This window comes from Harpia harpyja, chromosome 1, assembly GCF_026419915.1.
Source record: "Harpia harpyja isolate bHarHar1 chromosome 1, bHarHar1 primary haplotype, whole genome shotgun sequence".
NCBI lineage: Eukaryota > Metazoa > Chordata > Aves > Accipitriformes > Accipitridae > Harpia > Harpia harpyja.
Window position 1 is genome coordinate 44,990,023 of NC_068940.1, and position 63,401 is coordinate 45,053,423.

Sequence of the window (63,401 nt, forward strand, 5' to 3'; positions counted from 1 at the left end):
CCTACATTTATGATGCTGCTGAAAAAAAGATAACTTGGGCCAAGAAAGGGTACTAAATAATACCTTTCCTTTATAGAAAGTACTGCATCCAGTGACTGCAAAGGTAAAATCTCTGCACAGGATCAAAACTTATGTAGGAAAAGGTTAAGTGTCTCTATCTGTAGATCTACACTAGCTTAAAGACTTGATTTTCAGAGGCAATGACTATCAATAATTCTATCTTGTGTCCATGAACATGGAGGTGCTCAACAGCACCTAAAATCTAGAGACTTGTCTCAAACATTTTTTTTTACTATTTATGCGCTTAATGATCATGCATGAATATGCTAGCAAGCTTCAAAAAAATCTTTTGACTTATTAGCATTCTTGTATCAAAAAAACCCAAGCTAAACAAGAAACCAATAATCTCCAGACCATGTTTCTAATTACATATTGTGTGAACATACACATTATTTAATTGATAGTAGAGCAGGTGAAAAATTTGTAACCACTTATAAAAAATATATAGAAAACTGTGATTATGTGTTTAATGCTTACTGGCTAGAGATTTGGGAAAAAAAAAATCACTCCAGTATACAACTAAAAAGCGCCACTTTGAACATGAAAACCAGCCAGGAATACCTTGAACTCACCAAGATTTAAGCTATTGGCTTTTGAAAATTCTGCTCCTTAAATTATCAATTTTGTACTCATGGATGCCGTAGTAATGAGTCCAATGGCCATCTGGAAAAGAAAATATTTTAAATAAGCTACTCGTGTTGCTTTTTGAATTTCAAATTTACTAGCAGAGGGGCTGGAAGTTGTGCTGTACATAGTTTCACTGCCCCCTTCCCTCCACTGCTGTCTCAGACCCTTTTCCTGAAAGGGGCCAGCACAGAGCTGGCTGAACACAGGAAAGAAGGTGAGAGAGATGCAAAGGGATCTAAACAAAAATTACTGGTTCCCAAAGCAAAATGCATGTAGAGAAGAGAAAAAGAATAAAACACTTTAGTAAGGGCGGAGCTGCAAAGCAAAGAAAGAGTAAGTGTACTCCTCTTAAGTTATCTCAAACCAAGGGTGAAGTCAATTGTTGAAGTTACATCCTTCTGGAAAGTGTTGTTCAAGTAATATTTAGACCTCAGATCTAACCTCAACACATTAAGACAGCCACTAATACCTCAAGCCCTTCAACTTTGAAAATCTTTAAAATCAGACCAGGATCATGACGTTAATAGAAGCTCCCCAATTCCTGCAAAGAACTTCACTGCAGAGAGTCAACAAAATGTTGATTCCTCTGTGTTTCTTGTAAAATATTCCCTTAGGAAAGAGCTCTTCAGCTTGTAAGCTTCAAATGTCGTTGAATGCAGCTAACTCATTCAATTGGAGCTACAACGAGAAAACACAAATAGTTGACCGAGCTCCTAACTTTCTTCATGGAAGATAAGGGGAATCTGTGATGAAGATTCATTCAGATGCTGAATCACTGTAAGTCAAAGAAAGAAAAGAGGTCAGTGCATTAAACTGCTGTAATTGTTTCTATAGATACATAGAAATCAAATATCACAACACAATATTTGTAGTAAGAGATAATATACTAGCTCATCTGAGAGATGCATCCAGCTTCTGAAGGGTTTTTTAGTGATGCATGCCATGACATGCCTTGCTTTGGCTTGTACTCAGCAGTCTTGAATAGAAATTAATTTGGTATTATTAAGGAGAGAATTACAATAAGATAGAACAATGCAGTGTTGTTCTCACCTGAGTACAGGCCAAAGATTTAGTGTCATATGAAGCTGTACAAATTAAGTTGAATGATTGCCCACATATTCCACTGCTGTACTCCTAGCAAGCTTGCCCTTTCAGCCCACTACTGTATGCCAAATTTTCTATGCCTACATGGTAAACAAAATGTTGTGGCTTTAACAGAAGGCATAAAAGACATCGTGATTCCAGATATATATTTGCCTATAAGTATGTCTCTAAATTAGTCCTATCCAAATTTCTTCACTGGCCATCCTCAGTACCTTCTCTTAGCACCAATTAATTTTGTCTTTAGCACTTAGTGGTAAAGAAATTCCCTCTTGCCTCAAAGCACGCTGTTTTCAGATACCGTTAGAGTTTTGACTACACGTGGAAAAGACCCATTTTTCTATATGTAGATCAGGCAACCTCTGAAGGCAGAAAATGCCAGAAATACCAATCACAGCACATTAGAAGTATCCCAGACAATCAGCTGCTATAGCTGTTCCTTGGAAGGAAGAAAGGCAATTTTCTTCTCTTGTTCTAAATGTACTGATGGAGGTATCATCAGCTTGGCTACTTGGAATCATGGTCTTCAGGGCCAGGAGTCAAAGGAGCCAACAGTGGCATTTAATATTTTAGGTATAGTGTCAGAAAAACAACCCAGAGTCTTTCCTAGTGTTCCTCATCTGTGGCTATGCTCCTAGCCATGAACATGCCAGACCAGGTCTAGGTTTCTTTTATCCAGTTCACATGCATCTAAATCTAACAGCAGTTATGTAAAATGTCTGCAGTCCTGAAGAATCTGAAGGGGAAGATTGATGAACCTTATGCCTCATCTTTGTTCTGAATTCCACTTTGTGCAGAGCTAGTCTACCACAAAAACCTTCAGCTCACGCTAGACCTATTCAGGGCACTGACAGCTCCAGGAAACCAGATAAAGTTCAACTCAGGCAGCTGGAATATAACCCCTCTTGTATGTCTAATTCAGGATATTAAACTATGGGGCTTATATGGATGAAAGATAGCAGAAGTGGCTGTATCAGTCAACAGAGATCACTTGGATATACTAATATATATTACCTGAAAACAAGTCAAATTGGTGAATGGGGCCTGAAAATGTGTAAGCACTCTCTCCTCCCTATTTTGAAAAATAAAGACAGCTGTTCATTTAGTAACCTCCAAATACAAGACACATGAACTGCTCAGGAACAAAGCTTCAAACATTCTGGCTAAAAGTCTTTTGCAGATGCACAGAGTTTTCTTTCTATTTCTAAAAGCACCAAACACACTCACGCTATGGCAAAATAAGGGAGAGCAACCACCACTCCACTATATTGCACAACAGTTTGTCTTGGACTGCTCTCAAGATGAGTAGACTACCTGCCACGGCCACCAAGCAAGGACCCCTCAACAAGTACATCTCAAGTGACCACAAGTAATCATAAACCAGGATGCTTCAAGACGGCTGATTTGTGCCACTGCAGAAAGCAACTCTGAAGTGTCTAGAGCTGGACGTAATGGAGGGCTCCACAAGAGATGGCACATCTCTTGTGCCATCATTATGAAGTCTGATTTTGACTTAATTCCCAGTTCTCTTGAATGTGAGCATTTCAGCACCTACTAGTCAGCACCAGAGGCGTATCCATGTGGAATGGAGAGCAATTTTCCTCCTGGCAAGCATATTTTTGTGAATGACAATTCTTACCCCAGCAATATTTCATACTTCAACTTAAGAGAGGAAAAAAAACAATCCCCCTAAACCAATCCAAAAATCCCCACCACGCTGTGGTTTAAACCACTTCATTTTGACAAACAATTGGGCTGTTGGCAGTGGAGTGACTGTGAAGCTGGGATTAAGGAACAGTGAGCAAATGCTGATAGCTAAATTCTCTTTTTGAGATCAAAATTTGAATTACTTGAGAGAGTAATGAGCACGGGCTGGAGTGAGAAAGCCAGACAGGGCAGCTCTCTGCTTTCATTCCCATACCGTCCTCTGCTCCAATACCTCTCGTTGCACTAGGTGACTAAGATATTTGGTAAATACTCACTCCTTGTGCACTGCTGGAGTCAAAGCAAAATGAAAATTCAGATTAAGAATTTGTCCCATGGGTGATGCTGAGAGACCTTAAGCTTTTAAAGGGACGCAAATCTGAACTAAAGCTTAGTACCTGTGCAACACAACTTTAGGAAGGGGGACAGTACTTCCAGCAGCAGGTTAATAGCAGCTATCTGTTAGGCTTGAGCAGAGAGCATTCATTTGCTGCAGCATGGCTCACAGCCACCATCAGTGTTGCTGGGGCAAGTCCCACACTTTTCAACTGCCAGTATTTCATTTCAACCCCTGTGACGATCCTTATCCAAGTATACTTCTCAAAAGCCCAGACAGAGACCTTTCTAAAGAAACAAACACATTAGAAAGTCTTTCAGTTTTTTTTTTTAAGACAGAAGTCTTCATCAATTATATGAACTTTACTCATCCTCATCAACTGAGAATTTGCAGCAGAGAAGCTACTGGAAAACATCAAAAGATTTCAGGTTTGCTTATTTACATACCTATGTACCAATGAAGCGGGGACAAAAAAAGCTACACTGGTTTCCCAGCAGTCATACTACTGAATACAGTTTTCAAATGATACATTCCTTGCACAGATACTATAAAATCTCGTTTTTTCCACCAGGAGACCCTGCACTGTGTCACTTCCAGATGTTGTCCTACTGTGGTACATGTTCGGTTCTCAGCTGCCATCCACAAGCAGATGTTTCTCTTCATGCTATAGTCTGTAAACATTTTGCCTTCAGCAGAAATCTATTTAAGCAGTATTTTTGAAGTTCAAAGAACTGCTTTATTTCTTTTTCAGTTTTGTGTATTTCTATCTTTGAGGAGAAGCAGAGAACCATAATTTCTTTCTCCTTCGATTCGTGCTTCACAGGCAATCCTCTATTTATCACTCAGCTTGGCATGGAATTTTACTGCAAAACTGACTGAGAGGTTAAACTTTCACTCTATAAAATTGCAATCAATGATCAAGTTTAAAAAAATGCATGTTTAAAAAACCTTGAGCTTCTCTTTCATTGAATAAGCACACAAAGCAGTAGGGGACTCATATGAACCCAAGCTCAGATAAATATTCCAGGAGTAATTTTATTCTTTATATGCTAGTATCTTGAACCCACAAACCACCTTCTAAGGTGGAACTTATATTCCCATCTCCATGAAAAATAATTTCTTTCAAAATCTGATTAAAAACAAGTCTTGCTTTACTTTCAGCAAAAAGTTTCTTTATTTCCCCCCCACTATTCCTATTATTTCTGAAGTTAATAATAATCAAACACCTTGAATTCAGCAAGAATTTCCTACCGAAAACAATGTGGTTTGTTTCACCAGAAGCATAAATGGTATGAACCATTTTCATTCTTTTCTTTTTTTCATATTATTTTGTTATTTCTTCTCAGACAAATCTACATGATAAATACTAAAGAACAGCTGCAATAGACTGAATTTACTGTTATTTGTAAATGACAATGTTTACTATTCTTAAATATTCAGATGGTTGTTCTATATTCGGGAAAATATTGCAACCTGTCAAACTGTCATTTTTGCAAAATGGCAATTCTGAAAGTTTAGGCTTAAAACCAGGTCATTATTTCAAAGTTGTGTTTATGCAAACAAGGAAAAGAAAATTCTGCAAATACTGAAAGTCTACTCAGCTGAGGTTCCAGTCCCTGCAGAAATACAGAAATATACAACTACCAGATTAAAGTCCCTACAGACAGCTGCTTTGACTGAAACACAGGAAAATACCTCCAGATATTCACTTTTGATGTCACTGCGTTTGCTTTGGGATCTGAAAAGAGTTGGTTTTGTGCAGTCAGAGAGATAGTAAGTCACAAGCATGGTTCTACCCAAAATAGTTAATATCTCAAACATTTATCAGATATAGTGCATTGCACTGAAACACGTGTCCACAGTAAGTCAGTCAAGAGTCAGATAAGTGATTATCTGAGGAAATCATAATCTGTTGCTGACTATTTAGGAAAAGAAATGTTACTAACTAGACTGGGTCATAAAAATAAATGCTGGCTTTTGTGTAGACCATCTTGAAATCCCTTCTCTATTAAGTATCTTACAAAAATTTACCAGAGCCCAACTTCCAGTTTTCTCTTTCCACCCTTAAATCCACACAAACACAAACTTGAATCCCATGCCAGAGCTCAGGTGCTTTTTGGCCCCTATTTCCCTCTGGACACTTTCATCTCTTTCCAAGGTTCATTCTGGGCTTTACCTCCTGTGAACACCTACTCTGCTCTTTCCAAGCTTTGTAAGAGGATGTTCTTCCCCTGTTCCCAAGTACTGCTTATTCTCCAGAGGTTGAAGAAAAGTTTATTCAAGAGATCAGAGCAGGGCACCAGCTTTCTGCTCTCATGACCTGACATCCATCATTACAAGTTTCAGCTATTCTTCCAAATTCCCAACTTCTTTATTATACTGTGCCTGAATATGTTCAGTTTGCCTTGAAGTAGGAGAAAATACACAGAGCAAATAGGGACAAAGCCAGGACAGCTTTTGGAAACATTGTCCTATTTGGACGTGTCCCAATAGCACGATTATCTTCAAGCACAAAGGAGATGGCAGAGGACACCCAAGACTCACGAGGAGGCAGTCAGGGCAGGGCAGCTCCCCAGCCTGGTCTGTATGCAAATCCGAGAGCAGTGCTGTACTCTGCACATGCTGCAGTCAGCACGGAGCTCTGCAGGCTTCACCCTATGCAGGGCTGAGCAGGAGAGGGTTTATTTCTCTTATTTCCTCTAAGGGTCTTTGGTACAGGTTGGTCTCCTTGACACCAGAGTTATAAACCTCAGCAACTTCAAAGGCATGAAGTCTGGGACAGTATGAATGTAAATTAAATTTCATCATCAGAATAACTATGACCAGAACAAACTGAAAACATATTTTTATTAGCTTCCTAGAGCATTTTACAACAAGCTCCACCTACAGAGAGGACTGAAAGAGAGGACTACTGTAGAACAAACACACTGATAAAGAAACATATCATTTGTTAGTTTGTTAGTTAGTTAGTTAGTTAGTTAGGATGCTGCTCTAATTTTGCTCGTTGTTTTTGTTTTAAGCTCTGCTTCTTTGAATTGAAGTATTGTGCAGCCTGCACTGCACAGGCATCTTGCTCAGGTCTATGCTGACAACCTCACTGGATGGCATTTCTGACCTCCTTCTTTCTTGGTTTTTATTTTTTTCCCATTTAAAATAAAGTTTTTGTGTCTGAAAAAGATCTGTGTTGTGCCAAGTCAATAAACTTAAGCCAGAATAGGAATCTGCAAGCTTCTTTCTCTCCCTGCATAAAGGTTACACTAGCAAGTTATACCAAGATCTGTATGTCAGTAACGCTGCTTCATCTGCCTGAACACTGTCTAGAGCCTCAAGACAAATTTGAATATTGGTCTTTTACCTTACCTTTTACAACAGACAGAGGGAAAAGCCACAAAACTCAGTATGTCTAGCAAAAGCAGCAAGCATACGCACCACTGCTGATCCCTTTAAATCTGCAGGAGCAGAAAGGGTTGTCTTCCCTGGCCACTCACTATTGTTTCTACCTGCTGATCACCAGATCAGGGTAATATTGTGATCTATTTAATACTAACTTGGTTGGATCAATTTCTGATAGTCACACTGAAATTATTAATAGACATTTGTTAAATAGAAATTGGGAAGTTGACTTTTCTGGATGAGGAGAGAGCAGAGAACACCGTCTACCACAATATTCTTGTGTCCACGTTAGGACAACACGGTCTGGATAGTTGGAAAACTAGATAGGTAAAAAACCTGGTTGAATGATGGGACGGAGAGAGCAGTGCTTAATGGGTCATGCACCACCTGAAGACCAGTAAAAGTGGAGTACTGCAGGAGCCTATTCTGAGATGTGTCCTGTTTAATATCTTTATCAGTGACTTGGAGGCAACAGAGCGCTTGCTGTTGCAGTAGGCTCAAGGGCACAGCAGCCATCCAGAGGGACCTAGGCAGGTTGGAGAAATGGGCCAAGAAAAACCTTGTGAAATTCAGCAAGGACGAATGCAAAGTCCTGCACTTGGGAAAGGAATAGCCCCTTGCAACAATACAGGCTGGGGACAGACTGGATGGGGAACAGCTTTGCTGGAAAAGACCTAGAGACATTGGCAGACAGTAATTTGAACATAAAGAGTGTGCCTTGGCAGCAAAGGTGAAAGGCAGCTTGGGCTGTAGGAACAAGGGGTGCAGCCAGGAGATTAAGGGAAGCAATTATCCCTTTCAACATTCCCTTCTATCTTCACTATCCCCCATATCAATGCTCACTGGGCCATGTGTAGAATATTTCATCCAGTTTTGGACTCTCCAATACAAGACAGACATTGACAAACTAGAGTTCAGCAGAGGGTGGCCAAAGATGCTCAGGGCACTAGAGCACTTGCCCTGTGAGGGGACGCTGAGACACCTGGGCTTGTTGAGCCAGGAGAAAAGAAGGCTTCAGGGAATCTCATTGCAACTAAAATGTAAATTCTGCTTTTGTCCACCATCTCCTGCTCAGATCTTGCACTATACTTCTAACTTTGGATATCTCAGTTCTCTCTCTGCTCCACACGAAATGAACCTAATCTGACTTATTTGCCTTCCATACTTACAGTCATGCAATCTGGGCCAAGTTGTCTCTATCTGTCAGATAAGAAATATGGTAATTTACTTTCTCAGCCTGCATTTCTGATTATCCTTGGTTTCCAGTCAGTGAGAATTCACCTGCCTAGAAGCTCTATGTGCAGTTCAACCAGTGGAATTGCTCTAAAAAGGAAAGCAATCCCCATGACCTGCATGTTTTTCTGGTCAGCCTCTAAATCTGCTCCTCCTAGAAGCAAAAAATAAAATTAAATTATCTTTGTTCTGAGCACAAAAATGGAGCTGAGCTCCATGTGCCTTTTATGGTAAGTCAGTATTTGCCTTAGTTAATTTGCCCATCCTTAAGAAGACCGACACCCACATGGGGCAAGAGAGGCAACCTAGACAAAACACTGCAACATTTAACAAAATTGAGCCCTTAAGGAAGGAGAAACAAGAAAAAAATGTGTCACTTATTAAGAGAGCAACAATAAAGCATTGACTTCTTTGCAAAGAACCAAAGTACAAAAATAAAGAGCATTCTTAGCCTAAGAATTATTTTTCAAGGACTCGCTAGATTTTTGCCATGAAACCCTCCTCTCAGATTCAAAGACTGTATCATTTCAAACTGACAAGTTATAAGGAGATGCCACCTCCCATCTGTAAGTCAACTGAAAGAAGAACTTTATGTAACATCTGGATGGGAATGTGACCTTCCCCCATCAGGGTTTCAAACACCAGAATCTATCCACCCTAGATCTAAGAGGATATCAAGGCCAGATGCTGCTATGGATAGTCAGCCTAAAATGGTGATAGTATTTTACTTCCATTGCCCTTTTCAAGCACTCAGGTCTTTAATAAACCTTGATAAATTAAGCCTTTCAAAACTTGGTCCAAAGACATGAATATTGTTTTCATTTTAAGATTTTTAAAAAATGGGGCAAATGTTGTTCTGGATCCTAGAAATACCACAGAATCAAGACATTAACATGGTAATTCCACTTTCTGAGTGCTGACTAAATGTGTTCCAACAAACCTACGAGTTCTGTATCTGGAGACTCAATCTTTGAAGTTTTTCTGCACTTCATTCACTGTCTACATTGTCGGACAGCCAAACTCCAAGTTATTATAAGTCTCATGATTTTCATAGAAAGGCCATAAGCACAAATACCCACATACAAATTAATCATTTGCTAGACGTTGTCTTAAAGAACTACATATTATAATACTACTTCTTACTGCTCAACATCTGTCTAACAGAAAAATCCTGTTAGTCTTAGTCTTTGCTGCTTCATTAACGTACATACATTTACTTAGGCTTTCCAAAATGTTTTCTGTTGAAACAAAGCTTTCTGCATTAGTAGAATTGCTTCAATTATTCATTGCAAGTAGTCTGTGCATTATTATTTTTTATTTGCGTATTAGTCTAGACATCTGCAAATGCATCATTTTATCCAGCGGAGAAAACCAGACATTTCCAGGATGTGAGTCATCCAACCTATATCAGATGTTCCTTTTAGGAAAAGATACTCTAAATGCACCCTCTTCTGCCTTTTGACAGTAAAAGAATTGTAGGCTGATTAGCTTAGTTGTTGACATCTACATTTAGTAACATGAATTCTATCTGTAAGGACTGCGGCTTCTGCCTGAATACTAAATATTTCTACCTATTGCTTTAAAAGCTCCAGATAAAGAGGGTAGTACCTGCAACTCAGTTGTAGACACTATCTTCAAAGCAAGGGAACTTCACCTAGAAATTCTGAGGTTGACTTTATGTCTCCAGAATGATAAACTTCTCACCAACGAGTTTAAAGCATGACTTCGGTGAGGGTAAGCACAATGCATAGCATCAAACCATGCTATTGAGGCAGGAGATAAAACATCCTAGTCCCATCAGACTTGTGTGGGACACCCAACAATTGGCTCCGTGTGAAATGTGCAGATAACAAAGGAGAAAAAAGAAACTCAACTATTGAGCAAATACCTTACCTGTGAGGAATATTAGCTGGCCTATACGCAGTCTTCCATATTTATGACCTCCTTATTTAAGCAGACATTAACAGAGGTGCACTGAGTCCCATGAGAGCCCATATTTGTGAACTAATGCAAAAATCAGATAGAAAATAAACAGAAATTATCAAATTCTCCAATTTTAAAGAAGCACTTTCTTCATATACTTTGGCTGTATACATTAATATGCAACTGCTTTATAGGTGAAATCAATATCTTTTGGACTTTCATGTTCTTCCTCAGAAACACAGGTACCACTGACATGTAACATGCTTTAACCAAAAAAAAAGAGATTTCTTTTTAGCACTGTAATCATGTGCCTTCTTAATTACTGTTGATTTTCACTAGAAACAGGAAATTTTTCATAAGTTTATAAAGGAAGAAAAATACCTCTATGATACAAGTTATATCCTAAGAAGTCATATACTTTTTAGCCTTTTTTGCTGTTTAGCAAACAGTTTGAATACAGTATAATACTAAACATAATTCTATAACTGGAAGAGCAGTAAAATATGTGTATTCTCTGAGAAGGAAGAGATGACCAAAATTAATGCAGTCTATCAAACCCTACACGGGTAAGTCACAGTGCAGTATAAAAACGCACACAACATTTTATAGGTGTGTGGTAGACATACCATTTCAGCTGAGAACACTTTGCTAAAGTTTTTGTTGTAAAATTCCACCCAAATAAAATCAGATCTTTTGGTGAAAATACCAGGTCCAGTGAAACTTCTGATAAGTAATCTATTTTTTTCAGATCTGTGGGGTGCATGCCCTATTTTTCCACTGCAATTTGAGTTCAGGTGGAAGATAGGGAAGAGAGGTTGGAGAAATTAGGAAATTGCCATGGATTTCCTAGAGCTGGCAATCCACTCAGTGCAGTAAAGGTATTTCCAGTTGGACTGCCTGCAGCCAGGGACATGGCTGTGCATGTACCATTTATGGACAGCAAGATGAAGATGTTGTCTCTTGTTCACGAATGCATTTGTGGTGGAGTGCAGGCAGGACCACCATGTCCCAGGCATTAGGCAGCCCAGCTGGAGCGGGAGCAGCATCTCCACGCAGGCTGCCTGACACCAGGGAGAGAGCCGTGCCCATGCAAACCAGCCTCTTCTCACTCAAAGCTCCCTATGCGTTAGTCCCGGATTTCTGTCCGGGACTTTCTGGGCAGGAATACAGGCACCCTGTCCTAAACAAAAAGAGAACAGTAGCTTTAATTCATCCACTCAGCAAGACTGAGAAACCTCCCTTCAATTACATCTATCATATTAATTTTAGAGTTTCTATTCATTTACAGAAAGGGAAACAATGTGCTTCACAGCTGACTGGCTTGAGCACTCAAACTGGCATGTACAAACCTCAGGCGAGACTTCTGTTCTTCCCAGTTCCCAACAAAGCACTAAGGGAGGACCCGCCACCAGCCATATAGGCATCATAATTTCTTTGCAATGGCTAACATTTTTTCCATAGTCACAAAAGAAACCAAGCATACATTTCTCCAATGTAAAACTTTTTATTAAATAAAATTTGACTTTTTGGATGACTCTAGTGATAAATTAGACTAACAACCCTAGGAATCTTCTGGAAGTCCAGAGAAACACATCCCATTCAAAGAGACTGTATGGGAATACACCTGATTATCTTTTATTTGGGAGGCAAAGAGGAGCATGTTTAGCTACATCCAGACCATGCGCTTCACGGAAGACCTCTGGTTCTTAGAAGAGCTCAATGATGAATAGATGATATAAAAGTGGAAACGCTTCAGAAAGGAGCTTCATGCCTGCGCTTTCTGGGACACACATCTACTTGGTGTCCTGCAGAGGTGAAAGGTGATTCCTTCAGTGTATCAGCACTGTGTGATGCAGGTGAATGCAGAAACACCCAAGCTAGGGCCAGCACACTCATGCTATGCTCTGCAAGCACTGCCACAGCCATGCACGGACCCACCAGCCTCATGGCCACACTGGAGTGGGGGTCCCCCAAGCTGTATCACTTCTGCTTCTACTTTTGCCTTCGATGTCTCCACCATTCCCACACCTACACAGCACCTAAGGTGGGGGGACAGGTGGGACAGAGCTGTCACAGGCCCCCCAGCCCAGCCCAGCCCAGCCCTGGTGCCAGGGCTGGAGCAGACATGGGGCCCTGGGGTGGGGGGGGAGCCCCGGGGACTCTGCCCAGGGCCGCTGGGGCTGGGGAGCCCTTGGCACCCTGACACTGTGAAATTATCCCAGGGTTTTAAAACCGATGTGACAGGAGGTTTGGGGGGGGGGGGGGGGTTCTTAGCCACTTTCACTATAATACTAGAGGGGCAGCTCATAGACTAGAGGAACAGGATATTTTATTATTGAGAGAAAATTGATGTAAGCAGAATTACTACATGATTGGAAAGTTAAAAAAAAAAAAGAGCTCTTTGCTCCCTGGATAAAGCAAAGGAGAATATGGTAAGTAAAGAGAGAGGAGCTGCAGGCACTAAATCTTACTTGCCGCACTCAGAGGAGAGGGTGCTACAGGGTGCGGAAGAGGTCCCTGGGCTGCACAGCCCACTCTGCCCATAATATTTACACAACTACACAACTATTTCACAATGCCTCATTCATTGTCCCTTTCCAAGACACAACTATTTTTTCCACCTGGCAGTGTTGTGGTCCCAATCAACTGCAGCACTCTCTGATGGAGTGAACAGCAAGAGTGTCTGTCAGTTGCTTGACATCATCTATTTAGAGAAAAGATCAAAACTGTAGCTCATCTACTTCTCATCTAAATTCCCACATGCTCATCTAACTTCTACGTCTTCTTCAAGCTGATGAAAACAACCCATGTTCCTTTGTTTTACAGCAGATTTTAGAATAAAGCAGTTACTTAATTTGCCCAGTTCTGATGACACTGCAAGCATATTTGTACCTAGTTTTTCCAAATATGCAATGACTTGGACAGCCATGTGTCTCCAAGCCAGGTCTGTGCCTTACACACCCATGTTCACTCTCCTGATGGTGGACTGCCAGGACTCCATAAGAGGAGCTGAAAGGCTCCTGGAGGCCTCCTGGCCTGGTCTCCACCAGGGATAGGTACACTGCTGGAAGTGTTTCATCTGGACAGAAAATACATACAGGAGCACTCATCTGGAAGAAGCCCTGACCAGTGCTGGGGCAGTGCAGTTGCAGGGAGAACTTGGGCAGCCACCCGGCCCTCTGGACAAAGTATTAGTCTGCTTTCATACGCAATACCATGATAACATGCTGCGTTCGATACTGAATAAGTACTCCAGAGTATGTATTTGACAAACACACATATACCTGTCAAACATCTTGGTTTCAAGGAGTGCATTTGTATCTTCAGCCAGACAGTGTCCTTCCACCTTGCAGAACTCATTTTGAACACCTAGTATCCAACCGTAGCATCGGGCAGCTGAACTAATACAGACACCTTGATCTCACAGGCTTGTGAAAGCAGAAATTATTCAAACAAAAAGGAGTTTTCTTCTACAGTGTTGAGAAGAAATACACACCCCACAACAGGAGCTATGTTGGGTCCTGAAACAAATCGCTGTACATTTTTAATGACAAGGCACTGAAGTTTCCTCTGCAATATACTGCTTTCACTGAATGCATAATTCTTAGGAAGACTTCTGGTATATGTTTTACTTTTTATCTTAGTGATCCCACCCTAATTAAAAAGAAAACTAGGCAAAGATGGTAAATACTACAAGAAGAACTGTTCAAAAAGGATAGGCAATATAGGGTATCTTGGCCATAAAGATTTTACCATATAGTCTTTAAGTAAGCACAAAGGCAAGAGCCTTCTTGCAGATCTTGATGGGCTTGTGGAATTTAGTTAATTCCATCCTGGAAAAAAGACATATTTTTCCTTGTTTCAAAGTTAGTCTTTTCTTTTTTCCGTTGGTCCTGTATGCCCATTTGCAAAGAGGCTTTTCAAACTGGTATTATTAGGAGTTTCTACACCAGCTGCAAAGAACCTTGAGGTAAAAATTTACAGATGGTTTAAAATGACAATTGCATTTGGACCTATTAACTTTATCACCTGACGATCTGGTCCTCAATATTAAATGTTTTTACTCAGTACTAAATATTATTACTTCTAGGCTAACAGAAAAATTGAACAATATAATTGTGATGTGTGAAAGGGGATAGTAGGCAAATTTATAGCTTTTGGAGAGAAGAGAGATTGCATCATGGACAGTCAGAATCAAAACACCTCTAGAAAAAAAAAGAAGTTTTGCTTAAAATAGCCTCGGTGACAAAAGTATGTCAGTGCCATTCTCACCTTTATTTTCTTCTAATATAAAAATTAAGAGTAAATATACAACCAAATTCCCTAGGGAAGATTCCCTCTGTAATCACTGTCATAGGAAGCTGAAATAATCAGGTTTCAGGCAACTGTGATGAGGCTCCAGCTGGTTCTGGCAAGGCTATATGCTAGCCATATGTTAGGCCAGGTTCAGCCTGATGCAAACCAGATAAACTGAAACAGGAGCAAAAAGCAGGGAAAATACTGAGAAGGAAGACAAATTACATGGTTTCCCCTTAAAAATGAAATAAGGATTTTACAAGGTTACTTTTCCAAATTAAACCACAGTTAAAGTGTAAATTCTGTATTACCTGTTCTTGTTTCTCTATCTTGACAGCTTACAACAAAAGTTGTAATTTCGTAACTAGATAATAGAGAATATTTTCATCTGCTGAAAGCCTTACTTCCAGCTATTGAAGGTTTTATGTCCAAGAGCCTGCACAACCCCAAAACTTAAGAAAAAGACCCTAGAAATTTCTTCTCACTGAAATAATGTCCAAGACATTATTTCCCCATCTTTTTTAAGGTCTCAATCTTTAAGCGTTTATCTGCTTCAAGTTGTTCTGTTCTCTTATTTCCTTCTTGGGAAAACTTGAATCAATAAATTGCTTACATGTGTAGTTCCAGTCCCCATACTTAGCATCAACTGACATGCTCCTGCAACCTGTTTGTGGTACATTCTGGACTGTGAAAAAGCACAGCTCTCCATGTGCAATGCTTTCAGCCCAGTACTGCTGTCATGCCACTAGCAAAAACAAAAATCAAGTTTTGCATGCAGTAAAAATGAGGAAAAGGTTTTTAAAACTACACAATGCTTATTCACGCTTAGTAATTGCTATATAAAAATCTCCATTCAAATAAATACCCTTACACTTGAGAAAGGCAGAGCTGCAGAAAGGGAAATGCAAGAGGAGAACCTACCCTGGGCCCTGTTACCAGAGGCAGATGGACCGTTAATCAAGCAGGTCTAGCAGAAGCAGGACTCACTCCACCAAACTGTCATCTCCAGCCACCAGGGAAGCAGGAATTGCTTTGGATGCTGTAGCTCCGGACTTCTTTCTCTCCCCTTCTCCTTTGATTCTTATCAATACAAGATCCATCTGGTTGCTGTGAAGAACAGCCTCTCCTCCCAGTACTTGACTCACACAATGGAGGATGATGACCAAGGAGAAGACAGAGGGAGAAGGGAGTACAATTCTTGTAGTATTATCTGCACCTTTCTTTTCTGTGACTATAGCTTGTACAAGCTGAACACCTCATGAATCAGACTGTACAAAATGCCATGGGCTCTTCCACATGATCCCCAGCACAAAAGGCTTTTGGCCACATCCCTGAAGCCCAGAGTCAGCAGTGCCCAGGCACAGCCTTGACTCAGGACACAGCTGCTGTGTAGCGTATGGCCCACAACACTTTCAGCGTAAGGATGGATGATGCACCAACACCACAGTGGTAGCATGATGCTAACCACGCATTACAACCAGGCACCCGTACAATCACAATATTCGTTATGGTAGCTTTGTGCCTCACCCTGCTGCCCTACATGGCCAAGTCAGACCCTATTCTGCAGTAGTTGACCCTGATGTGTCCCTGCCCCATATTCTGTCTCCAGGCCATGACAGTGTGGTCCTTCTCTACTTTAGCAGTGGAAAAAGAAGAGGAGCTGGAGGCCAGCTGCACTCTCCCTCCTCTTCCCCTAGCCATTGGTGTTCCTCCATTTCCTGAGCAAGTTGCCAGAGCAGAGCTGCAGCACATATGGGATCAGTGAGTGTCCTGGGAGTGGGAGAGAAGGAAATGCTCTTCTGTTGGGGAAGGAAGAGGTTTCCAACTGCAGAAGGGGACAAAACAGAAGCAGCCCCAAGTCCTCAGCTGCACATTGTACTAAAAGCCAACTTCATCCTTGATGGAAGAGCCCTGGGGCTAAATCAGAACCTCCTGGCAAGGGAACCCAGCAAAGGAGCCGGTAAGAGGCATTTGCCTTCTCTACAGTCCCCCAAAGTTCATTGAGCTTTTTCAGTTCCTCACAAATTTGACAGATACCCAGCACTCAGTGTCTTGATTTTAGCATTGGATGCTCAAACGTTCCAGTGCTGTTGCCCATCATTACTGAGGTGAAAAGAGGACTCTGGGTCTGGACGTCATGAGAACTCACGCCCCTGCAGGAGGCAAAATACCTGGTTAGTGATACCTAATTTTTGCAGGATGTTTGTTTTTTTAGAAAACCTGGAAACCCCATTGGACCAAACATTCTTCCCCTTCATGCCTCCAAAAAGGAAGATACCAAACCAATAGACTTCCCTCCATGATGGGCCTGTAGAAGTAACCTGCTATCAAGACGATACCAAATACAGTCTTTAGGCCTTTGCTTTCAACTTTTAATAGCTGCCAATCCCAAAGGCACTAAACAAGTAACCAATAGGTCACAGCTGTATAAACATGTACATCATAGAACTAAATTATCAGTTGCTTGCTCCTCTAGAATTGCACACTGGGTCTCCTATGTTTTACATACTTGATGTATAAACTTCTATTGTGTAAGTACAAAGGACCACGTGAACTGACAGCAGTAGTCCCATTTGACATTGTATTGGAGAGGAAGGAAAAAAATTATAACCCTTTCGAAGTACCGCCCCTGCCAATGTGTCTTGGATATTCAATATAAGCAAGACCTTTCACATCTTTAATTCACTGACTGAAGGTTAACTTCTGATTTATATGAAAAGGAAGCAGAACCAGAAAGTTAAAAATACAGACAGCGGAAGGCCTATAAGAAAGGTATGTGGTAAATGCGTTTGGACGTTCATTTCTGATGCAGCTAAACAAAATTTATTGAGCCTATCCTGCTGTTCCTTGCTGCCCTTAGGCTGATACTACAATGCCAGGACGCCTTAATGCAACAGCAGTTTTTACAGTTACCTCGTTTTCTTTGGTGGTTTATTTTTAAGAAAAATTAATCTATAGAAAGGCCTTAAAACATGAGTTACCTAGGAAGCTCTAGATAAATCAAAGGATTTAGCAGGATTAGCTTCACTTGACTTGCAGGGAAATTCCTTGCAATGAGAAAAGCCAGAACTGCCAGTCAATGTACAGCACTTCAGCTATGACTTTCAAATCTGGCTGGAAGTACATTCACCTCTGCTACATGCCTGGGGTGAGTAAATTATTTGTTATTTAAGTGGATGTTTTGCTGTTGTTCATAAATTATTCATAAATTTTTTTTTTACTGTTTTTCTAAATTACAACAAAATATTTTAGGAAGATATACCTCCAGCAAGAACTGTAGGTGTGATATGGATTTGTTTAGCAAGCTAAAATGAAAATTCAGGGGCCAGAGAAATCTATGGTTTAAATACTCTGCTTATAGGTATGCATAAATAGATATATATCATTTAATTTAAAAATAATAGCACTGGTCAGTTGAAACATGAAGGGTAATAACTACTCAACAGTTTTTGTGAAATAAAAAATGAATATATGAAAAAAGGAGACAACAAGTTTTAGTTAAATGAAAATATTAATTTCTGCAGCTCTCCTTTATGGGAAAGATAGTGTTTTCTTTCTGCTTTTTAAATTATCAGTTTGCCTTCAGAAATTGGACAGTTAAGACTTATAAATATCTTTTCATATGAAACATACTTTTTCTGCTATTAGAATTTTGTCTTGTACTGGGCTCAAATTCTTTATATTATAGGCAAAAAATAAGTAGTTTCTTCATTGTGGAGAGTTACATCTTGTTTTCTGTTTCAGGAGTGATTTCATTGAATGTTAGATCAGGGGGTTTTTAAGCCTTTTCCAAAAATTTTTGTTGCCCTCTTCCAGTACCAGCAAGTCTTATTTATAAACATTATACATTGTATATGTTCAGATGTATACAAGATGTTTTTATGATGTGCGTAAAAATCTGAAACCTGTAAACACACTGATTGTATTAACAAGGATCAGATGTCCATTGCCTTTCTTGTACAGAAAATAAGAAGGTGGGAGTTCTGAATATTTGAAGAATTTAATGAATAGGTCTTTAAATGGGATGCTTGATTTCATGCGCGTGCAGTTTTGTGGCTCTCACACAAACGTTAAAGAAGCTTTATGCTTTAAGATTAATTCTAGCAAGTTTCCAAGAACGCTCACTCCATTTTTTGAAGGAGGATGCAAGCTCAGATAACTTTTTGTAAAAGAAAAATTTACTGTAATGCTGGTTTTGTGAGGGATTTTTTTCCCTCCCTTTCAAATGTCTTTGCAACAAAAAATGTACTGATTTATCCATACAGTATCACAATTGAGAAACGTCTGATACAAAATGTTGTTGCAACAGAAATATGGGAACATTAACTGAATATTACGGGGTACTTAAAATCCTTTTCTATGTTTAGTTAGAAAGTAGATGTAGTTGAACAATTAAAATTCACTTAGGAGGTTCCAAGATACCAACAGCACAACCTCTTTTAATGCTTAGACACATCCCTCAAAGTGCAGTAAATCACTAAGGTGTGAAAAATGTTACGACTGTAACCCGAGTAAACTAAGCTATGAATGTAGAATGTAAATTAGCTATTTAACTAAAATACTATTTTTCCTTTCATGGGATGGTCACAACTGTCATTAGAGCTTGTAATTTAACATGCAAAGAATATAAGAATTTAATGTAAAATATTGAAGTGCTTCCCAAACCTCATTTTATATATAGAGAATATATGTATGTCATGCATATATTTGATATTTTCAGGCATAGTGATGCACCATGTATTAGTTTTGCAGTGGTCAGGAATACAGCAGGTACTTCAAAGAGTAATGAAAATCCCTTCCCTAAAAACATTTACAATTTAAAGTCCTGAAAACCTACCACAGACATGATCAGAGCTGAAACAGATGCGACAAGCAGCTTATCTAGAAAATTTTAGTGGCGGTAATTAACGTATGTCTGCGACCTTTAAGTTTACGTCACTATTGCCTCTTTCTTCCCTGTATTACTCCTCATGCTCCGCTCTACCTGTTTTGCTCTTGCTGTCTTTATTCAGGCAAGTGAAGAAAGTTTTAACTAAGGACACATCCTCTAAAGTTTTACCACTTATTTCTAAGAAAGCAGGAGCAAGCCAGGTAAGTTTATAACACAAATTTGAAATATTGAGCCTTCAGTTAAACCCCTTTCTGATTAAGTATGAAAGAAAAAAAAAAAAGTTAGGATTAACTGTTCATGGCTGGTTGCCATTATTAAATAAACATAATGAAAGATGGTATGGATTGATTTTCTTAAGTTTTTCAATCAATACTTTGCCTAGTATTGTTCCAACCCAAAAGCTTTGACATATTCAATATTTATATGATGAATATATTCTCTATATTTCTCTTCACTGAGAAATAAAGCATTTAAACTGCAAAGCAAAATCGTATCTCACATTGGCCACAATGTTCTGAAAATTAGTGCAACGGGTAAAGCAATAAGGTCAAATATGGCTGAAAGAATAGCTCATCAAGAGAGTGAAAGACAATCCATGTTATGAATTTCCTAGCAATGAAAAGGAATGAGAGAACCTGTGGTAATGATGACCATAGCATATCAAGATGGGGGGGGTGCCAGTTTTTTATGTTGCATAAACACAGCAGTAAACCTAGTACTAACCTGCAGCCATGTGTAGGTTTTACTCCTTTTGACTGCTTCCACTGAAATAGCCTTCTCTGATTTCTCAGATTTGAGGATAAACCATTAACTAGCAGACCTCTCAAGCCTAAAGGTAAGACATTCTTCTGAACTGATGTAGCATTATTTTACCAAAACATGTAATGCAACTATTCACAATATTTTACTCAAAAGCATAAATCAGATAGATTTCACTTGCATCATTGACATGTCACTTCTCCAAATGCTAAGGTTTCTCCGAATGTTCTCCAAATATACCCATCTTCTCCATTACTTATTACAGAAAAATCTCTAATTTTATAGCAGTGCAACTCCACAGAACTAGCAGCAAGAGATGTACCACTGAAATAATAATGATCTTAAACTGCCTTCCACTGATTTTTGCAAAGCCAGGTGTGCATGAAGTAGTATTTCTGAGATTTTTGTTACATCTATTCCCATACAAAAGCAAGAACTAGATCAGATATAATCTGTTTAACCAAGTGATCTGTTTTCAGGAGAGATCAGGACCTCATATTTAAGAGAATGAGAAACCTCACTAAGAGATTGTAATGCTTCTGCAAAGGAACTCTTTCACGGCTGATTGTATTGTTCAAACCTCATCCTATCATGATATTTCAGACACCTCATTACTCTATTTTTAATTATTTTTATCCATTTTGTCATGTTCAGATAAGGATTTATTTGCCTGTAATAATCTATTCCCTTTTAAAAATATTAGGCATATAAGCTGTGGATTTCCACTCTAATGTTCTTTCTATTAAAAGATTTTTGTTAGTTTGCCAGTTATTTCATATTTGCATTCCCAGGTCACACTATATCTGAAAAATATAAAGGTTTCTAATCAGAAAATGTCTGATTAGACATGTCAGTGACTTAAATTGATTCAGAAAGCCTATAAGAGTCTCAAAGTATCGAAATGCAGAAATTTGATTTTGCTCAGACAGGGTTTCCCATCCTTACACTGTATTGCTGTCCGAAGATACATGTTATTTCTCCTCTTAGAAGTGAGCAGCATGCGCATGTGAATTCTGTAACTGGTCCTTCAGATTGTCCTTCCAGCAAATATGTTTAGATCACCTGCCGATATTACCATGTCACAGAAGCAGACAACTTTCTTCCTACTATAAACAGGTGACAGTCTTGTAAATAACAGCAACTTTTATTTAAGCTGGGCTTCTAACTTTCTTATTCATATATTAGAAAAAACACCTTAAGCCAGGTTGCAAAGGTTTTCAAAAAAGCAATGGCTTCCCAATAAAAGCATTTGCAACTGAGAAAAAAATAAATAAATGAGAAGTGTTACATTCTTGTGCCATATAAATGCCGCAAAACAAGGATGGATCAGGGTGCTGTCTGTCACACAAACATAACTTCAAAATCAGAGAAACATTGCCAAGAGGAGTCTGGTCTCATTTGCTCATGAAAGACATCAAATCCTATTATAAGATAGTATGAGGCAGTTAAAAAATACAATCTGTAACTATCCACAGGCTATTCAATGGACTTTTCAGATAATGGATGCACACTGATCCTCGTATGAACAGCAAACAGACCACATGCATATCCAGATCCTTATGGGAACAGGAGAAAAACTCCTTCTCTTGTCTCATCCCAGCCCTAATGTGACTAATAACATCTGCAGAAAGATGTGCACATGAGGAGGGTACCAGGTACAGGTAGGAGGTAGGCACGAAAGAGTCAGGGTGTCATACAACAGTACGTGTTGGGGATAACAACCAGTGTTGAAGGGTACGGTAAGACAGCCAGAAGAAATTATGAGAAGATGGAAAGGATGACAAAATGGGGGGAGTTGACAGAGCAAAAAGCATGGATAATAAAAAAAAAATAAATAAGGTGGTTAAAGGAAAGACAGAAAAGAGAGCCTGAAAATGTATCAAAGAGAGCTAAGGGAAACAGATAGAAAAAGAAGTGTGGAAAAACAAATGTTATAGAAGAGTATGTTCATGAGACAGTACAGAAGAAGAGGAAGAAAAGCCAAGACGTGCCAGCTATTGAAAGAAGGAAGAAATAAGGGGGGGAAAGGAAAGGCAAAATACTTTTATTTTTTTGTAAACTTACAACAATAGAAAATATAATGAGCCAAACAGGGAGAAAATGAAACACTGACTGAGATCAGAGAAGAGAAAAACAGACAAATGCACACACCCCAAATTTTTTACAAGGCTACAATGGCTGGTACTGTGAATGCAAACCAGGACTCCTGCATCATGTCTGACCTAAACCATTCTCCAGAGTGACAGCTGAGTTTTGTTTCAAAGCAGCACAGAACAAATCCCTGGGATTTCTTTCTTTTTTAAATGAGAAAATTAATTGTGTCCCATAAATGTCTACAATGTCATAAGATGTGAATTCAGTGCCTCAAGGCTCGAATAGAAGCTAAGATCAGAATTTGGCCCTAATTCAGATAACAGCAGTGTCTGAAAAATACATTTTCCTTCATGGGAAAAATTTTGACTAAGTTATTTTTTATTTCAAATGGAAAAAAAGATAAAATCAGAACATTCTGAATTTGAACTTTTAAAATGGAATAAGAACAGCATTTTCGAAAGAGAGGAAATTGCTGATGCCGTAAATTCCCCTGCAGATATCAGCACATAAAATTTTGTAATTGAAATTCTTTCAGTTGGAAAATTTGGTTGCTGTTAAAGCTTTTCATGTGATAAATGTCAATTTTCACAACTGAGAACATTCCAACCTTCTAAAATTCAACCAGTTCTACTGCTTCATGTTCATCACCCAACAAAAGTGAAGCAACACAAGCAGAGAACAACAAGGGAAAAACATCTGTCCTTCCAAGACCCTCAGAAATATTTTATGTTCATGCAAGCCTGTCTTCCTCCCAGTGTTCTAGGTTGCTTCTCAGAGCTACTCTGAGAAGCTGCTCAGAGCACCACACAATTATTTTTGCTCACCATGTTCGTCACCATTTGGTCCCTCAAACACTCCTTCTCAAGCATCTCAAGCACATTCAGGTAGCTCACAGAAGACACATTTTTTTGCCCACATTTCTGGTTGCTGGACACTTCTTTCCTTTGTGCGGGAACTCTGTTGGTGGGTAATCCCTAAGTGTTCCCGGATCCAAGCTAATGCTCTGGATGCTTTTTGGAAAAGCAGAGGCTAGGCACTGGGCATTTCCTCTAGTAGGAACAGAAATCCCCAGATGGTCTGCGATATACTTTGCTTATATATTAACACCAAACATGATAGCTTCTGAAAACCTTTTGGTCTTTGCTACATTTGCCTGTAGCAACAGGTGAGCAACATTCAAGCTGGATTTAGTTACTTAAATTGATGTCACAAAATTTAGGTAAGTTTATCTACACACATTTCAAATCAAATGGGGAAACTGCCTTTAAGTTAGCTGTTCAAAGGATTACAAGCAAAATGGCCTAGGCAAGTAAAATTGCTCCAAGTATCCCAATCTTCCACGGTACAAGTCATGTCATTATACATATGCTTAACAAGTAACTAACTATCTGTGTATCACCTGGCTGAGTCCTTGTACATTTCTGCTGGCTTGCAAAGCACAGAGGCTTGGCCACAAATGGCTGGTTTCACATTAAAAAGTTAGTTCCTGATCACGTCTTTTCACTATTCCTGCCATACTACAGCAGCACATATCTTAGTAAAGAACATTAAAAGAGTGTTACAAATGTGCGGCTTAGTTACCCCTTTTATTGTGTAATGATGTAAATATTAAATTCTTGATTACTACTTCTTTGAAGGCACTTAGAAATTTTCATTTGAGAGTACCAGGGCAGAGAATGGAAAACACATTTCTTCAAATTTTGTTGCAAAAAGAGACATCTTGGATGCAGAAGGTTTTCTTTGATTTATAAAGTTATTCAGTTTGAAGCAAAAAGATAACAGCCCTTTTTCACTCTGGTGGGTTTTAATTTAAAAGCTGAAAGTCTACATTAGTGCTATCAGTTTACTGCAGTAGTAATACTCCTTAGCATTGTATTTGCACAGTGATATTATGGTTATATACATCTTCTATGAAAAGCTGATTTGGGGCCAAATTTTATTCTCTATCTCTAATCATCTCCATGTAAAACTGGAGATGTTGCATTATGACGTAAGTAAAACTACTTTAGACTTCTCTCTCTGCAAAAAAAAGACCTTGAATCAGGAAAACATACAAGTCCGCAGTCACTTTTAAGTGTTTGAATAACTTCACTCAGTTTAATAGATTATCTACATACATAAAGCACATAGTTATGTGCTTTTTGTCCCCTCAGAGTCTTACCGTTCATATTTGTGTCAAATCCTTCTTTAAACTGCATGTCCATGGTCCGTTCATTGTTCTGTTTCACTACGGAAGAGGAGAACTGAAGCTGTAACACTGGAAAGGTAAAACCCCAGTACAAAAATGGAGAAAACAGTTTTTAATGGAGGAAAGAAAATAAATAAAATCAGCCTACTTACAATACTGCTAGAAACAGGCGTTTCCTAGGAAATGGGTCATGACAGATATTCAGGACAAACACAAGAGCACAGTATTTTAAACAAAGCAAGTAAGTGGCTGCAATCAGTGAAGAGCTGGGATAATTTACCAGAAAGAAACAGTCTGCAGTGTCTTAGTTGCATCTCAGAAGAAATCTGTGATTAAATAGATGGAAATTGAAAGACTTTTCAAATATGGCAAAAAGTAAGCTGTGTTCTAGACAGCACTCAGAAAAAAAAGCAACTTCACAATCTGTTAGTGCCTTAAATCAGAAGTAGTAAAAAAAATTAATTTTTAAACTTTTGATGTTTACAAAATTTTCCAATATGTGGGTTGTGAGGAGTGGTTCCAACTCCAAAACAGCAGTTCTCATGGCCCCATGTTTTTTGCAAATGTTTCGAGTCCTATAAAGTCAGCTCATGTTACATTAGTATTGTCTTTCCCACCTAAACTACCACATTCTGGGAGGCCTACCAAGTCCTGATGAGATCCTGAGGGAACACTAAAAAACTGTCTTTATAAAAATAGACTCATTAATCACACAGAGAAATGCAAAGGAGCTGCAGTTTTATTTCAAATCAGGGCCTTTCCCCCTTCCATCAACTTTTTTCATACAAATGCTCTTGAAGCTGTTAAATCAAATTCGATCATTCAGCTTCCAAAGATCCATTGACCCTTTGTCATTTATTGCAATCTGAAATTTTTTGTGCCCGAGGCTGCAAACACAAGCCATCTTGTCAGCAGCTAAATGGCTTAACAATTACTTAATTCTATCTATCCCCTCGCACAGAACTTAGTTAAGTAGGCATAAAAAAACCTGATGGCACACATGACATGCACATGGCTGTAAAATAGCCAACAAAAAGTATTAATATAACATTGAAATGTATAATTAAACCCTTGAAATTATAAAGGGACATTTGATACGTTTGAATAATTGTGTCCACATTCTGGTTAACTCATCTGGTTTTTTTACATGCAGTTATCAAGCTTAAGAAAAAAGCCTTTCCTCCTCTATGTTCCTACTTTTAGTTACTCCACAAAACTATCTCATTGGAGTGAATCAATGAAAAATTCTGCTATTCTCATGCTTAGGAAACTGCTGAGGAGCTGCTTGTGCACATGCCCGGCATTTATAATGACCTTTCCAGGGAGCAAGACTGCCAGATAGGGAAACTTGCGGTAGTGAGCCCTAAACAAGTACTAAAGAGCACAACAGCTTTTTTTTTTATCGGCAGGTCTTTTCAGTTGTTCCCCTGCTATGTACCTTTTTCTACCTGAGTGACAGAATAAAACAGCTGCCCTCAGCTGAAACTGTCTCTGTCTGAAGACTGCTGGATCAGGACTGTCCCTATGGTTTTCAAATGGGGAGAAATAGGACGGGCTGAGGGTCAATTTTCCAGCAGATTTTTTCAGAGCAACAGCGAAAGAGAGAAGGGGAGGAGGGGGGAAGGCGCTGAGAAAAAGCAGAAATTCAAGTAGAAAAGAATAGACTGTCCATCCTTGTTATAATTTTGTCAGCTAAAATTTAGTCAGTGCTTCTGCATTGCTTTTGGGAGGAGGTGATATTAAAAGCAGGCTGCTCAGCAGTCAAACGGGAGTACAAACAACTCCAAAAGCTTTGCCTATATTCTCTGCAGATCAGCAGAACAAGGGAGACCAGCTGCATTGATTTTCGTTAGGGCCTGATGAATAGGACAACAGCTTACTGTTTCGGTAGGACCAAAACATTTAACCTCTTCTTCAGGGCATTTAACTTCCACTGTGTTGCTTGGACTTGAAAGATCATATTTTATTGCTACATGGCGCTGGAGATATTTGTCTTCCTTTACGCTCGAATCCTGCAAATCTAACTCGCTGGTCTGGAAAGCAGTAAAGTTTTAAAACTCTCTTAACTTTGATAATTTACCTTTTTGTTCTTCTGTGTTTGTTTGCTCCAGTTTTCTGTCCGACTTCAAATACTTCTTTTTCAGTATTGCCTGTGATTTAGATTGTTTCAATTCTGTTTGATGTATCTGGCTCTTCAATTTTTTTGTTGCAAATTTTGCTTTTTACTTCAGTCTATTTGTATCTAAGTTTTTTTCTGAAATTATTTTAAATGTTATATTATCTCTATACACTCTTTTATTGTGTGATTTTAATGTTAACAAAATACATTTCCTAAGCTGTATTTTTACACTGCTTCAGTTGGTTAGCTAAATTATTTTTTTCCCGGTCCAAGTGAGGTAAATAAAATTACTATATAATATTGAAATAAAATCCTTATTTTCCTGAAGCTTTTATAACTCCTGAAAGATTTAAGGTTTTAGATTTTATTTGTTTCGGGAGTGGTAATATTTCTCTTCAAACTTTGGACTGTAATTCTTTTTCTAATTTGCCCTGTAAGTTCTCTCTATAGCACATCACAAAAAAGTAATTCTATGCTACACATATCCAAGTGTCTAATCCTTCATTAGTATTCATAATATTATATAATTTTGTGTGAGTTTAGCAAGCAACAGTTGCTTTACATAGTTAACAAGATATGAAATGTAGAGATAATTTATGATTGCGATTTGCAATAGAAGCATTTTTCTTCCAACCTAAATTCCTACAACACTTCTATCAATTTTATAGTTACTGCAGTCTCTAGAAAATGAACAATAAAATTGTTCATTTTATTATGTTTGTTATTTTCCTGAACAGATGCTTTTCTTACTGTTTTCCATATTTTTGTCTTTTTTTCCTACTTTATTTCTCCTTGTATATTATACAGCTCTCTTTTTCTTTTGACTTTCAGCCATATGATGAAAGGAAACGGTAGCTCATTGTGTTCAAAAGTGTCATTGTTGCTTTGCTGGCATTTTCTAGTTTGTGGGCCACCTTCTTAATATCAGAAACACTTCTGATTGAGACAGGAAGGGTTCCTTAGAGGTGTTATTTGACTGTAGAGTCTGTGCCCCCTCCCCCTTCAGAGTTACTTGCATTTTATTTGGATAGTTTGAAGTCTCTCCAGTCTACATTTTGGGCAGTTTTAGTCACAGTCTCTCTCAAAAAGGTCTTTTGAGCCTATTAGGATTTGGGGGGTGGGGGGGTGGGGGATTTGTGGTTTGGTTTTGGTAGTTGTTTTGGGCTTTTTTTGTTGATTGGTATTGTTGATTTTTTTTAAAAGAATATGTCTCTTGTTTGGCTTTCCAAATATCAAAGTTGTACTTCCCTATGCATCTCCCACTTTACAGAAAAAAAATTTTTTTCTCCATTGAAGCAGGCTCAGAAAGCTTTCATGAGCATTCTAGCCCAAATGCAAAAATACAAAAATGATCACAGATACGGAAGATAACTAGGGAAAAATGGTTTTTTCTTGTACATGGAGAAAAACAGTTCACTGGAAACTGAAGAAGAATTTTGCCAGCTTCAGTATAGGTTTTTATCTTTAGTATTTCCTTTAATCTGTTACGCATGAACAGACTCTTAAGTAGAGCTACACACATGAATTAGTCCCCAGTATTTTGCAGAGTAAAGACCTACTAAAACCCTTGACTAGATAGTTAACACTTTGTTAATTAAGTCTGCATGCTCGCGTGGTATACATATTTGCATAGAAGAAATATTGCAAAACTTTTTTAACAACATTTCTTAAAAACAGCAAATTTAACGGAAAAACCCACTGACTTCTTGAATGGTGTTTGCTTATGAAATTTGTTTTTCAAATCACACTATTTCCCTTCAATCTTCTTTGACTCAGGTGGTTAAAACTTTATTTCATTTGAAATAAGTATATTGAATTTGAGTTATAAGGAAGTAATAGGCAGCACTGACTAGTGCTCTGCTCAGGAAGCACTCACCACACCTTTTTCATTTGCTTCTCTCTGCATGTTTAAATGCTTATGCCATGAAAGAAATATGAGATGCATTCTCACCTACAAATACTTAGGAAGACATTATGTTCACAATAGTGTTTGATTAAGCATTTCAAATCCATTCAACATGATAATTTTAACTGTTTAGCAAAATATTAAGCATGTTTTCATCCTGTCAATAGAAGTATCCCAGTTAAAAATATCTAAACTGAGTGTACATATATAAGCCTGTTTCTATTCTTTCTGCAGAGTACCCTTTTTAGTGGATTTTGCCATGTACTTTTCAAAGGTGTCTAGAACTGAAGTATCACCTGTACCAGTGTAAAGCAACCCTGAAATAAGGAGCTCTGCTCAGAGCAGCTGCAGGTCCAGTATCCAGCTGCTGATGGCAGCAGGTATGGTCTTTTAGGGAAACCCTCTGGGAAGGCTGCAGCTGGTAACAAAACCCAGGTTTCTTGGTGGTGGTGATACATTTGCTTAAAATAAAAATTATAAAGGTGACTGATCCCATCGTGGGGAACCATCTGCAATGACCCACAACGAATGACCAGTTGTAACATAGGATAAAATGAAATAAAGCTCTGTGCTGAGCAGATCTAGTTCACTCCTGTGATCAATTAAAAACATGAGTTAGAAAGAATCCATACAGACACCTTTCTGAGCCCAAACCATGCGGAATCTACAAAGACTTATTTCCTATCCTTTTTTTTACATGAAGTGGCAGAGAAGCAACTTCGGGCAGATCATCTGAAAGCAATACACCGCATTTCAGGGGACACAGTGCACGAAATAAATACGTACATTGTAGTTACTACATATACATATATATATCCCTAAATAATAACCATGTATATATTATTTAGGGATTCACCCTGAGCTTTTTATCATTTGTATGTTGAATTTCAAAGCTGTTGTTTCAGTGTATGCTTTCTAAGATTTTGGAATTTGTCTTCCTCCTTCTTCCACTTAGCCATACATGGATTTCCCTTCTTCCATGAAGAAAGCTGCACCTCACAGCACTTTGTAGAGATAGTCCAGATCTCTCGTTGATCTCACATAGATACCCAAGACTGCTCCGATGTCTTTCTTCCATATGGTACACCATGTCTGAGTCACTGATGCCACGTTTTTCCACACACAGACAAGAACAATGCAATCAATCTTACTCTTATTTTCTACTTCCTCATTTCTAAAAGGGCATGTAAGTGCAACAAATTGATTTGCATTAAGTAGCTGCAAACTTTAATGGCACCAACTGTTATTATTTGTCCATGCTGCAGTCAGGATAACACGACCTTGCCCGGGTGTGGCAGGAATGTCCAGAAACCTCCATTTCCCCCCATAGTCGTCAGCGACAATGCCACAAAGGTCTCCCCTCCCCCCACCTCCCCATTCAGCACTTTCTTAGCTATGGCAGGCCAACATGTGTCACCAATATGCAAGTGGTACCTTCAAGCAGAAATTATGCCTATTACCAGACAAAGATTAACACGAGTCAGAACCCTCTAGGGTGTCAAGGATATGGGCAAGCAGAACAGCAGGACATTTAGAAGTTCTGTTACACATGGAAAACAAATGAAAGATATTTATCGTTCTTTTTTAAATTCAGCCCTTTAGTCATAGCCCCTTCAAGTTTCCCCTTTGCAGGTCTTTCTGCCATCAGCTAAGGAGGAATTCCTGCCTCCTCCGTAGCGTCCAAGGGAAGCAGGGAGCCCCCGAGGAGGCATCTCCCAGCTCTTCCCCAGCAGACTGATCCCAGGTTGCAGCTGTGCCATATCAGAGCCGGCCGCGAGCCAAATTGCCAGCAGCGGGGAAGAGGCTGCAGACCCTGTTGGTGCACTTGGGGCCCCAAGAGTCTCTCAGATATAAGAACCTGCACTGATCATCAAGTCTGATCACCGCAGCCGTACCCCATCTTCTGTGCAGGTACTACACAGTAGGAAACTCTACCAACACTACAACTCCTATTACTCACTTTGCTTTCCATCCACAGCAAACAGGTATCAGTTAGCACTTCTTCTGGTTCCATTACCTTCACTGTGGAAACTCTTTGTCCTCTGACTTTCAAGCAAGCCACTTAAAATGAGTTAGCAGGAAAAGCCAGAGAGTGTTTTTACTTTGGTTTTACTATCAGATAGAAATCAATCATTGTTCTTACTTATCTGCTGTGGTTTAACCACAGCCAGCAACTAAGCACCATGCAGCTGCTCACTCACCACCCCCCCCACCAGTGGGATGGCGGAGAAAATAGGGAAAAGAAGTAAAATTCGTGGGTTGAGATAAGAACGGTTTAATAGAACAGAAAAGAAGAAACTAATAATGATAATGATAACACTAATAAAATGACAACAGTAATAATAAAATGATTGGAATGTACAAACGATGCACAGTGCAATTGCTCACCACCCGCCAATCGACACCCAGTTAGTCCCCGAGCAGCGATCCCTCCACCCCCACTCCCCCCAGTTTATATACTAGACGTAATGTCACATGGTATAGAATACCCTGTTGGCCACTTTGGGTCAGCTGCCCCAGCTGTGTCCCTTCCCAACTTCTTGTGTCCCTCCAGCTTTCTCGCTGGCTGGGTATCAGAAGCTGAAAAATCCTTGGCTTTAGACTAAACATTACCTTGCAACAACTGAAAACATCAGTGTGATCAACATTCTTCTCATACCTAACTCAAAAACATAGCACTGTACCAGCTACTAGGAAGACAATTAACTCTATCCCAGCTGAAAGAGGACATTATCACATTGCCATAATCACCAGAAGGATTATTGTTGCCCAAAGGATTTCTGAAGCTAATCCACCATCAGCCTCCACCAGTCACAGATCAAATATCTCATAACTCATATCCTATTAAAAAAAACCCCAAACTTCACCTCTTAGAGGTCTTGATTGTAACATAAGAGCCAAGTTGTTCCTGAATGTACAAATAGAACAAAACCTAAGACAACAGAGGCTTTACAGTGAATACAAATAGGAAATCTCACGTATCCATGTCTATAAGCCTGTATCTGGTCACGCATAGGAAGAGAGTAGAAGGACGTGTCAAAAAAGTGACATCTTTTAATCAAAACAATATGTAAGCTCTTACAAGATAATACGGGGAGAACTATTTCGTGTAGTTGTTTCTCTGGAAAGTGAACATGGAGCAACAATAGTTTTCACAGCTTCCTCTTTCCTACAGTCTTCAAAGGTAGATGCTTTGCCGGTTTCCCATCTTCTTATGTGAAGAAGATGCTTATCCTACTAGAGGCAGTTCCATAGAGCTGGAAAGAATTATAACTTAAATTTCCCAAATGAGCTAGGAGAAAGACTTAAACAAGCAGAAAATGAGGGACAGCCTAGAACACTTAAAGAACACTTTATAACATGCCCCAAATTCCAGTACGAAGGTGGAAGTAGATTTTCAAGCAGAGTCCTGTCCCTGAGCTTCAAACAACCTGAGGGCCAGGAGAACACTGCTCCAAAGCAATTTGAAAAGGATAAAATATTATAAGAGGTTGATGTCAGTAAAAATAAATCAAAATATTAGAATTATTTAAAAACAGGAAGGAAAATGATAATCTGTGGCAGGCAGATTAAACTCCAAGTAGGGCCTGTAGATTGCACTGGGGATAAGCCCCCCTAATAATGCTATGCATCTATTACATGATAGCATATGACTTGAACTTAAACCAAAAATAACAACACAGAAGAGGCAAAAGTTTCCAAAAAAATTATTCCATTCACTATTGGGGTAAAACCAGATATTGAAAACACTTTAGCTTCCTCAATTTAGCTTCAGTCAATCAGAAGACAGGTACTGAAGTTGCTTTAAATCATCCAGTCTAAATAACTTGCCACAAAGCATTTAACATGCTGGCTAATGAACAGGGAGCTTCTCATAACCAAGATGTACGTTCAGCATTGAGAGAGAGGAGTACTCCTTCCCCCTGTAGTCCTTAAGGCAGGAATCCAGGATTCCTTCTGTAATCAGTGGACTAACCCATCCATCCATCCATCAGTCCATCCAACTGCAACCCCATGGTTTTATCCCATACTGGTAGAATCAGTTGCTCCTTGAAGGAAGGCTAGATATAACCAGTTTAAAGTAGGTGCCAACTGTTAAGCTGGTGAAGCTGGGTGGAAAGCTCATTTTCAATAAGACATGGAATAGCTAGATAATTGCCAATAACTTAAATGACTACATGGACAATAAGGCCATTATATGTGCATTGGCTTGACTCAGATCCCAGAAAAATTTTGGAGTAGAAAATAGAGAACTTGATTAAAAATTATTAGAGTGGAGTAAGGAAATTGTTTGGCATCAGCAAGGTCACTTAAGGAACACTACCTCTGCTTCTAATGAAAAATTCAAAAACTGAAGAGCCATGCGGATAACTGAAGATCTGGGAGAAAAGTAATTTATACTTAGTAATTCTATGGGTTCAACCTGTTCACCTGAGCTGCAAGAATATTAGGAAGCTACCTGCTCATCCAAGCACCTCTCAGGAGGGGGGAAAAGAAAAAGAAAACAAAGGCATTTTCCACAGTGAAGAGGAAGGTTTAGAAGAATGCAGTTCCTACAAATTGAAATAAGACAAATTTAGAGTAACAAATTACCAGACACTTTATCACTTGGTTTAATTAAGAATTAAGCAGTGAAATCCAGGTCTATAGCCTGTCATAGAAGTCATACCATATGATCACAATGGTCTTGTTTGCTTTTGTAAGCCTGTAGCTTCATTACAGTTCTGCTCTCTCCTAGACATTTAGCAGCACATTGTTTATCCAGTCCTATCGTAGGAGCTTCTGGCTACTTTCTCAAGAGCTCTTCTAAATCATCAGTTCAATAGTCACTTCTAAATCCATTGTAAATATACAGTAACAACCACAATAGCTCTGTTGCAGCCAGTATCCATTAAACAAATTACAAGAACCACATCATTCATACTGATCCCTACAAATAGGCATAAAAATTATTGAATCCCTGTGCCTTTTCCACTTGGGTAGAAAAACAGCTCCCATCATTCAGAGTTGCTTCTTTTGACATTAGTTGTGTCTAAGTATTTCTATTATTACAGTCTAGTTTTTTAATTTTAAAATTCACTCCATCCTTAATTGTGCCATCTAACATCTGTATGAAAAGTGAGACAAGGATCCAACCCTTTGCTTTATATGCACCATCACACTGGATAGTTTTTAAGAAGGTGTAGTTTTGTCTGGGTTTTGGTTTTGGTTTTTTTTATCTGTGTTGGTTTTGAATATGAGAAGTGGCATAGCAGACTGACTGACAGACATATGTCTAATTCATTCCTAAACATCTCTGACTTTGGAGACTGAATAACTATCTCCAGGCAAGCTATTCCAGTGCTTGCCTATCCTGAACATTGGAAAGGTTTTCCCTATGTCTCATCTCAACCTTTTCTCCTGTAATTCAAACCTCTGCTTGTTGTCTTGTCCATCTGAACAAAGAACGCAGCATCTGAGCAGACAGGGGTGGCTCCGAATGAGCAATAGAAAGGAAAGCAAGCAGTGTCATTTATAGTGAGTTATAGTTACTGTGATGGACAAGGTTTTCTTCTAATAGGACTCTTCCTTTTTAGTCCGAACATAGTTGATCTCTGAACCCCAGTGACTCTTGGCTTCCAGCTGCCATAAAGAGTGATTCTCATCTTTTTAACCATCCTGAAATTTGAGCTATGATGGCACGTGGACTCAGCTGATGATCCTCAAGATGGAAATTTATTTTCTTCCTTTTCAGCCCATCCAAGCTCAAGCGGCTTTGGTCTAAACAGTGTGATATATGGCCTAATTACAGGGGTTTTGATAGAAAAGTGTAGCTGCAGAGAGAAAAATAAATGCAGGATGGTTTGAAAAAGTCTGTGCTGAGCTATCCCCTCCCCTACATACACACACAGAGAGTCAAAAATTACTGCATTTATATATAGCTACAAAAATAATACATACAGCATCTGTAAATCAGGGATTTTAAATACATACAAGCCCAATTATGCCTGTCATGCATATTCCTGCACATGGCACGGCAAAACTTTTTAGATTGGCTGTGTGCCTTGTTTGTCTTTCTTAACTGTTCTGTAGTCATCAAGAAGGCCCAAGCAGTCTGAGGTCCTAAGAAGGGTTGATGCAGTCAGTATGACTTTTGCAACTACATCTGCACGTATGGTTATCAGGCACAGATAGAGGAAAGGGCCAACTTTCTTCCATTGATCAAATTATGACTATTCTTAACAGGAATAGACTCTAGAGGATGCCATCAGTTTCATATTGATGCTTTTGTAATATATATGCATGATATGAGATACTCGAGGGTATGAAAGCTGTAAAGCCTCCTGCTTCAGTTAATGACATGTTTGTTGCCCCAAACTTTGAGACCACTCATCCAGAATTTGAGCACTGCAGTCCTCCAGGGTTTGAGGACTGCCTTCCACCAGGTTTTGATCACTCCATTCCCCCAGTGTTTGATGGCTGTGCTCCTGCAGAATTCAATTACTGCAGTCCTCCAGGATTTGAGGACTTGAAGGATGACTGTTATGTTATTCTTTATTTAATGAAGGAACAAGTAACATTAAACACAAGAAGAGTAAAGCTTAAACTCAGTACAGCTGAATTTACTACAAAGAAGGAACATGTCTCAGATACTCTAAGAATTGCCTTCCTTTTTCAAAGTAAAGAGGGAAGTTTGAAACAATTTTCACTGTAGCTTATTTTACTTTTATTGAAAATACAATAAAATAGTTTGATGCAATCAAGGAAATCAGGAAATTGTATATGTTGGTAAGATGCTTTTAAAACTGTGCAGTTAGATATAATAACAGCGTATTAGTATCCAGGCATCCTTAAAAAATTCAAGAATATTTGACCCCTAAATCATTGTTTCTAGGCATAGAACAAGATCCTTTTGCCTGATAATTTTCAGGCTTATCACAAGTGTAAATAAAATGTTCTCACATTTGTGATCAAGATGTGTGAGGGAATGGAGGCCTGCACCACTTTCCGCATTATGTCATGTCAGGTGGAATATAAAGAAATTGGGTGTATAGGACAGTATTATTGGAGACATTGCTAGATCACATGTTATCTCAAGCAATGACATTTTGTAATCATTTTATTATTCGTTGCTGGCATCCATTCTAATTCAAATGTATTTTTGCACCACATGGGTGACCAAAATTGGACACAATACTCTAAATGAAGACCAGTATCTGCATGCAATATTAAATGCTTTCATATTTCTGTTACAAGTACTTCTCTTGATACACCCTAGAATTGAATTTGCTTTTTTTCACAGCTGCATCACATTATCATTCTTGGTCATGCTGTGACCAATACAGCCAGTTCTTCCCCTTCTATCGTTTGAAATCCAGAAGCCATTAACTTCAGAAATTTTTTTGCTCTCAAGCTTAAGTGTTTAAACTTGGCCTCTGCACTGTTGCATCTCATCCAGTTTCACAGCTTCGCTCCTCAGGATTATCCAGCTGGATATGATAAGGGCAAGGTAGGGAAACAATGAAAGAGTGCAAAAGGAAAAAGAACTAAATATTTGAAAGGCAAGAGAAATTTGTGTAAAGGAAACTCTGTGTCAAAGGCAACATGGCACAGTAGATTACTGAAAATGAAAGAAAACAAAAGGTAGAACCAGAAATAGAAATAAAAGGAGAAGGGAGCAAGAAGGGTAGACTGAGTTCAGTAACTTAAAAAAATGTTCAAGTTAAAATTGCACAGAAACTTAATACACTGCATCAAACGCTACAGAAGTCTCTCTGGTGCGCTTATCTCTGTACGACATATACAATTCACTTCAGTAAACTGATTGTGGTTTTGGTATAGAGGAACTAGAGAAAAGACAGTGTCCCTTGTGCTAGGCCCCTATGCCTGCGAATTAAAAAAATAAATACATAAAAGACCACAGATAAGAGTCTGGAAGAAAGAACAAAAGGAATGAGAATGAACCAAGAGAAACCCTTCAATGCCACTTGACAGTTTGACTTTGGTCAATAGTTTTTTATAGCCTTGTTTTCAATTTGAAGGAGGAAAAAAAGCAGAGATTTGGATGTAATACACTGGCATCCCATAAAAATTTTAATCCTAGAAATTCATGTCATTTTTTTGTTTAAAAACAAGTTAAGATTGCACCATTTTATACAGGTGAATAAGGATTTAAACCCTTTCTATAAAAAGGGAAAGCTGAGTTCTTGCAGCTACCTAGCCGCAGGAGGGAGGAATTTGGTGTCCTGCCATCACACCATGCTCCATGCCAGGGTCTCGCCCAGGCAGCAGGAACACATGTTTGTCTGGCAGCAGTCTAGGCAGGGTGATGAAACCCCTGAGCAAAAGCTATGTAACCACTGAGCTTCGCTTGCAGTTCTGGCTCCAGGGTAATTTCTGGAAAGCCTAAGGGAAAATATGTAGGCTGGAGGAGCGACTTAGCTGATAGAACTAAGTAGAGGTATTAGAGGAGAACTATAAAAATAGTCTCAACTACTACCCTTAAAAAGAAAAAAGCCTTGGACCTAAATTTGCTTGAAGCCTGAAAAAGGTTGCTTTTCAGCTACAAACATGTCTGTCTTCATAGATAGCACATGGATCATTTTTTCACCAAACTGAGGTTATATTTAGACCCAAGCACCACAACTGTGTGCTTTGCGGTTTTTTAAAAAAGCCAAAATGCAAAGGTAGAACATGAAATAATGAATGAAACTGTTTTCCACAATCACGGGCAATTTTTTAAGAGCAAATCAGAGAAGTTAAGTTAGAATGGAAGATGCCCAGAAAAAAGTACACAAATGGGAAAATGGGACAATCAAAGTGATATTTCCCCTGGCCCTTGACTAACACAAAATAGATATTGGCAGGGGACGGGGGGGGGGACGACGGGGGGGGCGCCAGGGAATCATTGACTTATAAATATGTAATTGTCTTCAGGACAAATGCAATGGCTGTTATGGTTTGTGTAAAATGCATTTGTGCAATGATTTTTATAGTTACATATGAGAGATCCACATAAACGTAAATCTGAATTCCTGATTCGATGTCAAAACTCATTGGTAAGTGGAATTAACATTGCTCTCATGGCTTCCAGAACAGCTGAGTTTGGCAGAACTCAAATGCTGTGGTAATTATAAATGTAAGTGATTTGACCTAGTGAAAAACAAACCCTGCAGAGATATGCCCATGCAAGCCGATGCAAACAGTAGAGCTGGCAGTAGCCGAGAAAGTCTTCTCCAGGCAACATAGTGGTATTTATTATATTACACCTAGCTGTACTGAAGAAAAGAGTAAAATTTGGAGTATTTTGAGGATTTCCTATTATGATTAGTAGCAGATGGGGATATACGGGCTATTTCCCACAGGAAAAAGCCTTTTATACTGACCCTGCACTCAAGGTCAAAGGGAGGGTATGGATGTGCACACAAGGAGACCCACTGTACTCCGTTTCATCTTTGCCGTGGGTAGTGAGTCCATAAAAGCACTTTTGCTATAATGATTATTGGTAGTTAGGTGGTTAGGTTATGGTTATGTTTAAGCAGCACATTCGGCATCACATGTGTAGGGGGGCTGTGAACAGGAGAGACAGAGTGGAGTTCAGCAGCCGACCAGCGTGAATCACAGCACTTAACTCACAATGCGAAGACAACCCGGAGATGCTGCTTGAAATCCACATGAGACTGCTGTGGATGGCACAAGGACAGTGGTGACAGCCTGCAGGGCACACTGCTGGCACTGCACCACCCAGAAGGAGGATAAGGCCATTGGGTCCTGTCCGCAGGGAGTGCCCCAGGCATCCCCTTGAACATTGCACCTCTGGGAGACGCACACTGGTTGGGGTGCCACATCGCTGGTGAAGGATCTGCAGGAGAGGGTTAGCAGACTCAGTGGCATCCAGAAGGACAAGGCTGAACCCAGCGTCCGCATCAAGAGGAAGCGGTGGGAGATAGTCACCAGAGACACCCTCCTGGAAATGGAGGCCTTTATCTGCCAAACTCCAGAAGTTTGTTGCTTGCTGGGGGCTCAGATTTGGGGAGTTGCAGAGAGACTGCCAAGGCTCCTCTGGACCCTCGTGCTGTTACCTGTAGCTGCCCAACCACACAGCCAACAACAACACAGCCAAGGAAGGCTTTGAGCATTTCCAGAGTGACTTAAGCAGTCAGTGAAGCAGGGATATATAAAAAGATTAAGTACCTGATGTCTTCCGCAGACTGGTCAGGTCTGCTTTTGGACTGAGCCTAGAGCCAGAGCCTCTGGGAACACAGCATTACCCACTGCAGAAGAAGGTACACTGCAAAGGGCACTTAAACCAACTGGACATAGAAAAGTCCATGGGACCAAGCAGGGTGCATCCCAGGGTGCTGAAGATGCTGGTTCATGTTACTGCCAGGCTGCTCGCTATGAAAGGTCATGGCAACTGAGGGAGGCTCCTCATGCCTGGAAAAAGGAAATATCACATCCATCTTCAAAAAGGGTGAGAGGAGGATCCACAGAACTACAGGTCAGCCGGGCTGACCTCAGTCCCTGGGAAGGTGGTGGAGCAAATATTCCTTGGAGTCATTTCCAGCCACAGGAAAAACAAAAACGAATTGCAAACAGCAAGCATGGATATACCAAAGGCAAATCATACCTGACCAGCCTGATTGCCTTCTGTACTGAGGTGACTGAAGGTGCAAATAACTGGTTGCGTGCATAAATGGAAAGGAGAGCATATTGCTCAATGCATACCCTGAATTCAACAAGACCTTTGACAAAGTCTCCCGTAGTCTCCTTGTAGCCAAACTGGTGAGATACGGACTGGATTAGTGGACCATAAGGGAGGTGGAAAACTGGCTGGTACTCAGGCTTAAAGGGTGGTGATCACTGGTATGAAGTCCAGCTGTTGGCCAGTTACTAATGGAGTCCATCAAGGGTCAAAACGGGGGCCAGTATTAGCCTCTTTATTAATAATCTAGTTGATGGAATAGGGTGCACTCTCAGCAAGTTTCGTCATCATACCAAGTTGGTAGGAGTGGCTGATAGGCTGGAGGAGCTGACCAAACGAGAGGTTTTGTGAATTCTGACCATGGAGATATTCAGGTCTTGACTGAATAAGACCCCAAGTCAACTTGATCTAATTTGGCACTGGTTTGAGCAGTAGGTAGGACTACAGATCTCCGTATGTCACTTACTGCCTAAACTATTCTACAGCTAAATGGCAAATGACTTGTCAAAGTTGATTTAAGGAACACAGTTCCACAGCACCACAGAGATTACAAAAGTATCTCATGTAACAAAATAAAGACATAGGGGTGCACGGTCGTTTTCTCCAATAGCTGAGCAAGAAAGGAAGAGGAGAGAATTCAGTACTGTGGGATAATGTTGCCACAAGGCCCATAAATATATAGTGGCAATGAATAAATTCAGGCTGAAAATTAAAAGGAAATTTAATTTCTATATGAAAAGTAAGGAGGGAGATATGGAAAGGCTTTATAACTGGAATAACAGAGGTCTACCTGGTCTTGAACCTACAAAGAAACAAACATGCGTTATGGGCATAACAGTGTATTGGACTCAGCAATTAAAGAAGTTCCACTCAGTTTTTCTTCCTCCAGCCTCAAGAGCTAGAGGGTTAACAATCACACCAAATGGTTACAACATAAAAAATTTCAAATTACAAAAAATCAAAGTGAAAAAATTTGCAATCCCCTTCTTTCACAGCTAACAAGAAGGTCAAACTTGTGTCAGTTGTTCTAAGCTTTTTTTCTAACTGATCATCACACATTTGCTCTTAATCATTTGATTCAGTTTCATTCTAGCTTTCTAGCCACAAACTGGTTTTCTGAAGGCTGGGGTTTTTTTACTTTGGATTTGTTTCTTGTGGAGTTTTACCTACCATTTCTGAACTTATAGAAATCTGTCTTCTTGAAGTCCGTATGTTTAGTTTGCTCCCCTCTCTCCTTTGTTTCTGAAGACTGAACTCAGTCAAACATCTGTATTTGCTCTTAATGGTTTTTCTCCACTATGAGACAATTTTCTATGGAGTAATGTCTATTTTGCTGTTGTAACCTTCTGCTATTAAGCCTCTTACTGCTTTTGAAGATTTCAGGTTTCTTCTCCTTAATTCTCAATTTTACTACACATATGCTGTATTTACTCACTGTGTTCTCTCCCCCATATTCATTGCTTTTTGGAATTTTCACATTAATTTCCTGAATATACAGTATAGAAGTCACTATAGCCCTTGGAGACTCTGTCTGGGAAATTCTAGTTTACTTATTAATATTTTTATGAGGAAAGAGTGTGCTCCTAGTGATAAGTCTTTAACATCAGCCCCAATTAAAATCTTCATCCATAACAAATTCTGCCTTCGCATCGTTGTTGCCAGTGTCAGCAATGGCAACCCCCATTGCTAAAGGACCATCAAGTCTGAGGTTGTCGTTACTCACTAGATAGCGGTAAACCAGAGCTGATCTCTGACTCCATTTGTGGTTCTTGTTGATATATATAGCCCTGTAATGCGTGAAAGTGTCGATGATGTGTGTGCAACCTGTCTGGAGCAAAAAGCATTCTAGAAGTGATTTTCTTCTATTGATATCACAAGTAATCATACTTATTCAGAATGGCAGACAACTTGCCTTCCCAAATATATAATACTCCCACAGTTTCTTTTAATCACTGTTGGGCCACTGACAGGTGGTGGTTTTTTCTTTAGTTTAGAAATTTCTGTTATTTTCAGTAACTCGTTGAATCATAGATGAAGATTTCTCTGCTGAAGTGGTGGATTAAGTAACCTTTTATGTTTAACATTAGTTAAGGAACTTTAGACCTTTAGCTTCCTGACAGTTTTCCTCAACAGTTGTCATTTTGTTCAAGATAGCATGCTAAGATATTTGCCACTGCATACTTCCTCAATTGTTTCTCTATACGTTCACTTTCACTTATACTATAGTAGCTAACTGTGCATTTCTCAGCAGCAGAACCCCTGAATAGCTTTTAATTTTTGTAGATAGCTTAGGAATTGTGCCAGGAATTAAAACTTGTTTGGCACAGCTCTTATAGTTGTTGCAGGTATACACCTTCCCATGATATCAAGCCACACCAGACATTGTCTTTATGAGGAGGATGAGAGAAGAACCAGACAGTCACCTCTCTTCCTACAAAATTTCAGCAAGGCAAGCCATGGCTGTAATGTTTCCTCCCTTTTTGAGAAATAAGCTTCTCCTATCACTAACATGGGTGATGCATTGTTACCTAGCAGAGTCAATGAAAGTGATAAAAATTAGAAAACATTTTGAAACTGAACTTCATGGGCAATCCCAGAGAAACCCTTCACCTCAGTCTGAAGTGCAGGCTGTATAGAACAACCTGTATTGGTCCTCCTCCAACATCTTGAACAGTGTATCACAACTGCCAAGTTGTACTTAAAGCAAAATATTAATAGAGCAGAATGCTGAGGAAAACATACTCCCAGATGTAGCCGGGAAATTAAAAATTTCTTGCATTTTTGTTGTTTTGGATGTGCTCAAGTATTTGGCTTTTGCAATTGCATTTGAAAAGCACGAAAACTTGATCCCCAAATGGCCTAAGAACTCAAAGACCAGAACACAACAGAGGAACAGAAACGTGCTCTTATTTTCCTTCTCATGCTTCCAAGGGCTGACCTCATAACACACAAAGGCTAGAAACCACACTAAACCAACCAGAATTGAGCATATGTTAAGTGCGTACACATACTACATAGCCACATTTTCATAAAGCTGCTGTCATTAAGCTCTCATGCAACTTTTCTCGTATTTCAATAGCATGCAAAACAAGGGCAGATGTTTTGGGTGGGGTTGGCAAACAGCTTTCCAGGGGAGCATGAAAGAACATGGGAAGGGGACTGAGGAAATCAGGTGTCTACCCAAACACCAAAAACTCTCTGCAAGATTTGGCCCTGCGAGCCTTCTCCCAGAATCTCAAAGGTATATGAGAAGTCCATGCCAAAAGGGGACCTACGATTTTCAGCCCAACGCTGAATGAAACAACACAAATGCACTGAGATTCAGGTTAGACTCGGAACAGGGCCTCCAGGTTTATTCTGTGGGGAGAGCTTTCCTTGCATTAATTTTATTTTAAATGATTTTGTGATTTGAGGATGAGTAGCAGCTATTTCTTTGTAATTACTCGTGTGTTTTTACATCTTGACAATGCCCTTTAAAGCCTTGAAAAAGCACATATCTTTGCTTTGTATTCTGTGTAGTCAAGCCTAACCTGCTATTGGGAAACTAACACTGCAGAGGAACCCCTGTGGCTGGGGTCAGTGGAGCGCTGCCTGGAGCACTGGTGATCCCCATTTGTCTCAGGTGGATTCATTCCTTTTCCTCCAAATGCCCCTTAACATGCCATTTCCCTTTTTATTGCTATTCCTTTGATGAAACCTGATGGTTGAGATAGGATTGCTCTGGAGACTGGATAGCACATTTCTAGGTGACCATGAAACAATCACTCAGAACCTCCCCAGTCATTCTATTAACCTCCACGTTTAATTTCCTAACATTTTCAGTCTCTCTCCATCTTAAAATCTCAACATTTTCCAAGGCATCCACTAATTCTTGCTTTTTTCCTTGCATTCCCCCTTTTTCTGTTCTGTCCTTTTCAAAATGGAAGCACAGAAGTAGAGCATAGCTGAAGATTTGTCAGCGAGTTACTGAGTGATGTAACACAGTTTTCAGTATTTTATATTTCTTTGTTCACACACTTTAACACTTTATTTTTCTAAGCAGCTGGTTTCAGCTATTTATAATGATGCCAGTTTATTTATGAGTTGGTCCAAATTTGTCAGACCTCCTAAGAAAATTTCAACTTGTCCCTTCCAGTGTTTATGGCAGACTTTATGTATGAATGTCTCATACTGTTCACTCTGTTGTATGAGGATAAATCTCTGAACAGAGTGAAATCAGCTGTGACAGGAAATGAGTTCTCCTCAAAAGTGTTGAATGTACAGGGTGTTTCTGGAGAAATCAAATTTCTTCATAAAGACTTTTAATATGGCATCACAAAAAATAGATTAAAAAGAGGCAAAAGCTGTTTCACATCATCTGTGATTTTCCAAATCTACATTCCAGAAAAATGCTTGTGAGAGCTAACAATTGGAGTAAGTATTAAAATACCTTATTTACATATTAAATATAATAAGCCAAAGCACAGAGGAAATGGCATAGAAAAGGGTACTGCAATCTCTGATGATCCACAAACTTTTAAATGCTTCCTTTTGTTTTGTTTTTAAATGTACTTCTGTCATTCGCTTGACAACAAAGGGCACTGCCACATTTTAACTATCCACTTACATAATTTGCTGAACTGTGACTAAAGTTCAGTGGTTAGATTTCAGTGCTGCGCAAGACTAAGCCCCCAAAAACAACAACTAAAAAATCATATGTTAAAGTTCTCCGAATACATTTAGCTTCATTAAAGCAATAAATGGTAACCCTCTAAAGATACTACTATTAAAGCAATTTACTTCTCCATTGTTCAGAGCTCAATAGGAAAATAAACTCTTTTAAAACAAATTCTTCATAGAAAAGCAGATGGGAAGCTTGCTGGAGCTAAGGAAAATAGTTTGATTGCCTTAAACAGCCTCTGATGACTCCCAGAAGGAAAATTGGGAAAATAATGAGCAAAACTGGAAACTAAACCTCTCTTTAATGCCAAAAAGAAAAAACAAAAAAGCAAACATGGGCAAGGGTTTTGTGATACACTACAAAAGACGATACCCAAGATTACAAGCACCTTTCTTCTCACCTTCACTTCTGATTCCACTTTCCACCTCTTTCACCTTTTCATGAACTCTGCTGCACACATCTAGCAGACTACGCTGCTCTGAGGAGTGTTACCTTTCTAGCCTGTTGGTATAGTTTTCAGATCAAATGCATATTCACCAATACCTGTATTTTCCAGGTTCAAACAGTCACTCGAAGGCTGTAAAATTTCTGCCACCTAAGTGCTTTTGGCAAAAACACCCACGTGCACAAGAATTCAAATCAACACATGCAGCTAGGTTTGCATTAGCGCACATTCAGATGTCACTCTGAAGTGAACAGATGCAAGTTGTAGAATTTTACTATTTTATTACATTTGTGCAGGCACAATTGCATTCATTGGCAGTTTTGTGGAGGTAAAGACAAGGAAGTACAATGGAAACAACATTGTGGGATGGAAGGAGTTCATTTAAACAGTACTTTGGGGGCATGTTGACATGGTCTCCAGCAGACAGTTTAAGCACCAGCTATGCAGATGGGCAGCACACACTGATCTGAAAATCATAGGTATGTTATAGACCATATCCTGCAGCTCGTCTAAAAAGTTGCTTAAAAAAGCAAAATCTACAGCATGAATCTATGTGCAAATCTAAACAGCTTCCAGCTCACAGCTTGGTCTCTTCACTCCAGCTCAGAGCATGGAAAGAATTAGAGCCCAAATGTCTGCATCTACCTGTCATAGATATGAGCTGTATCATAGAATCATAGAATGATTTGGGATGGAAGGGACCTTTAAAGGTCATCAAGTTCAACCCCCCCACCATGAGCAGGGACATCTTCAACTGCATCAGGTTGCTCAGAGCCCCATCCAACCTGACCTTGAACATCTCCAGCGATGGGGCATCTACCACTTCTCTGGGCAACCTGTGCCAGGGTTTCACCACCCTCATTAAAAAATTTCTTCCTTCCCTGTACACCTAGATCCTATGAAAATTAGCACACTTAAATGTTAAGCAAGCTAAGATTTTTTAAATAATATATTTTATTTGACCAACTGCATGTTTGGAAAATGTAGACAAGCTTTTGGGAACACAAGCCATTATTCAGTTCTTTTTTGAATTTTAAGCATATACCTAGAATATGAACATCACCAGGGATACTCAGGATGGTAAAATTAGTTACATAAAAAGAAGTTCTAATTTTGACCTAAATGGTTATGGTTATGACCTAAATGGTTATCTACATATGTAACTATGTCTTAGAAGAGTCTTTAGAAAGCATCAAGAAATCTCAGTCAGATTTGGGCATCTTTTGTGAAAGGAGACAGGGAAAAAACAATAAAAGGGTATCTCTTCTGCATAGAAAAAAAAAATTCGGCTAGGTTCCTGACCTAGAAAATATTTTCACATACTTCCCATTATTCATAGGCAATTACCACAGGCAAAGGCTGAACTTTGGCATGAGTTTGCAAGATCAGAGTATGTAAAAAATGAAAACAGACATGCCATCTTGCTTCTTTACTAAATTGCAATAGCAGAAAATTCAAGCCCTTAATTTTACCATCACAACAAATTTTCATGGCAGGACTTGTTCCTGCTGTTTATTGCAATTTTTATTTTCTTCTATAGAAGATGTACTTTCTCTAGTAAGTGATTTGTGATCAAAGTAAAGACTCCTCCCATCTCCTATTACAAAATTTTAATCAACTCAATTCAGAGGGTACGTCTATCCACAGTCACAGCTATGATCCAGCTTGGGTCTCAACTTTCATACCAGGTTTGAACTACAACAGTTGCACATAATTTGAAATACAGACACAGCAGCACTCAGTTCCCCATAGGTTAATCCCCCCTACTGTAAAACTCCAAGCTCAGATATATCTATGTTGTTGCCGCTCATGCAAATGTCTAAATCACAAAGGATCCTGCACATGTGCCCCTGCGAATCCTAATAGAGTCCTAATAGATCTGGGTGCACATCCTCATGGCACAGCTGTAACCAGCAAAGAAAGCAGCATCAATTTACCCAGCACTGACTTGTTACGTGAGCACGGCCTGTAGAACAGACTGTTTTAGAAATCAGCCCAAGCACTTGGAATTGGAGGCATAATATTCGACATCTCACAAGGAAGAGTGGGTCACTGGAGGCTATAAAAGCAAGTGTAGTACAGACTCAGTTTAGCAGCAGTGATTAGACTGAAGCTCTTCTAATACAGAAACTCTTCATCTTTTAACTCTAGTAATTAAGTCATTACAACAAGATTAACTGCTCAAAACATTTGATTTCACTCCCTCTTTTTACTGCTACTAACAAAAAGCTACCCATAAACCTGGAGGCTGGCAGTGCCTCTGTGGGAAGGCTCCCATAACTCTGACACAGCATAAAACTAATGTACATGGAAATAAGAATCAACTTTGAACTTCAACAGTGTTAAGAATCTACAAGAAAAGAAGACCAGGACGGTGGTACGCTCTGTGTACCCTGTATAGCTGCACTGTGTCACGCAGAGGTTGGCCAGGGCCAATGGCGTTCTTCCAAGTGTATGGCCACATTCTGCAAAGCTCAGATTTCTCTGTAAATATGCTCAAATCCCATAGGCTTTGTTACATCTTAGAAGCTACTAAGTACATACTAACCCCTAAGGCCCATAAATGCTTTACAGCACTGGGCCTTTAATAACTTGCATGATTTATGGCTATGATTCACTATGGGATCAGAGCAGTCACATCAGGGTATAATAAAACAAGATATTTCTTCATTATTTATTTTTAAATGGAGGAAACTAATAGGAAACATAATTTGTGCTTTTTTAAATTCTCATTTTTTTCTAGGTTTTCTAGCACAAATTTCTAAACAAGGTTTTCTGGGAAAAATCTAATGATGTGATTGAGCTGGTCAAAAGTGACGGCAGAAGTTCTTCTGCCCTTGGTCATATGACAAACAACACTGTAAAAGTCAGTGGGGAGAACTCACTCACAGCTTTTAGGAAAATAAACCTTCTGAGAAAAGAATCAGGAAGAAAGAAAAAAAGACCATCTAAGAGAGTTGTATCTGAGAGAGCATTTTTCCACTCAGACAACTGGTGGTTGTCTGGTATCAGAGGCAAAGTGCTAGAAACAAAAGAATTGTTGTGCAGCTTTAGCAACATACCTTTGACATGGCAGAAAACCATTGCTGAGATTCGTATCCTTGCACCTCTTCTACATGCAGGTTTTGACCGAGTTTGCTTTTCATGACAATGGAATTTTTCCTCCCCAGGATGGAAAGTAAGAACGTCTTCCTAAGCCTATTGCTCTGCTACAGTTTGCTCAGAGCTGCAGATTCTCATATGGTAATTGAAGAGAAGACAGAATGCAACCTATCAAGCAGCAACAAAATGAATCTCTCGGATCTCCCACCCATCTCCATAGTAGGTTAGTAAAATCTGCTATTCGGTGCCAAATTAACAAGATTTGCAGAAAATACAATTGTTGATTAATATGGATTATTTTGATAGCTTACTGCAACATTGCAGTTTCATATGAATGCCTTAGTAGTAGCAGAACTGCAGTGGCAATGCAGCCACAGCATCTAAGAATGGCAATGTGGCAAACCACAGTTTAGAGTGAAAAAAAAAATTTTTTTAAAAAAATCAGACAACTTATTTTAGTTTTACGGATTTCACTTGAGGTCCTATCATACTGTAAGTCTTTTTATATTGCAGAGAAGTGTTTTTTCATTAATATGGACATTAATCTTCCTTTAAAACTCTAGTGCAAATTGAAAAAGTGAACTTTTTTTTTTTTTAGGATCTGCTCTTGCAGCAGAGAAATCAACAGTTTTCTAAGGTATTAATATAACCTCAATTTACCTGTCTGCCAAATGATCTTTAACCAGGGGAAGAAAAGAGCACTGCAATGGAGAGCTAGAGGTCATCTGTTTACCCAAGACAGGACTGGCTCTGTCCCTACCATTACTGGCAGGCGACCATCTGTCCTGTTAGGGAAGAACCTTGTTAGGGCAATGCTTAACTCTTTTCTTCACAAAATCTTTTCCTAGTCTCTGCCCTAACTCTTTCAATGTAATTTAAGCCAACTTTTTTCTTTCAAGAGACTTAAAGGTATTTGGGGATAATTCGCTGCAGAACGTCATTCATAACTGTGTCAAAATTTTAATAATTCCAAAAACAAAGCTTCTCTTGTTTAGATCCTTTCTACAGGCTTTTAGGACTTTCGCTTAAAGTAGGTTGGTTTCTTACCTTGTTTCCCATATTTTCTCTGCAGTCTTGCTCAGGGCAACATTTCTTTAAGGAGAAACAGTTGCCCCACACATGCATTTCCAATGAAATCTGAACCTCTGACTCCTGAGTTAACTCAAGGTTGTTTAACTGCAAGTTTATTAAAGCTTGTGCTGTTCTGTAGCCTCCCAAGCCATATCATTTCATGGTCCTTGTGATCCTAGATGCCTTCAGTCTCACACTTCCAATAATTTCTTTATTCCAATTAAAATCAGAGATACAAGATCCATTCCCTTCAGCTGATTTCTCTATCTTCTAGCAAAAACGTGCCTATGCCTTAAACATGGCAGGTAGGCTATGTCATGCCATATTACTTTGCCAACAGACATCCAAGATAGCAAAAATCCCATAATGCTGTCAGGTCCTTTTGCTTTGGATGGTTCTGTGATACCTCACAAAACCCTTCCTCCCTCTGCCCCATCTGGTTGTCTGCAAGAGACACATCCTCACACAGGTGAGGAGCAGAGCACTCATGTACCCTCACTGCTCCGCGGTGAAGCCCAGCTGTGCTGCTTTCCCAATTTATACTCAACAGAGAGATGAAGCAATTAGCCAAGGTAAGGAAAGAAATCCACAGCAGATTAAGGGGCTGGCTCTAAGCAAACAGAATAACCTCCAGCTCACCTTTACACTCAGTCTTCTCCTACATGCATAGAAACAGAATGAACATTTGACACTGAAAATGCAAGAATAATTCAAAAGGGCAGATCTTGGCATAACACTCACCTCTTCTGTAGTCTGCTTGTCTTGGCTGACTATTCCAAAAAGGAAAATACAGATGCAAAACCTACTGTAACACCGTTGCCCAGGGCTGCACTCACTTTCTTGGGGCATGAGGCATTTCCAGAGGTATCCCCAGGCCTTTTTGCAGGCCACTTGTTCAAAGGTGAGAGGCCAATCTGATCCTCCACTAACCCACACCAAAAGAAAATTGCAAAAATACTAAGAAAATAATAAAACTGAGACAAATCATTCCTCTTTTTCTCATTTAAAGGAATCTGACCTAAGTTTTAAAATAGTTTATTCTGGAGCTGAAATGGCACATGCTCAAAGCTTTCTGGGTTTTCTATCAGACAACCAGTAGCCACATTTACTTCTATCGCTTATTAACTAAAATAATTGAATTACAACTTGATAAACTAAATATAAATTAAACAAAAGCATGCATTAATGCATGGCGTATAAAGAACATTTGGAAGTTCCCTGGCCATGACCTTTCAAATAGGTGGAGAAAGAAGGCTGAGGAGAAAGGGCACTCACTGCTGTTGTTTTGGGGTTCAGGTTAACAGACCAAGGGACCCTCCAGCCCTGCTGATACCTCCCGCTGAGAGCAGGAGGATGACAGCAGATCTCATAATTTTCACTGAAGTGAGCTGGAAATAACATCACCCACCTGACTGCAGCATATTGTGAGACATAACTGGAGGCCCATCATTTTCCCGTGATTTTTGCCGGGCTCTGTGCATTATGCAGCAGCTGGATGAAGAACTGGAGCTGTGCCCTTCACGGCACTGGCTGCTGAAACAAGTGGGAAGAGTTGCTAGAGGGAGAGAGACTGCCTTGGAGACAGTCCTGCAGAGGGTGGAAACGGCTCAAAATGGGAGAAAATAACGCAAACAGGGGAAAGCAGCTGGAAAAAGCAGCCAGACAGAAGCAGGAGGGGCAGGCACAGGGGTGGCTCCTCCAGCACTGCCCTGTTAACCTCTGCCTGCAGCCCCATCAAACCCCCTGTGACACTCAGGGTCAGGAGGATGAAGCCACGCGTGGTAATATTTATTATAACAACACTGTCACGGCAAAAGGCTGACAGGCTGGTCTTGCCCATCACCGCCACAGAAACAATTAATTTTGAGCAAATATTAAGAGAGTGTTTAAATAACCACAGCCTTCTCTCCCCTCCCCTCCTGATACAGTCAATTTCTTTACAATTTATGAGTTATAATTTGTCATGCTGATATACATAATCTATTTCTGTATAAGCTAACAGAAAAATTTCTTGTCAGCTTGGTTGAAACATTTTGGATAGTGCTTCCTGTCTCAGTGACATTTTCTTAAACCAAGTCCTGTTCCTTCTGGTTGGCCACACATAACAGAGATGAAGGCACTCATGTTACATCTCAGTTTTAAAATGTTGCTGTGGTCATACTTGAATAATAAAACTCATTCGCAATCAGCTCTTTACACACCTATCAATCAACCACAGTGCTCATGGTATCAAAAGATGGTATGTCTGGCTCAAATTCAGTAACACCCAAGGCTGGAGTTGAATCACATCTTAAAAGATAAGCAGAGCATTTGCTAGCATCAACTAGTAAAACATGCAATTGTCTAATCAATACACGCTTTTTACAGAGCTTCAAATTGCAGTTGTATCAACAGGGGTTAGAGGTGTGTGTTATCAGTATTTTCCCAAGCCTGTATTACATTTTCCCATATTGCCACAGATGAGACTTGTAAGGAGCTGGTCAGTTGGGCAGCTGTTGAAAACACTGTAGGCAGAGCATGAGGAATATGAGATTAGAGGCCAGTTGAGAAAAGCAGGTGTTTTACCCAACCCAGAAGAACTACAGAAGAGACAATTACAGCACTCACCTGTCAAAAAAAGCATCTCTACATTTCCCTCTCATCTGCCCACTGGGCATCATTTTCTTCTTTACTGAATTCCCAGGAGTAATTAAAGACCATTTACATCATGCCAATGTTTAAATTTCTGTTTAATGACATCATATATGCTTTAACTGAATGTTATTGAAACATCTTATAAGCGAAGTAATCCAGACAATTCTGTACAATTGTATTATAGAAAGGTCAGTTAATGTAGAATTAAATGGCTTGCAAGCATCTTGGTTACCATCAGAAAGTTTCAAAGGGCAGCATAACAAAGCCAACATAACTTGACAGCTGGAACTGGATTTAAACCACTAATCCTAGTTAGTGCAATACCTTTTTTAAGACGTGCTCTTATTAAGTGACAATAACTTTACATGCCTGAAGTATAGTTTTTTCTCCCACTGTTTCTTAGACATGTATAACCCTAACTATAATGATGCAAGGATAATAAATGAAACCCCCAAAACAGCCCAAAATGTGTATTCTTCATTCTATAATTCTGTAAATCCTGGCAATTATTAAATATTCAAAAAGATATGGATCACAAATACTGGAATAGACAAGGAGCCACCATTCATCAGTGGGCGTACATAAATTTTTTATCTCAATCATTCATTACATACAGGTAGTGCTTATTACAAACCTCACACACACAGAATAAAGGTATCAAAAATACCGTAACAGATTAGTGAGCTGGGAAGTGTCTCACACTTTAACAGTCCTGCTGTGTTAGATCCCAAGACAAGTCTTAGTCATGGAGTTTATATATAGTAATAAATAGCATTAGAGCTGATAGATAATAATAACAACTGCAGTAAATGCTATTAGTCCTCAAGGGATAACATGAGGAGGTTCACAAATACTAGTGATTTGATCTAAAGAAAAAGAAAAGTTACATCAGGCATAGTCTGAACACCTCCCGCCCCTAAATTTACCAGATCCAAGATTCAACTCTACAAATATTCACAAACCTTTCAAAGCTACAGGCACATTAATGAAACACCTTTGCAAGTAACGTTTTATAAAACAAGATGGTAAGTGAAAAAGGAACAAAGAACTGAAGAATGAAAGGTGGCATCATACAGATGAAGAGTTTATGCCAAATCAGCAAAGAGGTTTTTGCTTGTGAACACCAATGTACACTTGTTAATTCCTGCCAAAATTATGCAGGTAACACCACTTTTTGACAGAAAAAAATATGGAATTCTAAAGGTTTTTCCTATTTTTGTTCATGTGACTAATGTGCATAAGTACCCCCACCTTTTACACAGAGACCTTTAATTTTATTTCTCTGAAATTATTTTCCTTGTTTGCATCTGACCAAAAAATGTGCCAAAAAAGCTATCCTAAAATACAAAGGTCAGTGCTCTTCTGCTTCACACGAGCAACAGTGATGGCATGAGTTCAAATACACTATGTGTAAGTGAGGATGGCTCCTTGAGATGAACGTCTTCACTGCAAAACATGCAGTGATGAGATGGTGATGCAGGTTATCTGCCTTCTCTCACACAAAAATATTAGTAAGCATCTCAGTGAAATAACATGCACTGTTATTTATTTTAATGCTTGATTTAGTATTATGTTGTGCTATTCTCTTTGAAGATTTAACTAGAAGATCCCAGAAAGTCAGCAGGAAAGAGGCAGAGAACAGGAAATCTTCCAAGGTAGGTGGCTGTTCAGAAACATCATTGAATTAGAACAGTTTATTACTTCTATAGTTTTCCTCAGTGCATTCATTTGCAAGGCTTTTACAGCCATTCACCAGTTTAAGTAATTTACATACAGTTTGAAGCTCTAAATACTGTAAAAACAGATGCAAAACATTAATGGTGGAAAGAAAACTGTGATCTTAGATTAGTTTGAGGTTATTGTTTGGGTTTGGGGGGTCTTGTTGGTTTTGATTTTGCTTTTGTCTTTTACAGTCCTCTCTTACACAAAAGGTACTTTAACCTTGAGCTGGTTTAAGTATTTGTAACATGATTTAGGCATCCACCATAAAGAGGTATCATTCCCAGTCATACCATGTGGGTTAACTGTACCGGCTCTGCAGCCCAGGGGCACAAACTCACTATCTGCTGATTTTTCACTGCAGGTGCCAAAAAAATTAAAGTAGAGGCACACAAAGAAGTTGGTATTTGGTTGAAAACATTAACTAGTAATTTTATCAGGTCAGTAGATTCAGATTGATAGATTTCCTTAATGTGATGTTACCCATAGGTCTCAAATGTGAAGTATTACATGAGCTGGACTCCTATATTTTAAAGATTGTCTAGAAGAGTAGAAAATAGCATTTTTACTTTACTTTTAATATGTCATGATAGCCATTTATAGCCAAACCAGTCATTGCTGGAACCAAAAACATTTAGAGCTCCTTCTTTTCCTGTTTTGTGTGGTTAACCTTCCTTGAAACACTTCCTAAATTTCCAGGATGACCCAGGTTGAAAGGGGGCTCAAGCCATCATTTAGTTCCACCTTCAGCTCAAAGCAGGACATTCTTGTGATCAAACTTTTGTCAAAATATTTTGGCTTAAAAGCTCCTAAGGCACTTAGAGACCACAGAACGTTTTACCTTAAAATTGAAATTCCTGAGAAACTACCAAGTTAAAAAAGTGCGTAGGGTGCCTGTAGCTGGAGGGCTCCTGAGATCTCTCCCAGGTCCCAGGCACATGCTGATCAACCCGAAGTCTTCCACCTTTCCAAGTCACAGACAGAGAAGCAGCGCTCCTTGGGTAGGCTGAAAGGTCTTTTTCAGCTCACTTACCTGCATCTGCAGTTAAGGATTCCCACACACAAATCTGATGCACAAAGAATTACTGAGCTCCAAAGGCAGCTTGACAAACAAATCATGCAAGGTAGAGCGCTGCCGAGTCACCTCCTCTCTCTCCCAGCCTCGCAGCTCAGGGAACAAAGCGGGTACCACCCCCCCAGGTTGACAGGGCAGTTTCACTCTTTCATTTGAAAAGTTTGTGGATCCAAGAGCAATTCCTTACTTTGTTTTACTGGTAATGTCATTGTCTTTGCAGATTCTTGCGTCCCTTTCTTTACTGCCACCACATTCTTCCCTACAGTGCATTTTCCAACACTCTATCCAGTCATTTTTCTAATTGCTCAAAATATGGAGTTCATGAGGTTTACCGTTTTGCTTGGTAGGTTGGTCTCAAGCCAGCATTTCCCATGATCCAGTCCTACCACATCTCTATATTGCTCCTAACATAGGTCTCACTGCTAGCAACCGCCTACTCATCTCAAGCCAGAAGCTCCCACAGTTCACGTTCTTTGCACCTGTGCTTTATTCTGACCCATACTCATTTTCCACTTATATGAATTTTCATCTTTTTTATTCTAGAAAAACGCTCAACCAAAGACACCTCTGAAACCAAGGCCTACACCAGCTGCTGACTGCGTGCCAAACTTCAAAACCTGCAAACCACAGTTGAATTCATGTTGTAACTACTGTGCTTTGTGCAAATGCCGAATTTTTCAGACAATCTGCCAATGTCTAATGTTAAACCCAAAGTGTTAAGCCAAACTGGGAACACAATAAGGCTTCTGTCTTTCATTAGCTTACATACAAGTGTGTATTTCAAACTGCCCCAGGTGTATAGCAATCAAAGTAGAGAGCTTCAAATCTGACAACTTAGATTTGCCCCTCTAAAGATTAAATCGACAATGGGTTGGGGTTTTTTTCATAGGGTTAATGCCATCATAAACAGGATGGTTTTTTCAGGGAGCAGACAACCAGGGAGATTGGTGTTGGACAGGTATTTTTAGCAAAACTGACCTGTGTTTTAAGAGGAGTTCTGCATTCTCCTTTGTTTGGGGGTTGTTTGGGGTTTTTTTGAAGGGTCATATTAACCAGAGTTAATATGCAATATTGTCTAACTGGCACCACAAAACCTGCACCAATGGCATGCAAATGGCCATGCTAAAACAGGACTGGTTAATCCGGTGAGGGACCAAAGCTTGGGTTTGCCCATAAGGACAGCACAGCACCAGCTTCCAGCACAGCCAAAGTATCATGCTGAAAATGCAGGTTTCAGGGTTAACTCCCTTTTCACACATTCAGTAAAAACCAGGATGAGAATTTATATAGGTTATTCTACCTGAAAAGACAGACCAAAAACAATGAGGCAATTTTTTAATCATCCCCAGACAGGCATCAGTACATGTCCCTCCAGTGTTTTTAGTCATTCTACCAGTAACCAGTATCTCCAAGGTGTATAATATACCTGTATATTTGAATCCTGAATGTATCTGTGCCACATGACTTAAAAATCAGAATTTTTTTCCCCAGCCGTATCCATAGGAATAGAGTCCTCAGCCCTTTTTCTGCTGCCAAGCGCACAGTGCATGTAGAGCCCAAAAGCAGGAACACATATCCAGGACTTAGAGGAAGGAAAGATCAGCAAAAAATGAATGTGTATCCCACGTGTACATCTTGAAGAAAACCATTACAAGCAATCAATCTCTCTTTCTTTGCCTATTCTTACTATGGGCAACTCTGAGCACCTACCCCAAGCATGAATTTAGGTGGCAATCTCCATGTGCTGCATGCAACCAGTGACCGCAGGAAAAAAAAAGAAGATAAAATTATCAAATGCTGTATCAACCCTTAAAGGCTCAGAAACAGCTCTGAAGGTATGGATGAAGCTCAAGGCAGCAGCAAGCAGGTGTTTAGAAGACATCTTTCTCCTGTTCTTGAAGCTCTTTGCCTTAATCTTGAGTTATCAAAGATGGCACAGGAGGAAACCCCTTCTTGGTTAAACTACCAGGAGAGATATGGTAGGTCACAGGAGAGCAAGGAGGGAGCTGACCCAGCAGCTGTCCCCAACATTGAAGACTATTCATCTGCCAGACTCTTGCTTTTTACCTCCTCTGGTTCTGTATCTACAATGTTCCTCTCTCCCACTCCTATACACTCTCTTTTCTTCTGTGGGCCTTTCTTGATTTTAGTATTTTCCCTTCATGCCACTGCTATTGCCAGTCACCACAGGAGCCACATGCACTCCCAAGGCTAAAACCACATCTTCCATGTTCACTCCACCTGCCTGCTAGATGACTGCACCAGCATCCCCACCAGTGCTCTTTAGCTTTCACAATCAGATATTTTCTAACCATGAATTTCTAATCCCCATCCTGAATTTTCTAATGCTCTGTGCAGATCAAATTGAGAGGAAATTTCTTTACTGATTTATTTCTAAGCACAGCTGAGGCATACAAAAGTCTTCCAGGCAGGCAAAGATGATACAGACGACACTCTAAAGGGGCTCAAGCCATATGAACTTTTTTTTCTTCTAATAATCAATCCAAAATCCAGAGCTCAAAACACAGGTCAGATGTTGACAGAAATGTTTGTTCATCTTAGAGGTTATATATAGATAACAGAGATTAATCTAAGGGAGAGCCCAAATGATGGCAGGATGTCATTGTGTTCCTTATCTTTTATAAAATACATCAGCTGTCATATAAGATGCAAGCTTGAATTCTTTTAAATGTACATAAGTATATCTTTTAATCAGATATCCTGGCTCAGGAACCTGTAAGCCATTCAGTTACAATAAAAAGAGGATGAGAAGGAAGAATGATACATTATAATAGGCTTAGAAAACAGAATTTGGCCCCTTCTTTTACTAGGTAAAGATTTAGGTTCCCATTGTTTCAAAGTTCTCGTAACTGTAAGAAATTGTCCTTGGTTGATACTAAAATCGTATCAATAATCACACAACTTCTCATGTTGAAACGGTATCATTTTCTTACCAGAATGTCCAGCTGGTCAGAAAAATTGTATTTTACCAGGGTGGAGAGGAGCAGGAGGAGAGGAAAGGGAAAGAAGGAGAGCCAGAAATCAAACAAACAGCTGTTCTCTAGACAGCAGCTCCCACTCCAGCTTTGCAGAATTGCAGAACATTTGAGGTTGGCAGGGACATCTGGAAGTCATCTGGTCCAACCCGCTGCTCAAGCAGGGCCACCTAGAGCTGGTTGCCCAGGACCATGTCCAGACAGCTTTTGAATATCTCCAAGGAGGGACACTCCACAACCACCCTGGGCAACCTGTGCCAGTGCTTGGTCACCCTCACCATTAAGAAAAAAAAAAAAAAAAAAAAAAGTGTTTCCTGATGTTCGACTCTCTCCGGTATGTCCATACCTCTCCTGTACTGGGGAGCCCCGAACTGGACACAGTACTCCAGCTGCAGCCTTACCAGTGCTGAGCAGAGGGGAAGGATCACCTCCTCAACCTGCTGTGATACTCCTCCTAACGCAGCCCAGGACACCGTTTGCCACCTTTGCCGGAAGGGCACACTGATGGCTCATGTTCAACTTGGTGTTCACCAGGACCCCCAGGTACTTTTCCGCAAAGCTACTTTCCAGCTGGGTGGGCCCCAGCAAACATTCATGCATGGATTTGTTCCTCCCCAGGTCCCAGACTTTGCGCTTCTCCTTGTTGAACTGCGTGAGGCTCCCAACAGACCATTTCTCCAGCCTGGCAAGGTCCCTCTGGACAGCAGCATGACCCTCTGGCACATCAGTCAGTCCTCCCAGTTTTGTCATACACAGACTTGCTGAGGGTACGCTCTGCCCCATGATCCAGATCATGAATGAAGATGGAAATGGAAAGCACAGAGACCCACAATGAGGAGCTAGAGACACAGAAGCTAAACCAGCCAATTACAGGATGGTGCATGTATGCAATGAAGGAAAAGGAAAGATCCTTTCATATGAGAATGAGGGATTTGTTTTTCAACACATACGCACATACTTTTTAATATAGCATTTATACGTGGTGCATTTTGACAAATTTGATTTATTAATAAGCCTTTTTTGTAACTGGAATTGATTAGAAAGAGGTTATGCTTTCTTTGCCATTCATCTATCACACCAAAGAATATATATAATCAAGGACCCTGAAATTGTTATTAGCCTTAGTTACTTTTCTGGGTAAAGATCCTGTTGCGTGAGGTATTGATAGGATACAGAAATCAGTAAAACATGTACACCTAATATTTGCTTCCTGTATTTAGTCTGAACAGATACTTATACTGAGGAATTGTTTCTAAGTGTAAAAGTTCCCTAAGGGACCTATCTGAAATGTCATCAGCACACAGATGATAGAACATATGCATGACAAAGATGGAGTGTTTAACTTTAGTTGTCACATACCAAAATGTCTCCACTGAAAATTTATTGGAATTCAAGCTTAGAGACAGACCCAGTAATGCTCCATGACAGAGTCATTTTGCTCCTAGAGACTAATGGAAATTTCACCCTAATTACAGCTTAGTAGGATTAAGCACCAATAAATCACTATTAGCTTTTCCAAATATTGCCTGTCTTGTGTGAATTTAAAACAGATACTGTATTTTCCTGTCCAATGTCCTGACTTGATTGCTTATTGTCCCACTCAAAGACCATAAAATCCAGGTTTATCCTGATGGATAAAACAAATGGTAGAATCAACATCTTAATGACTATACCAAACTAGCTCTAAACACCTCCTAATTTTCCAAGCTAATTACTGAAACTGTCTAGGAGACCCCAGAAGGAAAACAAACAACTCCCTATGTCGGTCTTTAGGATCTTCTCACAGAAGGAAAGATTTGATGGAAGGTAGAACAACTTTTTCCAAGTTCTACAGACGAGTCAACAGTATCTGTGATGCTGCTTTGGCTGAGGGTGATGAAAGATTCAATAAAGTCCCTTTGAGATTCAGAAATACGGCTAACCTCATGATGAAATGAATTATAGGAGAACCAGCTGGAGATTTGTATAACCAAACTGAGGAGCCAAGGAAGAACTTGTAAATGCCATGCCCAAAGCTGACTCTGTGGGAGTTCTATTTTACAGTGCCAAAATTACATCATCTTAGTCCTACTTCAAACATGCTTCTCGGAGTATTGTGGGACATGCTATTGAGGTCACTCACTGTCTGGGTGTAGACATTAAATAACATCCAAGGCCAATGCAAAAAAGCTTTAAATCATAACATTTTTCATCAAAGCATTTCAAGCTGAATTAGACCATTCTACGGCCAGAAGTTACTCTATAAACATACTAAATAGACTAATTCAGCATTTGTTCACATCCAGCATCCTATTTAACTCAGAGAGACATGACTCTGAGTTGCAGAATCAGGGCTGAAAAAGAAAATAATTTAAAATGGACTCCTTTAACAAATGCATGAGCACTTCACATCTTTTTCTGTCTACTTCTGAGCTCTGAACTGTTGCCCTTCTGGACAGCCTGCTCCACACAGTGATCTCCAACATACAGAAGGAAACACACGGGATGGCCTGCTATGGTTACTGCACTGCAAAATCCCAGTTACCACTGTAATAGCTGGAACAGATTGGTCACAGACACTTAATTTCCAAAACTGAAAACACACAGCAAACAGCTACTCATTTCTAAAGAGAAACATAATCTTAGATTTTTCTAGTACATTTAATACTTGAAAAGAAATAATTGCTTCCTGTGTCAGATGCAAACCACCTCAACCACTGCATGCTTTTCTTACTGTGGGGATGAGACAAAATCTCATATCACTTTTGATGGGCACCCCACCAAAGACAATGAGTGAAGTCCCCCAGTCTGCTGAAGGCTACAGTTAGCAAGTCACAACATAGTCATCATAATGCAACTGGGGCCATCACAGGTGGGCCCACACATAGTGCTGAATCTTGGCCCTCCATGAGCGGTTCTTTCATCTCTGTTCATACAATCTCCACTCTGAGCTGTTTCAGCTTTCATTTTGCCAGTATCTAGACTCCACAAGGTATTTTTCAATGGCATCATCAGCTCCCATCAATGCAGGTATAGCACAAACCATGGGAACACGCACAATAGACCCGCAATGCATTTCCTCACTTAGTAGCTCCTTAAGCCTGTAAAATGGAAGCAAAACCTTGTGGCTCCTCACCCAAGTTAGTTGCATAGCCAGCTACAGGACCTGTTATAACATCCCAGTACTCGTAACACACGTAATGCCATTCTTGAACGCAACAAAAAAGACAACGCCAGATCCAGATTAGAGATCCTGAGATGTTCTGCTGATAACTTATCTAACATGCTTTAACAATGCTCCCAATTTCTTCAGATCCAACAACATATTGAGGATCCTGAAGTCAGCAGGAGCTTGCAGTTGTTGTTGATTAGCTATTTCCAATACATTGAACAACAGTGAGAGAAGTTTTTTACCTAGAGAAGATTTGGTGGAATTTTCTTCCCCTTCCCCAGCAAATTACCCTGATCTGGGGGCCAAGTCACCCAAATACCAGTCTGGCATGCCAGACTAGCTTAGGCTTTTCTGGTCAACACAGATATTTCCTGCTTCTTGCACAGTTATATTTGAAGGAGCTAAGAAGAGGGATATGAAAATTTGCCCCTTTTATTTCCCCCCATTGGTAACTGACTTCCACAAAAGGACCAGTTAAGCAGCATAAGCACCCAGTGCCATCTCAGACACATCAGGAACACCCATGCAAGGCTGGCAGACGTGACATGGGACCTATAGGAGACCTTCCCCATCTGGAGCAGCAGCACACCACCAGAGACACACTAGGCTGCCTGAAAGAGCACTCACTCACTCTCAAAGTGCCCTTCTTAAATTTGTGGTGCCTGCAGATTACTTTCTGAGGTAATACAAAGATTTTATTGGCAAACTTCTCAGATGATATGCAGATGGCCAACATATGGCTGTCTCCCACCTCTCCCAGAAGAAAAAGGAGGCTTGAGTCATTTCTGCAAGCTTTTTCAGTGAAATGAAAAAAAATATTACAATTGCTGCATGGCATATGCACATGTATTTCTATCCAGGAAATCATTTAAGATGAAATCCTGGCCTGAAATATGGGGCCCCTAAAATGTTTGTAATAGTATCATAACACAGTTCACATGTGGCATTCATTTAATACATATAAAGGCAGGAAAAGACGAAAATATACCTTCCCTAGTGATCTAGTTCAGGCCCCTTTGAATCAGTGGAAATCTTCTATTCACTTTAATATATACCTTCATCACTCACGCTCTACCATCAGGTGGATTTAGCTAATAACAGTGTTCTTGTGGTACCCTTGCTATTTTTGGCAGTTTCCTCAACTAAAATGTCATTCATCATCTCATACAGGCTTCCCTTCACTCTGCACAGCTGCCTCAAATAGGTAAACAACAGTATTATACAACTTACAACAGTAATAGCCAGAAATCAATCATGAGACTATACTGTCTCACTCTTCCTTGTGTTCCATAACAAACAAGTGTGGCATTTAAAAAAAAAAATTAAATTTATTAAAGGTTAATGGTCTTTCACCTATTTGTGAAAGTCAGCAATTCTTTAAGTCTTCTGGAATGGCAATGGGAGCAGATGCATTTAAAGTAATTCAACAGGCAGGGGTGCCTCACTCTGAAAAGGCCTCAGAAATATCTGGCAGAGCCAGACCACTTTAAGCTCAAATATTTTAGTATTTAAAAGACCTCCTTGCTATAAAGCTGTGATTCAATTCATAATAATTTCTCCTTTTGGGAAGCAAGTACTTACAGCACTAAATGAGCATACCAGATGGTTTACTTCCCTTTATTCTCTTCAACTTGTTTAACATCCCTCCATCACTACTGCTTTCTTCTAAGTGCAAGGGTTTGGGCAGAGTTGTTCTTTTTCTATAAAAGGGCATCTCGGTGGCAGGTCAGACAATATCACAGGCAAAGGCTTTCACTGCCAAAAAGGGTCAAAAGGAGTTTGCATCCAGTTGTTAATAAAATACACATAGGAAGTAAGTTTTAGAAGTGAGGAAAAACAGGCCCACCAAATGTTTGTACTGAGTGGAAATCAAGTTAATAATGCAAAGCAGATACCTACAATAAGCACTGGCTCAAAACAAAAACTGTGTTAGCCTGATTACTAAGCATTTAATGTGCTTCCAATATCTGCAATATTGCAACTAAGATGCTGTTCAGTTTACTTCTAAAATGCTGCTGTTCCATCAGGGAAAAGGAGCACGTCTATGAATGTGGCCCATTTAATATTCCCTTATGGAAATGATTTCCCAGTTGATGAAACCAAAACCAGAGTGCTACAGAAAAATAACAGGTTTGCTGAAAAGTGTCTGTGGACTCTACAGATTGAACAAGAAGGAAAAACTTTGCTATAGACTTTCTAAATATCCTAAAAAGTTTAATCTCTCTGCTACAGAATTTCAGGGAATTAGACAAGCAGAAGGGATGTCAGTCCCCATCCAATTCAAAAGGATGCTGCAGAACCTTAAACCCTTTTTGTTTTCATCCTATTAACTTCTAGAAGTATTTTTCCACAGGACTTTTTTTCCTTCTGTGTTTTGTTTGGTTTTGCTTTTTCTAAGTTGGCATGCAAACTACAAGCACTCATGAAGGGTTAGTGATTTTTAAAAAGGAAAAAAAAAAACTTAATTGTAATTCACGCTTCTTATAGTTGTGCAAAGTTGTCCAGTGGCAAACAATGCTACTGCAAAAACTACTGAGACTTTACAATGTACATTTACTACACTTGATTTATCTTAACCAGAGAGCCCTAAAGGCTAAAAACCACAATTGGCTTCTGCAAAACTTCGTATCGTTCTTCTTGAAGAACCACTGCTGTGAAAACAAGCTCAGTCATGAATCAGAGAGTCATCAGTAGAACATTAATTTACCCATTCTTTGTTCTCTGCTTATAGTGATCCACATTTCCTAAGGCTATCTGTACACCTCCATCAATCTCCACAGACCATCTAGCCATGGAAAAAAAAAAAAAAATAAAGAGCAGGACCTAGCAAGACTGTATTGCAAATCAGTTGCTTTTTTTAAAAATCATGGAGACTAGTGTATCTGGTTGAGATAGAGAAAAATGTACAGCCTGTACTCTCTTATCACTTCTGACTCAACAGTGGAGGGAAAACAGGGGCAAGAGTTGCCATATTTAAAAGAGAATAGTGTTTTCACTGCTAACAATAAGGAAAGCATTAACAGAAAATTAATCTGAAAGACATTTGAGGAAATATGTGATTACTCTTCTTGGCCAAATCAGAGACCTATATGAAGACAATCCTTCATCACTAATTTCATTTTACCACCAGGTTCAATCATTTTTGCAGGGGCAGACTGCCCAAGACGACAGTGCTCATTACCATCCTGGGACAGCCTAACCACACTAAAGGCCTGGTAGAAACTAATGAAGAT

The 63,401-nt window shown here is 39.5% G+C and overlaps 1 protein-coding gene across 4 annotated transcripts; it reads left to right on the forward strand.

The window, feature by feature from the left end:
- The first annotated feature begins 17,307 nt into the window (after window positions 1–17,307).
- ASIP (agouti signaling protein) lies at window positions 17,308–58,580 on the forward strand. Of its 4 annotated transcripts, XM_052790241.1 has the most exons (5): window positions 17,308–17,446; window positions 20,357–20,400; window positions 47,591–47,745; window positions 52,821–52,882; window positions 54,565–58,580. In XM_052790241.1, exons 3-5 carry the CDS (start codon window positions 47,592–47,594, stop codon window positions 54,739–54,741), a joined length of 393 nt encoding a protein of 130 aa, XP_052646201.1. In that variant the 5' UTR covers window positions 17,308–17,446; window positions 20,357–20,400; window position 47,591; the 3' UTR covers window positions 54,742–58,580. The 4 variants fall into 4 exon arrangements, with proteins under 4 accessions (XP_052646201.1, XP_052646192.1, XP_052646209.1 ...); XM_052790232.1 differs by lacking the exons at window positions 17,308–17,446; window positions 20,357–20,400 and adding an exon at window positions 26,342–26,493; XM_052790249.1 differs by lacking the exons at window positions 17,308–17,446; window positions 20,357–20,400 and adding an exon at window positions 28,865–29,011.
- The last annotated feature ends 4,821 nt before the right edge of the window (window positions 58,581–63,401 follow it).

Excerpts from the sequence above, each read along its gene's own strand:
- ASIP (XM_052790223.1), top strand. The coding sequence starts at position 47,565 with ATGACAATGGAATTTTTCCTCCCCAGGATGGAAAGTAAGAACGTCTTC. Across the intron at positions 47,746-52,820 it reads CCCACCCATCTCCATAGTAG|ATTTAACTAGAAGATCCCAG; the intron begins GTTAGTAAAATC and ends TTCTCTTTGAAG. Across the intron at positions 52,883-54,564 it reads AGAACAGGAAATCTTCCAAG|AAAAACGCTCAACCAAAGAC; the intron begins GTAGGTGGCTGT and ends TTTTTATTCTAG.